The sequence below is a fragment of the Pleurodeles waltl genome, chromosome 5, assembly GCF_031143425.1.
Source record: "Pleurodeles waltl isolate 20211129_DDA chromosome 5, aPleWal1.hap1.20221129, whole genome shotgun sequence".
NCBI classification, from domain to species: domain Eukaryota; kingdom Metazoa; phylum Chordata; class Amphibia; order Caudata; family Salamandridae; genus Pleurodeles; species Pleurodeles waltl.
This window is the reverse complement of record NC_090444.1, coordinates 1,376,752,547-1,376,817,882: the sequence shown is the minus strand read 5'-3', so window position 1 is coordinate 1,376,817,882 and position 65,336 is coordinate 1,376,752,547. Positions and strand designations below refer to the sequence as shown.

The 65,336-nt window shown below is 48.4% G+C and overlaps 1 long non-coding RNA gene across 1 annotated transcript; it reads left to right on the top strand.

The window, feature by feature from the left end:
* The first annotated feature begins 9,811 nt into the window (after positions 1–9,811).
* Positions 9,812–32,307, top strand: LOC138296491 (uncharacterized). The gene is made up of 3 exons (XR_011203843.1): positions 9,812–10,314; positions 29,946–30,060; positions 30,560–32,307. It is a non-coding gene; the product is annotated as an uncharacterized lncRNA (long non-coding RNA).
* Positions 32,308–65,336: the final 33,029 nt, after the last annotated feature.

Below are 65,336 nucleotides of genomic sequence, written 5' to 3'. Positions count from 1 at the left end.
TTTCGAGGGTCCTGTCCAAGGACTAGGGGTCTTCTCAGTGTCGCTGTGTTGGCATCCTGCCGCTCTGGGTGTGTGACTTTTCTCTTGCCTGTTGCAAGTCACTGCCGACTCTGTCTTGAGGCAGTTTGGGGGCGAAAACTCCTTGGTCAGTCTCTGGCCAGTTGCAGGGCAGTGATGCACTTCCTTTCCCGCCTCATCTTCACTTAAGGGCAGTGCTTGCGCCTCAAGGCAGCGACGTCTCAGCACTAGGTCCTGCTTGAGCCTGGGTGTGCTTTGCAGGGTTGGTCGCTTCTCTCTACCTGCTGTATGTTGGGCCAATGGTAGCCATCTTGTGTCGCAGTAAGGCCGGCTGGCACGGCCTCATCTCCCGACCGTTCTGTCATGCTCACTGGGGCTCTGTCCTTCTTTTCGGGCTCCTGTCGGTGTTGTCGGCTTCGGTGGCATAGCTCTCTGTGCACCTCTGACATTGTCTCTTTTCCTTCTGGGCGTCTTTTGCTGATGCCTGCCATGTCCCTCTCCTATCTTGCAGTGATGTCCATCACTGCTGGGGCATGTGGCGTTATTTCCCCTTTGGCGGCAGGAGATGGCCGCTATGGGCTGCGCAGGCCATGCGTGCTCTCCTAGTGCCTCACGTAGCACTTGTGTCCTTTCCCTACCTTTGCAGTTTGGCTGGGGCAGCTGCAGTCTTCTCCTCTGCTGTGCAGTGGTTGCACACGTCAGTTCCCCTTCAGCGCCATTTCATTGCATGGGTGCGCTGCTGGTCTTGCGCAGTCACTGTCTGGGGTGATGCTATCCAGTTCCCTTCGCCAATACTTGTTTCTCTTTTGAAACCGAAACCATGGTGCAGTACCTTTCTTGGGCCACTGGATGTCACTGTGGCACTATTTCTCAATCCAGGAAAAGTCTTTCCTACAACTATGCCTTGATGCTCCAAAGAGATGCCGGTGAGGAGCCATACTGCCTGGGAGGAGTTCATCAGGCTGGTGGGGGCCCTGAAGCTACAGGTAAGTGCTGTTTTTTTCCTTTTCCTATTAGTTTTTTTTTTTTTCTTCAGTCCCATGGTATGGGCACACTTGATGTAGGCCGTGGAATTCCTGCTTTGCATTCCTCGTGGACTTGGGTGAGGGCTCTGGGCACTTCACTTGGTTGGTGCGTGTCAGCACAGTTGCCCTTCTCTTTTCGCGGCCGCAGCCATCCTGGCAGTGTTGCGCTCTGCCATGCTGCAACCCTAGAGCAGTAGCCTTCTAAGCGCTATGTGCATTTTCACTCTGCCGCCCGATCTCCCTTATCCCAGTGGGTGAGCAGGGACAGCGATCAGCAGTCTTTTACCCCCTTTTTGACTTCTCCTGACGTGGTAGTGCCACACTGGCATCTGCTGGGCTCACCATCTACCCGATGGGTCAGCAGGGCACTTCACCACACCCCTCGTGGTTTAGTGACGTCTCGGCAGGCTGAAAACTGTAGGGCCTGTAAACCGGATGGCGTCCTCTCTGTTCACCGGGCGGCCTTCATGCTGGCAGCACATGCGGGGGTGCCTTGGTGTAGGAGGCAGGCCTTGCTTATAGTGGGTACCTGATGGCACTTACACCTTGTGCCAGGTCCAGTAATCCCTTATTAGTAGTGTTCTAGCAATTTAGGCTGATAGAGGTAGCTATAGTAGAGCAGCTTAGGCTGAACTGGGAGACATGCAAAGCTCTTACTATACCACTTATATCATATAGCACCATATCATAAGAAACACAATACTCAGAGTTACTAAAAATAAAAGTACTTTATTTTAGTGACAATATGCCAAAAGTATCCCAGAGGATATACTCCCTTAGGAGGTAAGTAAAATACACAAAATATACACACAAACCAAAATCAGGTAAGTAAACAGAAAAGTAGTTGCAAACACTTTAGAATACAATAGGATGCAATAGGACGCAATAGGCCTAGGGGCAACACAAACCATATTCTCCAAAAGTGGAATGCGAACCACAAATGGACCCCAGGCATAGTGTAGTGTGTAGAGGGTCGCTGGGAGTGTAAGAAAACACTAAGGGTGTCCAAGATACTCCACCCCAAGACCCTGAAAAGTAGGAGTAAAGTTACCCTACTACCCCAGAAAGACAGTAAAGTCGAGATAGGTGATTCTGCAAAGGCAACAACTGACTGCAAAGCACTGAAGACGGATTCCTGGACCTGATGACCTGTAAAGGAAGGGGACCAAGTCCAAGAGTCACGCAAGTGTCCAGGGGCGGCAGGAGCCCACTAAACCCGGGATGAAGGTGCAAAACGGCTGCCTCTGGGTGGAAGAAGCTGAAGATTCTGCAACAACAGAAGATGCCAGGAACTTCTCCTTTGCACAGAGGATGTCCCACAGCGTGCTGGAGGATGCAGAGTTGTTTCCACACAGAAAGACCGCAAACAAGCCTTCCTAGCGGCAAGAGTCGCGGTTGAAGAAAATGGGTGCTGCCTGGGCCCAGGAAGGACTAAGAGGTTGCCCCTTGGAGGAGGAGACAGAGGGGGTGCTCAGCAGCACAGAGAGCCCATGCAGAAGCAGGCAGTACCCTCAGAAACACTTGAACAGGCATTCAAGAATTCTGAGCACAGCACTACAAAGGAGGGTCCCACGAAGTCGGTGGTCAACTCAGCAAGTTGAGTAATGCCGGATGGAGTGCTGGGGACCTGGGCTGTGCACGAAGGATTCCTTGCAAAAGTGCACAGAAGCCCTAGCAGCTGCAGATCAAGCAATACACAGGATTACTGTCTGGCGTGGGGAGGTAAGGACTTAACTCCACCAAATTTGGATAGAAGGACCACTGGACTGTCGGGGTCACTTAGATCCAGCTCCTGTGTTCCAGGGACCACGCTCGTCAAGATGAGAGAGGTCCCAGAGGACCGGCGATGCAGAACTTTGGTGCCTGCATTACCGGGGAAGATTCCGTCGACCCACGCGAGATTTCTTCTTGGCTTCCAGTGCAGGGTGAATGCAGACAGCCCTCAGAGCATGCACCACCAGGAAACAGTCGAGAAAGCCGGCAGGGTTAGGCGATACAATGTTGCTGGTAGTCTTCTTGCTACTTTGTTGCGGTTTTGCATGTGTCCTGGAGTAGTCAGCTGTCGATTCTTGGCAGAATTTGGAGAGAGATGCAGAGGAACTCTGGTGAGCTCTTGAATTCGTTATCTGAAGAGAAACCCACAGGAGGGACCCTAAATGGCCCTCAGAGGAGGCTTGGCCACCTAACCAGGTAAGCACCTATCAGGAGGGGTCTCTGACATCACCTGCTGGCACTGGCCACTCAGAGGCCTCCACTGTGCCCTCACACCTCTGCATTCAAGATGGCAGCGGTCTGAGACACCCTGGAGGAGCTCTGGGCACCACCCCTGGGCTGGTGATGGACAGGGGAGTGGTCACTCCCCTTTCCTTTGTCCAGTTTCGCGCCAGAGCAGGGGCTAGGGGATCCCTGAACCGTTGTAGACTGGTTTATGCAAGGAGGGCACCATCTGTGCCCTTCAAAGCATTTCCAGAGGCTGGGGGAGGCTACTCATCTCAGTCCCTTAACACCTATTTCCAAAGGGAGAGGGTGTAACACCCTCTCTCAGAGGAAATCCTTGATCTGCCTTTTGGAACTGGGCTACCCAGACCCCAGGAGGGCAGAAACCTGTCTGGGGGTTGGCAGCAGCAGTAGCTGCAGTGAAATCCCCAGAGAGCTAGTTTGGCAGTACCCGGGGTCCATGCTGGAGTCCCGTGGATGCATGGGACTGGCACCCGAAAACCAGATTTGGCATGGAGGTAAACTTCCATGATCTTAGACATGTTACATGACCATATTCAGAGTTACCATTGTGAAGCTACATATAGGTATTGACCTATATGTAGTGCACACGTGTAATGGTGTCCCCGCACTCACAAAGTCAGGGGAAATTGCCCTGAACAATGTGGGGGCACCTTGGCGAGTTCCAGGGTACCCTCACACTTAGTCACTTTGCACGTAACCTTCACTAGATGAGGGTTAGACACATAGGTGACTTATAAGTTACTTAAGTGCAGTGTAAAATGGCTGTGAAATAACGTGGACGTTATTTCACTCAGGCTGCAGTGGCAGTCCTATGTAATATTGGTCTGAGCTCCCTTTTGGTGGCAAAAGAATTGCTGCAGCCCACAGGGATCTCCTGGAACCCCAATACCCTGGGTACCTAGGTACCATATACTAGGGAATTATAAGGGTGTTCCAGTGTGCCAATCAGAATTGGTGAAAATGGTCACTAACCTGCAGTGACAATTTTAAAAGCAGAGAGAGCATAAGCACTGAGGTTCTGGTTAGCAGAGCCTCAGTGACACAGTTAGGCACTACACAGGGAAAACACATAGGCCACAAATTATGAACACTGGGGTCCTGGCTAGCAGGGTCCCAGTTAGACATATAAAATACACTGACAAATAGGGTTTCCACTATGAGCACTGGGGTCCTGGCTAGCAGGATCCCAGTGAGACAGTAAAAACACCCTGACATACTCACAAACAGGCCAAAAGTGTGGGGGGGGGAGGGGGTAACAAGGCTAAAAAGAGGCTTCCTTCCTACACTTGGGCAGAGGCTACTCTTCCCCGCTTGGAACAACGTCGAAAATGCTGCCAGTGCCCACCTGGGGTCATCGATCCTCGTCGCCATTGTAGTTATGGGGGCCCTAGGCCCTCATGCTACTGATAGGAGATGACACAGGTATATGGTTCTGGTAACTGGCCTCGGGCACGTGCGCCCGGCCCCTTTTGGGATGGGTTTGGGGTGTGTGTGTGTGTGTGTGTGTGTGTAAAGCCAGCCCTAGGCCAAGTGGCTGGTGAAACACTAGAACGAGTCTAGCTGGACTCTACAAGCTGGACCCCTTCATGTGAAGGAGAGCAAACAAGAGAAGATTGGGCTAGGGTTATAAGCCAATTACTTTGTCATGATTTGAATACCAGCATCATGTCGACACAAGGCTCGGGGGTAAAGGGCCCTGTGCAGGGACGTATCTCTCCTGAAAGTTAGTAGCCCTGCACGGAACCTTTTGTCTTTCGCCGTTACATAGTGACGGACGGTGCTGGTCTTAGGACAGCACACGGTGCAACAGAGGTTCAAGCCTCCAGAATAGACATTTGATTTGTGATAGGTTCATATCGATGCACAGAGCAATTTACTCAAGCAGAGTTACATAGGAAATACGGGGCATTTTATTCAAGGTTAAGACAACTGCATTTTTGGACTGTTATTTTCTCATTGACCAGTGTACAAATTAGCCTCCAAGTTGCAATTTGCACACTCCTAGTTGCTGGCTGTGCTCACTGCTAAAGTTGCAGCTCATGTCTGAGGCATTGACAAGGGTTTTCATGATTCGATCTGGCGTGCCATCTGCATCGTCTCTAGGTGCAGGGCAGGATAATACCACTCAGTCAAGACAGTTGTTTTGTCAACGGAGGCAGCAGCTTTAGGGAGGAGGGGGTATCCTCGATAGCCCTTGGGATGAGGAGGAGGGGAATGGGCCTCCCAGGGAGCCCTTGTTAGGGCTCCTCATCTGGACATTCCTCCACATGGGGGAGGGGCGGAGGGTTGTTGGGAGTGCTTAGCGCTGCTACCCCTAGTCCTTTAGTGGGTGTGCAATTGGCGTTTATCACAAATCATGCATGCGACATAATAAATGCTAGGACAACATTTGTGGGTATAATATGTCGCAAGTTTATTATTTACACAGGTTGGGTTAGCTTACGGGCGATCCCGGTGTCGGAGATGAGTTTCTTAAACATTGGCCGACACCCATCCTGAGAAACCTAGAGCTGTTCCGTCTGGTGTTCTCTGCACCAACACACTTAGCATCTTACAGCTCGTTCCTTTATTGTGGTTTACCACTTTATCAATTTGTCATGCTCCTGACAAGTCAGAGCGAGACCCCGGCCAGTCTCCACAGTTGCTCAGGATTCCAACTGTCCCTTGCGGGATTAAGGAGCGCCGTCGCGTCATCCCAGGCCCCGCCGTAAAGGCTCCAAGTAGCCTGAGGAATAGCTTTTGGCTCCAGGAATCACCATCTGGAGGCCTTTTAATCATTTATAAAGCTTTAGGATCGCCCTGTAACTCCGCCAAGCCTCGGGGATGGCATCTTGCGATAACCGAGGCCCCCCCACCTGTGCTCCTCCCTTACTTAGTATCTGTGCTCGCCTCAGACCGTGTACCCATCTGCTGAATACAATCTGTGCTGATTCGCACTTGCGCGGGTTGATTATCTGCCTGGATGTTCCACTTGTGGCCCTAGACCCGGCTCCCTGATTCACCTCCCCTGCGATCATCTTGGCCCAATTATTTCCCCAGTCTTCCCTCGGGGTGACAGTTCTGGCCAGACCCCATGTTAAGAAGGCCTGCCGCTGTGGACCTCTCCCCCCAGTTGTTTAGCTAGTTTTCCCCCAGGTGGATTACCGGAAAGCCTGGCTTAACCCTCTCTTGGCCCACCAGCTGGCCAACTCTAGCCTACACATGGCACATCACGTTCCAGGGGTTCCCATACAGGCAAGTCTGCTGTCGCTGAAACCAGGGCTCCAGCCACCCACTCTGGCCCGGTGTTCTGCTCTGGCCACCAGGAGTGTGGCCATCATCATACTGTTGCAGTCCCTAGATGGACCAGAAGGAAAGCATTACCTCACAACTTCTTGTGATCTGTTACAACACATGTTATGGCTTGGCCTGGAATTGTCTTTGAGTGTGTGTTCCTAATTTATTGCCTGTGTGCGTACAACAAATGCTTAGCACTACCCTCTGATAAGCCTACTGCTCGACCACACTACCACAAAATAGACCATTAGAATTATCTCTTTTTGCCACTATCTTATCTCTAAGGGGAACCCTTGGACTCTGTGCATGCTCTTTCTTTCCTTTGAAACAATACATATAGAGCCAACTTCCTACAGCCGGGCTACAGTTCGGCCTGGCTCAAAATCATTTAAAATTCCTACACATATGGCGCTACTTTCGTTTATCTGTTTATTCATTATTATTTTTATTTTTATTTTTTTTAAACCCACTTACGTGCGGCATCCAAGCCCCTGACGCTGCTGCCCACAGATTGGTCACAACCCTTCTCTTCGAGGCAGCTGGGGCCCAGCATTATTACCTGCATAAACTCTTGCAACACGGCCCTGCCTCATCAGATTGCTAACAACACGTCTCATCGCGGTAGCTGGGCCGCCGTTTCCTTACCTGCATAAGACTCCTGCGACAGGCCTTTTTGCTTCATAACTCACTTTGTCCCCTCATACATCAAATGACCAGTCCATAAATTATTCCAACATCATAATAAGTTTGAGTGCCATGCATTGCTCTCTTTATGACTGTGAGACAGAATTTGGAGGCAGGTTATAAATCACAGTTGGTAAGTCCCACATTGCTAGTTCCATCCTGTAAATTTCGCCGGAGTCCTGCTATTTGCGGCTAAGCTTCTGCTTCGCATATATAATGCTATAATTACTTATATATGTTAATTTCATATTATTATTATAATTGTATATATAGATATATTGCTTGTTGTTGTTTTTTTTTTTTTTTTTAAACTTTCCATCTACTGTTCCCGATACGTCGTCCGGAAATGCACCTGCGCCTGGAATCATTCGCCTGACTCAACCCTCCAACAAGTCCCTATCTTATGTATGGTGCCAACAACGTTCTTGCATGTCCGATCTGGTGGTGCTGTCCTACTCTCCACCGCTACCCACCTACGCTAAGTCCTCTGAGACTTGTGTGGTGGGGGGCAGCCGGGTTACCAATAAGTACTTTGGATCCTTTTACTTTTGTCAGGTCTATTTCATCGTGTGGATATCTAACTGAACACCATCAGCCATTCTTTACCTAAAAAGTATACCTAGAGCCTTGAAAAAGTCCGAGAGGACGAAACACGTGTTGGCTGTTTTGTTGCTCATCTATGCCTGTTCATTCTGAGGAGTCAGTTTGTTATTGTAACCTGCTATATACTTTCTCATATGTGGATTCAAACAATTTTGAACTATGATTCAACGACCAATTACTGAGGATTAAACTTTTCCACACTAAGTCACCCGACTTTTGGACTCTCTTTGTTTGGAGTGCCCCGGTTTGCTCTTTTCTTAGATTATATATATATATATATATATATTTTTTTTTTTTTTAAACCACTCCCATAATATGTAGGAGCGTTGCGGGCCTGCCATTAGAAACGGCCGCCATGTTCCCCAATAAACCCACAGACCTCAGGCCGCCTGCCCCAAGCTGGCCACGTGGTCTTGCGCACTTGCTTCAAAGCATGGGAGGGTGGGACGCAGCATGTTCGACCATAGGCCAAGAGCCCCCAGGCCGCCTGGCCTCAAGTTGGCCATGCAGTCTCGCGGAAGGGATCCCCTCAGGCGGATCGCGGTATGTTCCATAAAAGACCAGAGGTCCCCCAGGCCGCCCAACCCCAAGATGACCGTGCGTTCTCGCGCACCTTATTTTTTATTTTTTTTTGCCTTGGTGGGAGCCCCTCCTGTGGCGGGCTGCTCTGACAGGTCAGTGTCTGGACCGGTTTCCTGCTATTTCCGGGCCTGTTTTTATAGTCTTCTGGGTGGGTTTATTGTTGTTTCTCTAATAAAAACAATCCGCTCTAAAGAATGATTTCAGCTACATAAAATCCATGCAGTCTTACATACCCTGCTAAAGACCTACCGCATGTTGTTTCCATGTCAAACTGCTCCATTTACCCACGTTTGCCCGTTTTTGAGCTTTCTTATTTACTATTAGGGGGGAACTTTTATTTCGGTGTCCAGGCCTATTTTGTGTCCCAGTAAGACCCTGGCGTCTCTTCCCACGAGCGGACTTTAAGCAAATGAAAGCTTTATGTGATTTTGGAAGGCATAGGGACTCGCACGCATCAGACTTGTAGTATGATGTGTACAAATTACAGAGGTCGGTAATATTAAATTCCCAGTTCTGTGTCCTACATCTTAGTTTCGAAAAACGGAATAGGTTAACTTGATATCATTGACACTGGCATTCAGCTTTCTTTGTACAATTCCGATGTTGTCTTTGTGGAAACTGAAAGTGTAAGGGACCATTTATAGAAACTGTCCAACCAACTCCCCGACGCATCACTTAAATTGCTTCCTACTGTATCATCGCCGCTGAGTCAGTCACAGAAGTAGTAAACACAACTTTAAAGTTCAAGTTTAAAACAATCAACTGCCTTAAAAGCTGTAAGAGTTTTCGGATTATGTAACTAATTGCTCTTCGCATGTTTGTTTCCGAAAACATTTTGCATTCTCTACGGTTGGAGAGTGACAGCCAATTCCAGCTGAAAGGCGTTTTGAGAATGCTATCGTGATTTATTTTTATCTGAGAAGGGCTCTCTTCCACAAACACCACAAATCACTACAATTCGCTATCCAAAATGACTGTCTTTAAAAGAAAGTGGAACGCATCCAAAACATTGTCAACGGTCCCCTTTGACTCGGGTCTTAAGAATCCCGGAAACGGAGGTGGGGGGGGGGGGGGGTCAATGGTAGTGAGGCGACCCTGCTCGCCACAACCCGTACTCCCAGTGCCCAAATTGTGCCCGTTCTTTCCGGTGCAGGTACCCCACTCCTCTACCCCTTTGCATTTGCTGCGAGCAAAAGACACATATGGAAAGACTGAAGAAGAGACCCACTAGAATATCCGAACAGAAGAAAAACAGAATGCTGGCAGGGTGAACCGAAGGGCAGGGAGTGGCTCTACCTAGATTAATCAGCCCGAGATGGCTCAAAAGCAGTTCGGAGCCTGGGTTCTCTCACTCTAATTGACGTGACAAGTTGGCGCCGAGAGAGAGCTGATCAGGACAGCCCTACTGGCTCTACCCGGTTTCGATAGGGCGTTGGGGAGGAGGTGTCTGCGCGCCCCAATGCGCGCGGTCTCTTCACTCCTTTCCACTTTATTTATGGTATTCATTATCATTTATTTCTTTTATCTTTTCCTTATTTTTCTTTTTGTATAGATTTTTCATTTTTTTGTGAGCGCGCCTGCAGCCGCTACCGCGGCGGGGTAAATGCCGGCTTCTATTTCCCCCCACCCCTGTTGTCAGCGTCGGGTGGGGGATGTACACATGGCTCGTGGGTCCCCCCCACCCGGGTCCCCCCCACCCTTAGAGGCCTCGGCTCAGTGCCGGCAACTCCCCCGCGGCGCTGGCGCGCTCCAAGCTGGAAAAGCCCGTAGCATCAGAACGCGGACCCTTCGCACCCCGTAGACCGCGGCGCAGCAGAAACTCCAGAAAGGGAAATCCCGATGTGCGCCCTGACCGCCGCCTGGAGCACGCACCGTGCAGGACAAGGTATGAAACGAACCCTAGCAATACTGCTTTTGGGGGGGGGGGGGGGGCTTTAGGGCGGCGACAAACAATGTCTCGTGATTGCACGATGCCGCGACCGGGCATGCCTCGGCACCCACATCCAGAAACAGTGGACAATCGCACCTTCACCATACACCAGTGGGCCCACTTTCTTCAACCCACCTCAGACTTTCCTGACTGGAGTCCCCACTGCCTGGTCTCATCTGCTGTCCCCTGCTCGCCTCACGCCAAAAAGAGGCCCAGCCCTGCGAGGTCACCCCTTAAAAAGGACCTCCTGGCCTCACTCCTCCCCCTCACACCTTTAGGGGCCATAAACAGGGGTGGACCACCCTCCCTAAGTACAGAGGCCCCTCCTGGCCATTTGTCCCTCTAACAGGGGAGCAACGCTAAGAAGCTGTCCCCCTTATTGTCGCCCTACGTGCGACGTGGCCAGCCACAGTGCCTGTGTGGGTACCAGGCCTGGTTGAGGGCATTGTCATAGACCAATTTCCGTTGCCAAAAATGACTGAAATGGTATCCAGTCTTAAAGGTGCTACTTGGTTTTCTAGTATTGACTTATCAGCGGCGTACCATCAGATTCCTCTGTCACTACAATCGAGGAAATTAACAGCCTTTATCACTCATATAGGGTGTTTTCAATTTAAAAGAATGCCTTTCGGTTTGGCATCTGCCGCTGCTGTTTTCCAGCGTTTGATGCACAAACTATTTGGAAAGGAAAAAGGAGTAATGTTCTTTCAGGACGACATCCTTGTGTTTGGAAACAGAAGAGAATGTCACGATGATAGAGTGCAACGTGTGTTACGTATTTTGCAAAACAATGGATTGACTGTTGAAATGAGTAAGTGCAAGTTTGCAGAGAGAAGTGTGACATATTTGGGGCACGTTATTAGTGGCAAGGGAGTTAAACCTAAGCCATCTTTAGTAAGCACTATTAAGGAAATGTCACCGCCATCATGTAAGGATGACGTTAGGTCATTCTTGGGCATGGCAGAATTTTGTGCAAAGTTTATTCCAAATTTTGCAGAGAAAGTATTTAACATAAGACAAAGAATATTTGTGCGAGGTCCCTAATTTGAGTGGTTTTGATCCACTACTCCAGTGCTACTTGACCACAGATGCGAGCGATAAAGGTCTGGGTGCAGTGTTGTCACAAAAGGAAGATTGTGGTAAGGAGAACATTATCCTGTTTGCATCTAGATCTTTAACATCAGCTGAGGAAAAATATCCCATTATTGAAAGAGAGGCGCTTGCTTGTGCGTGGGGTTTGGAGCATTTTCGTTCATTTGTGTGGGGGTAGGAGTGTCATCATCCAATGTGATCATAAATGTTGTGTTGGGATGTACTGTATCGTGGGTTGGAATGCACGAGAGGGTGGAATGTACGGGAGTCATGGGAACACCACGAGAGGGAGGTGGAACGCGGTGGTAACGGGAAGGGAGACGGTTGAGAAGGGCAGAGAAGGAATGACTTATTCTTGCTTACGGCTTGCTAATAAAAGGAAAATACCACTTACGAAGTTGTTGTCTGTGTCCTGGATCGAAGGAGCACAACAAAGAAAGTGGCGACGAAGGTGGGATCGAATTCCAGCGTAATCCAGCGTTTCCAATCTGCTGACGAACGCCGAGGATCTTCGTGGAAACGGGCTAATCATTGCAGTGAGTCGGGCTTGTGAGGGTGGAGTAGCAGTGCTACAGTACAAAGTTTGACATAATAAGCGGCACGCGCGACGTCCGTTGGGTGCTCGAGACAAGTTTCATATACGCACGCCCTTGCTGGCGCGTGCGTTGCTACGAGCTCAACGTTAATGCGGCATGACGCACTGTGTGTTGACGGACGTTGTCTAGGCAACTACATAAACTGTTCAGGACGTTGCCAAGCAATTTATTATTATTTTTTTTTCTCTTTACATGACATCGCAATGAATTGAGCTACTTTGTTTCCAAGAGGTTCCCTTACTAGTGTGCTGAGTCGAACAAGTTATTAAAGAACAGAACAGTAAAGAACAGGTCATTCCTAATGGCACAACAGAATTTTAGCATAAGCCCACCACATGCATTTTGGGTTTCAGGTACTGAACCCTCAATCAAATGGACAGAATGGAAGGATTACTTTACTAATTACATTGAGGCTATAGACGAAGAAAAAAAAATGTCTCCAGAACAGAAAAAAATAATCCTGTTACATTCGCTTGGTCCAGTAGGATTAAAAACGTATAGTAGAATGCAGAAAAATGTACTTATGGGAGATGGAAACATTTTTGATGCAGCATTAATGGATCTTGACAAGTATTTCGCACCAAAAGTATGCATTGGCATCACACGTTTCAAATTTTTTCAACGCAAACAGCATAAAGAAGAAGAGGTAGATGATTATGTAGCGGAATTAAAGAAGTTAGCCATTGATTGTAAATTTGGCATTTTACATGATGATCTCATTAGAGATCAATTAGTCATGCATGCTCGTAATCAGTCCATACAAGAACGCCTATGGATAAATGGCGATGCACCACTGGAAGATGTTCTAGCGATTATTCGTAAAGCTGAGATTTCAGGAAGGTGTGCGACAGAATTGAAATCTTCAGATAAAGAGGACTGTAGTGTTTTCAAAATAAATAATCGCAAATCAACATCTAACTACAAAGAGAGAGAATCAGAAAAAACTCCAACGTTCAACTACAAGGAGAAGGTAGAACACAGAGATAAAAGGTGTTATCGTTGTGGCAGTAAAGAACACTTGGCATTTTCAAAATCGTGTCCTGCTGCGAAACAAAGGTGCAACAACTGTGGTGTAATTGGACATTTTGGAAAAGTATGTCAAAAGAAAAGAAATAGCGTCAAATGCGTGTATGAGAACAATGTCAACAGTGATACAGAAGATGAATGTGGAAATATTATCATGATCAAGAATGTACAGAACAAATTCATATTGAACATTAATGGAAGTTATTTGTCAAAAAAACCAATGTGCGAAATGAAGATTGGAGGGATAGATATCAATATTCATGCTGATTCGGGTTCGCCATTTACCATAATTAACGAGAACATGTGGGAAAATAAATTTTTACCAAAAGTAGGGAAACATTTATTCCCTCCTGACATTGAACCAGAGAGTTATACGGGCGAAAAAATCAATGTACTTGGGTACAGATGGTTAGTTTTTCAATTCAAAGGAAGGAGTGCCAGAGGCAAATTATATGTAGCAAAAAAAGGACCTTCAGTCCTAGGTTGGCAAGACCAAGGTAGATTACATATGATTTTAGATCCCAACAGTGAGGATAAAGTACTTCTGGCAGATTTAGGAAATTCAATGGAAGAGGAACTGGAAAAGAAGTTTCCTAAAGTCTTTAACAAACAACTCGGGAAACTATGCGGGTTTGAGCATGAGATTGTGTTGAAACATGATGCACATCCTAAAGTACATAAACTACGACCTGTACCTATAATGGTAAGAGAAGAAGTGTCGAACGAATTGGAGAAATTGGTACAATTGAACGTAATTGAGCCCATCGAGAGCTCGGAATGGGTTTCACCGGTGGTCGTAGCACGGCGCAGTAATGGGAAGATCCGTCTTTGTGTGGATTTGCGTCACCTCAACAATAACATTGTCATAGACCAATTTCCGTTGCCAAAAATTACTGAAATGGTATCCAGTCTTAAAGGCGCTACTTGGTTTTCTAGTATTGACTTATCAGCGGCGTACCATCAGATTCCTCTGTCACTACAATCGAGGAAATTAACAGCCTTTATCACTCATATAGGGTGTTTTCAATTTAAAAGAATGCCTTTCGGTTTGGCATCTGCCGCTGCTGTTTTCCAGCGTTTGATGCACAAACTATTTGGAAAGGAAAAAGGAGTAATGTTCTTTCAGGACGACATCCTTGTGTTTGGAAACAGTAGAGAATGTCACGATGATAGAGTGCAACGTGTGTTACGTATTTTGGAAAACAATGGATTGACTGTTGAAATGAGTAAGTGCAAGTTTGCAGAGAGAAGTGTGACATATTTGGGGCACGTTATTAGTGGCGAGGGAGTTAAACCTAAGCCATCTTTAGTAAGCACTATTAAGGAAATGTCACCGCCATCATGTAAGGATGACGTTAGGTCATTCTTGGGCATGGCAGAATTTTGTGCAAAGTTTATTCCAAATTTTGCAGAGAAAGTATTTAACATAAGACAACTGCTTAAAAAAAATGCAAGATTTGATTGGAACTCAGAGTGTGACGTGGAATTCAAAAACATCAAAGAATATTTGTGCGAGGTCCCTAATTTGAGTGGTTTTGATCCACTACTCCAGTGCTACTTGACCACAGATGCGAGCGATAAAGGTCTGGGTGCAGTGTTGTCACAAAAGGAAGATTGTGGTAAGGAGAACATTATCCTGTTTGCATCTAGATCTTTAACATCAGCTGAGGAAAAATATCCCATTATTGAAAGAGAGGCGCTTGCTTGTGCGTGGGGTTTGGAACATTTTCGTTCATTTGTGTGGGGTAGGAGTGTCATCATCCAATGTGATCATAAACCACTAATGAAACTTTTGTCTTCAGAGGGTAGCGTTGTAGCATCGCCGAGAATTGCGAGGATTTCTATGAGAATGAGTGAGTACATTTACAAGATGGTGTACGTACCAGGGAAGAAGAATGTGTTGGCTGACTGTTTCTCTAGGATGCCATGTCCTTTAGAAGAATGTGTGGAGGACCCTTGGGATCAGTGTAAAATTGCATTTATTTTTGATTCCGGCTTACCTGCTTTAAGTAAGGACAGGTGGGAAGTGGAACAAAAAAAGGATGAGGAATTGCAAAGTGTGCTAACATTTTTGCGGGTAGGGTGGCCCAAAAAAGATTTATTGTCCGAAGGGAGTAAACATTTTTGGGAACTCAGAGCGGAACTATCTATAGAGAATTATTTAATTTTGAGGGGCAATAGGTTTGTTCCTCCTAAGAACATACGTGCAAACATCATAGAATTATGCCATGAGGGTCATTTTGGGATAGTACGTACTAAAACAATTGTTAAAGAATATTTTTGGTGGCCAGGTATTGATACCGCAGTGGAGAGATTTGTGCGTAATTGCCATGTGTGTGCATCTGCTGACAAAACTTTACACACTTTGAGACCACCTATGGATCAGAAATTAGTTCCAGTGGTACCTTGGGAATGTGTGGCCATAGACTTAATGGGGCCTATTGGAGAACAGCAGGAGTATTTGGTGGTCATCATGGACCTTTTTTCAAAATGGCCTGTGGTTAAAGTAGTTAAAAAGGCGGATACTGCATCTGTGTTGGAATGTTTGGACCAAACATTTTGTTCGGAAGGCATTCCGGCTTTACTCTTAAGTGACAATGGGGTACAATTTGTATCAAACATGGCTAAGGTTTATTTCGATAGAGTTGGAGTTTCACACAAAACCACTTCATTGTACAACCCTAGTGGAAATGGTTGTGTTGAGAGGTTTAACAGAGTGTTAAAGGGAGTCATTCAAGCAGCTATGAGAAAACACTACGATTGGCATACGGCTGTTTGGAAAGCGGTTTGGGCATATAGGGTAACAGAAAACGAAGTTACTGGCATTAGTCCATTTGTTGCCATGAGGGGTAGAAAGCCTAGGTGCAAATTTAATCCAGCATGGTTATACAAATGTGGTATGGATTTTTGGTCTGTGAATGATGTACGTAAGAGGATGGAAAAAACGCAGGATAGAAGCAAATCATATTTTGATAAGGCTCATGGTGCGAAAAAAACCCAGGTCAAGGTTGGAGAGTGGGTAAGAATTAAAAAACCTTTCAAAGTAGTCAAAGGTGAGAGCCAATATTTTGGACCGGAACAAGTAAAGGAGGTTTTACACAATGCTGTGAAGTTACAAAATGGAAAAGTGTGGAATTTGAAACAAATTGCATTATGTTCAGTAGTACATGAAGGTGAGGATGTGGAGAATCTAGAAAATAAGATGAATGACCCTTTTGGAGTGGATGATGGTGAGACTTATAACCCAGGCACTCCAAATTTGAGAGACAGTAATTGTGGTACGTTTGGAAGTTCGTATAACGATTCAACCAGCGAAACGAACGGTGGCGATGATATGGAAGGAATTGGTGAAGCAAGGGATCAAATTCAGAGTAAACAAGAGTCACAATTGGTTTCACAAGAGTTGGAACACAACCAGATTTTGGACACTGATAAGAGAAGAAGAAATTTACCCCTGTGGCTAAAAGACTTTGTTTTAGATTAAGGATTTCACTATTCAATAGTTCTTCATTTGTATTTCCTTTTTGGGGTTCTTTTGTTCTATGTATTATTATTTTTTTTCTCTCTTTTATTGTATTAAGGAAGGGGGGTGTGTTGGAATGTAAGTGTCAAATCTTAGTGAACCAAGTCTTATTAAGGAAGGGGGATGTGTTGTGTTGGGATGTACTGTATCGTGGGTTGGAATGCACGAGAGGGTGGAATGTACGGGAGTCATGGGAACACCACGAGAGGGAGGTGGAACGCGGTGGTAACGGGAAGGGAGACGGTTGAGAAGGGCAGAGAAGGAATGACTTATTCTTGCTTACGGCTTGCTAATAAAAGGAAAATACCACTTACGAAGTTGTCTGTGTCCTGGATCGAAGGAGCACAACAGCGACGCTAAGAAGCTGTCCCCCTTATTGTCGCCCTACGTGCGACGTGGCCAGCCACAGTGCCTGTGTGGGTACCAGGCCTGGTTGAGGGCAGAGTGATTAGGCCTGCCGGGGGAAGGGGTGCCGTGTCTCCACGCAGAGGGGATAGAGGGCTGTGTGGCGTTAAGTTTATTCGCTATATGCATCCGTCAAGGGCAATATTTCAATAAACATGTTTTCAGGCTGGGTGTATATATTAATGCGTCTCTTTATAAGCACATTCGAATGTCACTTCTAGAAAGAGGGTAGAAGACAGCTTGTAGCAAGATTTAATAATCCATCGGTATGGTCGCTTCAATGTATAGTTATTGTGGACCACTCAGGGCTGCTGCTTGCTTTATGGGAGTTATCACCTCTGCAGTTTATCTACTCGGTTATTGACCGGGTCACCTTGATGCTGCTTGTGGTCGCTGTGAGGGTCGGCACTTAATTTTCTGCCTCAGTCATTTACTGCGAGCAGAATATTCATATGGGAAAGACAAAGAGCACCAAAAAGGGAGAAAGGAAGCTGCAAGAGTGAGTGAGCTAAAGGGGGCAGGGAGTGGACGTAAATGGATGAAAAGTCCTGAAATGGCTTCAGGATTACCTGCCTCAGTATTCTGTGCTCCCACATGTAATTGCAGCAGTCGCGTTTCAGAGGAGAGCTTTGGGCACCAGCACTTTTATTTACCAATTAAGCACATGCGGACAGTGTTGTAATTGGCGCACTTTGCTGTTGGGCGACTGCCTCGCTGGGGGCTGTAGTTGGGGATGCAGACGGGTGGTGATGCAGAGTGGAGAGCAAATTCGCATGGCTCCCGTCTCGGGGACAGAGAGTGTGCCGTTGCTATGGAAAGGGGCATGTCATTTGTTATGTTGCGCCATGTCGACGATTCCTCTTCGGAGCGGGGTGCAAGGTGGTGCTGTGCAGCCGTTCGTGGTGCTGACTCTGATTGGGAGCACTGGGTTACAAGCGTATGAGCTTCCTGGGGTCATCCAGCTGTTTTACAGACAGCAGAAAATATTAAGTAGCTGTAGTAGTCACTGTGCTTATGTACATTACACCCTTCCCGACGGCGTTTAACGGTTTTTGGCCAGTGCTTAATTTGTGCTTGTCGTTTCCGGTGAAACGCAGAAAGCGTATTTTTTTCTTCTTTTTTTTTTTTTTTTTTTTACAAATTAAACACTGTTTCAGGTAATAAAACATCAGGATAACTGTGGTTGTTAATGTCCCTAAGAGGCTGTACGGAGCTGTGCCCATTGTAATTTTGGCTCATTATACAACAGAGTGGAGGGTTAAGGCGCTTGCCACCTTCATTGGGTTTCCAGAGGTTTTCAAGCGTCAGTCAGCATTTTGCTGCCACATTCTTTCAGCTGCTTTCGGCGAGGGAGCTGCCAGCAGAGCACTGGGCAAATCATTCCTTTCTGAGGCGTAGCAATGCCTCATACAATCATCATTTATCAGGTGTAGGCTGCATTGAGGTAGGAACGCGCGTGCCTCAGGGGAGCCGAGTGGCTTTTTTTTCCTGAGATCTGAACTCATTAGAGGCCAGCTGTGCAGTCAGGCTCCGCCGCAACTGAGTGCTCGAGCCAGAGTGGCTGCCATTTAGCATTATGGGCACCCCCCGTAAATGTCCAGGGTTTGGTGCCCACATAGAGCCGTATGGGTATTTGTGCTATGACGGGTACATGATAATTGCAAATGAAAAGGCAGTTGGGGTTTCGGCCCGTGATTTACGGGGGGAAGCTGTGTTACGCAGCGGTGGCTTGTAGTAAAAGGCAGCAAAGAAAGCTTAATCTTTGGGTAGATCATCAGCATAGCGATGCGTGATGGCCTCATAATTGAAGTGTAGTTATGAGTGTCAGGTGACAATTTAGTGACACCTACTTGCAAGCAAAACAAGCAGTGGAGACAAAGGAAACATAGCAGGTTCAGGTTTCTGAAGTTACTTAAATAGGCCAATAAAGGGATGTTTATTTGGCTGTCCTTAGGTGATGCTTAGTGTTTAACTCTGTGTTTGTTTACAGTGGTCATATACCAGGGCGCGTGTTTACATACTAGCTCGATTAACATGAGTTGTCACCATCATTTCACTGGAGGGCAGAGCGAAACCCATCCCGAGGGTATTCAACTGTCAGAAGTTCACACAGTGGATGCCTGAGTACAACGGTAGGGGTGCAGGGCTACAAATCCATAGACACAAAGTGGTACATATTCTTCAGGCAATATCCAGGCGGTTAGAGGTACGGTAGCACTGACATTTTAGGCAGTTGAGTTGTGGGCAATGCAGGTACTGGGGAGCTCAATGAAGCAATGGGGGCTTACAATAAGAGTCAGCAAATAATGGGTAGCCTTTCCTGGACTGGTGGTACATTCCTGTCTGCAACAGGAACATAATTTCAGGGTAATTATGAGTGGAATTTGAACAACTATGAGTGACACTTTCTTGCAAGAAGGATCGTATAAGCAAGAGGAGGGAAACGAATAAGTAGTAGAAATTACACCCAAATGTATAATTAGTAGAAATTGCACCCAATAGAGAAACCAGAGACTTTAAAAGACCTTGCAACTACGGCAGAGCCCAACGGAGGAAAGGGCAACTCACCAACCTAGTGCTCTAGTAATCTGATACTACGGTTAAAAGAAGGTAAACCATATTGAGCACATCTTCCAGCCAAAAATTTTATCGATTGTACACTTAAAGGGTGTGAGCACAGCTTCGGTCACTGTGGGAGCGGGGTGGGTTGCAAGGCACTATGTCAGTGGTTGGGGCCGGCGGGGCCCGATGTGGGGGGGGGGGATCCAGTTCCTTCTCCCCTTCCCTGGCACGGCCGCACTGGGGCAAGATAGGTTGATGTGGGGGCCATATACCAAAGGAGGTCTTCATTAAAGGCAAGACGTGGTTTCACATCAGGTCATAAGAATGAGGCTGCAGAATTCAAGACAGATGTTCAGCAGTAGTTTCCAAGGTTCAGATTGCTATCGGTAACATAGTCACCGATTCAGGGTAGGAAGGGGTGAGTTTGATTACTACCTTCAGGTGAGCAAATCAAACAACCAAGAAGGGGGAACCAATAAATATTAGAAATTACACTTAATTGAGTAACAAGGGACTCTTAAGATGATCTTAAAACTACTCCAAAGCACCACAAAACGAAGGGCACAGCACTAACCTGGAGCCCTGGTAATCTGATGGGTTGACCAGACTTGCAGCCATGAACATAACTTGGCCCTTATACAGCGCACAAAGCATGAACGGCTGCTGCTGCTGCATGTCGTGTTTGTAAAACAACCGTCCTTGTTTTGGATGGGATTGGAAATGTACTGCTGATGCTCTTATTCTGCTTTGGGCCACGTAGGTAATGCAAGGAGGGGAATTGAAGTGGCCGCAGGGAAGGAGCTGCTGACCTTGTATCTGAGGAGCCAAGTTTGACTCCCACTGTTGGTTGAAGAACATACTCGCTGAAGGCCACTGTGCTCATAAACAACACGCTAAAAAAGTGTATGTGATCTTGCGTACGTCAATTGTGTGCTTATGTAAAGTGCTCGAATGCCCCTGGGCCAAGTCTCAGATTTAAAGTGTAAAAAGGGCACAAGGCTGTGGTCAGGGGAGTTCCTGTGTGCTGGCCGGTCACAGGACACCTGCATGCATTAAGAAATCAAGTAGCTGACAGTGACTGGGCAGCCTCTGTCAATTTCACCCATTCTTTTAGATTTGTGGGCCATATGAAAATGCAGAGAATATTTGCAAATTGAATGACAACACACATCACGCAATATATGTGAAAGTCTCTAAGGAATTCAAAAGTGTATCTCAGTAACATGAACAAACAGGCAAGGTAGTTTCATGTAGACCTTTGGATTAAAACAAAAAAAAAGGCCCATGGAAAAGCATGTAAAAATGCACTGGTTGCAAGGGAGAGGGTGCATAATGTATTTTAAGGGGCGAAGGAGATGTGAAAAAGCACACTCAGGAGAGAGTGAAAAGAAAGAAATGCAGAAGGGGAATGTAGGAAAATGGCTCCTTGTTGCTATTACTCCCCCCCCCCCCCAACCTTTTGCTTGTATTGGTGCTGACTTGACTGAGAAGTGAGCTGGGATCCTGCTAACCAGGCCCTAGCACCAGTGTTCTTTCACTAAAAATGTACCATTGTTTCCACAATTGGCACACCCCTGGCACACAGATAAATCCATTGTAAAACGTACCAGTGGTACCCAGGGCCCTGTGACTAGGGAAAGTCCCTAAGGGGTGCAGCATGTGTTGTGCCACCCTAAGGGACCCCTCACCTAACACATGCACACTGCCATTCTAGATTGTGTGTGTTGGTGGGGAGAAAAAGGCAAAGTCGACATGGCATCCCCCTAGGGATGACATGTGTAAGGAAATGCCTCCTTGGCATGGTTACCCCCTAACTTTTTGCCTTTGCTGATGCTAAGTTATGATTGAAAGTGTGCTGGGACCCTGCTAACCAGGCCCCAGCACCAGCATTTTTCCCTAAACTGTACCTTTGTCTCCCCAATTGGCACAACCCTGGCAATCAGGTAACTCCCTTGTTACTGGTATCCCTGGTACCAAGGGCCCTGATGCCAGGAAAGGTCTCTAAGGGCTGCAGCATGTCTTATGCCATCATAGGGACCCCTCACTCAGCACATGCACACTGCCTCACAGCTTGTGTGTGCTGGTGGGGAGAAAAATGACTAAGTCGACATGGCACTCCCCTCAGAGTGCCATGCCAACCTCACACTGCCTGTAGCATAGGTAAGTCACCCCTCTAGCAGGCCTTACAGCCCTCGGGCAGGGTGCACTATACCACAGGTGAGGGCATATGTGCATGAGCACTAAGCCCCTACAGTGTCTAAGCAAAGCCTTAGACATTGTAAGTGCAGGGTAGCCATAAGAGTATATGGTCTGGGAGTTTGTCAAACATGAACTCCACAGTTCCATAATGGCTACACTGAAAACTGGGAAGTTTGGTATCAAACTTCTCAGCACAATAAATGCACACTGATGCCAGTGTGCAATTTACTGTAAAATACACCCAGAGGGCATCTTACAGATGCCCCCTGAATACATACCCGACTTCTAGTACAGGCTGACCAGTTCCTGCCAGCCTGCCACACACCAGACATGTTGCTGGCCACATGGGGAGAGTGCCTTTGTCAGTCTGTGGCCAGGAACAAAGCCTGTACTGGGTGGAGGTGCTTCTCACCTCCCCCTGCAGGAACTGTAACATCTGGCAGTGAGCCTCAAAGGCTCACCCCTTTTGTTACAGCGCCCCAGGGCATCCCAACTAGTGGAGATGCCCGCCCCTCTAGCCATTGCCCCCACTTTTGGCGGCAAGGCTGGAGGAGATAATGAGAAAAACAAGGAGGAGTCACCCACCAGTCAGGACAGCCCCTAAGGTGTCCTGAGCTGAGGTGACCCTTGCCTTGAGAAATCCTCCATCTTGAGTTTGGAGATTCCCCCAATAGGATTAGGGATGTGCCCCCCTCCCCACAGGGAGGAGGCACAAAGAGGGTGTAGCCACACTCAAGGACAGCAGCCATTGGCGACTGTCCTCCCAGACCTAAACACCCCCCTAAATTCAGTATTTAGGGGCTCCCCAGATCCCAGGAAATCAGATTCCTGCAACCTAAAGAAAGAAGAAGGACTGCTGACCTACAAGCCTGCAGAGAAGGAGGAAGACGACAACTGATTTGGCTCCAGCCCTACCGGCCTGTCTCCAGCTTCGAAAACCTGCTCCAGCAACGCATCTGACAGGGACCAGCGACCTCTGAAGCCTCAGAGGAGTGCCCTGGACTACAGGACCAAGAAACTCCTGTGAACAGCGGACCTGTTCAAAATCAGCTACTTTTTTGCAACAAACAAGCAACTTCCAAGGACTTAACGTTTCCCGCCGGAAGCGTGAGACTTTACACTCTGCACCGACGCCCCCGGTTCGACCTGCAGAAAACCAACACCTCAGGGAGGACTCCCCGGTGACTGCGAGCCCATGAGTAACCAGAGACAACCCCCCTGAGCCCCCACAGCGACACCTGCAGAGAGAATCCAGAGGCTCCCCCTGACCGCGACTGCCTGGAACAAGGGACCCTACGCCTGGAACCAACACTGCACCCAGGACCTGAAGGAACCGAACCTCGACTCAGGCGTGACCCCCAGGCGACCCTCCGCCTTGCCCAGGTGGTGGCTGCCCCGAGAAGCCCCCCTGTGCCTGCCTGCACCGCTAGAGTGACCCCCGGGTCCCTCAATCGAAACCTATACAAAACCCGACGCCTGTTGTGCACACTGCACCTGGCCGCCCCTGTACCGCTGAGGGTGTACTTTGTGTGCCTTCTTGTGTCCCCACCCCCCCCCCCCCCCCCCAAGTGCTATGTGTTTTTGGGCACCTCTTTGACCTCTGCACACGACCGGCCCTGAGCTGCTGGTGTGGTAATTTTGGGGTTGCCTTGAACCCCCAACGGTGGGCTGCCTATGCCCCAGGACTGAGACTTGTAAGTGTTTTACTTACCTCCTAATCTAACCTTTATTTAACTCCCCCAGGAACTGTTGATTTTTGCACTGTCTACTTTGGAAATAGCTTATTGCCATTTTTACAAAGACTGTACATGATATTGTTTTCATTCAAAGTTCCTAAAGTATCTAAGTGAAGTACCTTACATTTAAAGTACAGGGAGTGCAGAATTATTAGGCAAGTTGTATTTTTGAGGATTAATTTTATTATTGAACAACAACCATGTTCTCAATGAACCCAAAAAACTCATTAATATCAAAGCTGAATATTTTTGGAAGTAGTTTTTAGTTTGTTTTTAGTTTTAGCTATGTTAGGGGGATATCTGTGTGTGCAGGTGACTATTACTGTGCATAATTATTAGGCAACTTAACAAAAAAATATATATACCCATTTCAATTATTTATTATTACCAGTGAAACCAATATAACATCTCAACATTCACAAATATACATTTCTGACATTCAAAAACAAAACAAAAACAAATCAGTGACCAATATAGCCACCTTTATTTGCAAGGACACTCAAAAGCCTGCCATCCATGGATTCTGTCAGTGTTTTGATCTGTTCACCATCAACATTGCGTGCAGCAGCAACCACAGCCTCCCAGACACTGTTCAGAGAGGTGTACTGTTTTCCCTCCTTGTAAATCTCACATTTGATGATGGACCACAGGTTCTCAATGGGGTTCAGATCAGGTGAACAAGGAGGCCATGTCATTAGATTTCCTTCTTTTATACCCTTTCTTGCCAGCCACGCTGTGGAGTACTTGGACGCGTGTGATGGAGCATTGTCCTGCATGAAAACCATGTTTTTCTTGAAGGATGCAGACTTCTTCCTGTACCACTGCTTGAAGAAGGTGTCTTCCAGGAACTGGCAGTAGGACTGGGAGTTGAGCTTGACTCCATCCTCAACCCGAAAAGGCCCCACAAGCTCATCTTTGATGATACCAGCCCAAACCAGTACTCCACCTCCACCTTGCTGGCGTCTGAGTCGGACTGGAGCTCTCTGCCCTTTACCAATCCGGCCACGGGCCCATCCATCTGGCCCATCAAGACTCACTCTCATTTCATCAGTCCATAAAACCTTAGAAAAATCAGTCTTGAGATATTTCTTGGCCCAGTCTTGACGTTTCAGCTTGTGTGTCTTGTTCAGTGGTGGTCGTCTTTCAGCCTTTCTTACCTTGGCCATGTCTCTGAGTATTGCACACCTTGTGCTTTTGGGCACTCCAGTGATGTTGCAGCTCTGAAATATGGCCAAACTGGTGGCATCGTGGCAGCTGCACGCTTGACTTTTCTCAGTTCATGGGCAGTTATTTTGCGCCTTGGTTTTTCCACACGCTTCTTGCGACCCTGTTGACTATTTTGAATGAAACGCTTGATTGTTCGATGATCACGCTTCAGAAGCTTTGCAATTTTAAGAGTGCTGCATCCCTCTGCAAGATATCTCACTATTTTTGACTTTTCTGAGCCTGTCAAGTCCTTCTTTTGACCCATTTTGCCAAAGGAAAGGAAGTTGCCTAATAATTATGCACACCTGATATAGGGTGTTGATGTCATTAGACCACACCCCTTCTCATTACAGAGATGCACATCACCTAATATGCTTAATTGGTAGTAGGCTTTCGAGCCTATACAGCTTGGAGTAAGACAACATGCATAAAGAGGATGATGTGGTCAAAATACTCATTTGCCTAATAATTCTGCACTCCCTGTATTAATTGTAAATTGTAAATCTCGAACCTGTGGTTCTTAAAATAAACTAAGAAAAAATATTTTTCAATATAAAAACCTATTGGCCTGGAGTAAGTCTTTGAGTGTGTGTTCCTCATTTAATGCCTGTGAGTGTACAACAAATGCTTAACACTACCCTCTGATAAGCCTACTGCTCGACCACACTACCTCAAAATAGAGCATTAGAATTATCTAATTTTGCCACTATCTTACCTCTAGCGGGAACCCTTGGACTCTGTGCATGCTATTTCTTACTTTGAAATAGTATATACAGAGCCGACTTCCTACACCATGCACACAAAATACTACTTGCGGCATAGGTAAGTCACCCCTCTAGCAGGCCTTAAAGCCCTAAGGCAGGGTGCACTATACCACAGGTGAGGGGATAGCTGCATGAGCAATATCCCCCTACCAAACCTCTCAGAATAATAAACCCTCACTGATGCCAATGCTGGATATATTACAAAATGCACACACAGGGCATCTGAGAGATGCCCCCTGGATTTTACCCAATCCTTCAGTGCAGGACTGACTGGTCTGTGCCAGCCTGCCACCGAGAGATGAGTTTCTGACTCCCTGGGGTGAGAGCCTCTGTGCTCTCTGGGGCCAGAAACAAAGCCTGCACTGGCTGGAGGTGCTTCACACCTCCCCGCTGCAAGAACTGTAACAACTAGCACTGAGCCTCAAAGGCTCAGGCTTCATGTTACAATCCCCCAGGGCACTCCAGCTAGTGGAGATGCCCACCACCCCCGGACAAAGCCCCCACTTTTGGCAGCAAGTCCGGGGAGATAATTAGAAAAACAAGGAGGAGTCACCCCCTCAGTCAGGTTCACCCCTATGGTGACCAGAGCTGAAGTGACCCCCTCCTTGGAAAATCCTCCATCTTGCTTTGGAGGATTTAGCCCAATAGGGATAGGGATGTGCTCCCCTTCCCATAGGGAGGGAGCAGAAAGAGGGTGTAGCCACCCTCAAGGACAATAGCCATTGGCTACTGCCCTGTAACCCTAACACACCCCTAAATTCAGTATTTAGGGGTGACCCTGAACCCAGGATTTCAGATTCCTGACGACCTAACAAGAAGAATGGCTGCTGACCTGAAAACCCTGCAGAGAAGGAGGAGACAACAACTGCTTTGTCCCCAGCCCTACCAGTCTGTCTCCAGATTCAAAGAGCCTGCAACAGCGATGCATCCAGCTGGCCCAGAGACCTCTGCCGACTCAGAGGACTGCCCTGCAAATCCAAAGGACCAAGAAACTACAGTGGACAGTGGCTCTGTCCAAAGCAACAAAGAAGAAGCCATCTTTAAAGGGTCTTCCACCTCACTCCTGAAGCGTGAGTCCCCAACACTCTGCACCCAAAGCCTTTGCCGTATCCAGAGAAACCAACACCACAGAGAGGAACCTCAGGCGACTCCAACGACGTGTCCACCCTGCGACGACCTCCCTGCACCCCCACGACAACGCCTGCAGAGAGAATCCAGAGGATCCCCCTGACCGTGACAGCCCAGTAACAAAGAACCCAACGCCTGGAAGAAGCACTGCACCTGCAGCCCCCAGGCCCAAGAGGAACCAACTACCAGTGAAGGAGTGACCACCAGGCGACCCTCATCCTTGCCCAAGCAGTGGCTGGCCCGAGAAGTCCTCCTGTGCCCTGCCTGCATCGCCAGAGTGACCCCCCTAGTCCCTCCATTGATACCAATACAAAAACCTACGCCTTGTTAGCACACTGCACCCCGCCCCTGTGCTGATGAGGGTGTATTTTTTGTGCCTGTTTGGGACCCCCCCAGTGCTCTACAAAACCCCCCTGGTCTGCTCCCCAAGAATGCAGGTACTTAGCTGCTAGCAGACTGGAACCAGAGCACCCCTAGTCTCCCTAGGCGCCCATGTTCTTTGGGCCCCTCTGTGACCTCTGCACCTGACCGGCCCTGTGTTGCTGGTGCTTGATGTTTGGGGTTGACTTGAACCCCCAACGGTGGGCTCCCTATGCCCCAGAGACTGAACTTGTTAGTGATTTACTTACCTGACAAACTAACCTGAACTTACCTCCCCCAGGAACTGTTGAATTGTGCAGTGTCTACTTTTAAAATAGCTTACTGTCATTTTATGCCAAACTGTGTACATTACTGTTTTGATTCAAAGCTCTATCTATACCTATGCAAAGTACCTTACATTTAATGTGATTACCTGCAATTTGACTCTTGTGGTTTTAAAATAAATTAAGAAAATAATATTTCTCTGTATAAAAACCTCTTGGCCTGGAGTTAAGTCATTGAGTGTGTGTTCTCATTTATTGCCTGTGTGGGTACAACAAATACCTAACACTACCCTCTGATACGCCTAACTGCTCGACCACACTACCACAAATAGAGCATTAGTATTATCTATTATTGCTGCTGTCAAGCCTCTTGGGGAACCCCTGGACTCTGTGCACACAATCTCTCACTTTGAGATAGTATATACAGAGCCAGCTTCTTACAGGGAACATGTGCACACCATTACCTACCAACCATTAGCAAATGCACAGTTTTTTGGTGGGTCTTTATGTACTACCCCTAAAGTGTGGGCACATCAGCCAGTTTCACAAGTGGTGCTGCAAGCGCATTATTGTTGAAACCCCTAACATTAGCATTATGTACCCTTTATGCTTTTAGGGTGACCAAAGGGGTGAGACTGCAATGAGTCACAGATCGCCTCTACAACGGCATTGCCTTTTACTGTTAGGTTGGCACCTTTTAAATGCTGGACATACAGCAATCTCTATAGCAGGATCCTAGTCCTCAGGGTGAACTGTAGAACAGCCAGATTTGGACCAAGTGGGTAAATGTAGCAAAAGGGGTATCATGGGCCTGCATTGACAGGGGAGTTTGCATTTGGTCCAAGAAACCCCACTCGGTTGGCTGTGGTGGGAGGTATACCTTGGCCCTCTTCTGACTAAGGTGGCTGTGCAAGGCACCTCGGGAGATGTTGGGGGTGGAGGGAGTTGGGCGATATTGAGCACTCTCTCCTCCTTCTTCCCCCTTCCTCAGTGCGCCACATCGATGCAAGGTGGGTTAAGGGGCGTGAGGCACGGCATATGCTATAAAAGGGCTCTGTGAAAGGCAGAAAGAGTTGGAGGTGTGTGCACGCGAAGGAGTTTTCACATCCAAGCATGGGAATGTGAAAGGCAGAAAGAGTTGGAGGTTTGTGTACACAAGAGATTTCACATCCGAACATGGGAATGTGTCAGTGCGGCAAAGCAAGTGCTAAAACAGATCATTTCATATTAGGGATTCAAAACCTTTTAAATAGGAAGGAATGGAGTTGCCTCTGAGGCAACCATCAGGTTGTCATCATTGTTCCAAAAAGGAGGGTACAGTATAGCTGATTAAATGTAATCAAAACGAAAAGGTAATAAATGGCAGACAATCGCACTTCAGCATGGTGTCCGTTGTGGTAAGTATAAAAAGCAATGCAGTACAATTAGGTGCGCGCGGTCAAGTGACCTACTACCTGAAGGCACAGTCTAGTGTATAAGGTTATACACAACAAATCATAAACAAATATGACCACAGCACTCAACAACGCCCAGATTAAAAATACAGGTGAAAGCTTGCATGTAGCAGCTTTGTTAATAAATTATTCGGTATTTTTCTTGGTGTTCCAGAAGGTCGTTTATTAGGATTAATTTTAGTAAATCAAGAAATACATTCAAACAGGCACAGCCAATACGTATTTCGTTACAACAGTGATTTCATCAAGGCTGTAAGGAATATACGTTGCCAAGTTTTATAATATGTACATGGATATTGGAACAAAAAAGCATCAAAGCAAAGAACAAAAAAAGTATGTGCAAAGACATGGCAAAACTGAACCAGTGTGAAAAAGGTAAGGTATAAATATATATCAAGTGGTAGTGAAGTTTCGTCCTATGGTGAAAAAGAGTGGAGCCCAAAAGAGTAGATGAAGTAATGCACATGTGTGCTAACTCAAATGAGTTCTAATGTGAACGAGACAGAGCGTATTGTTTAACCGCAATCTCGATATCAAGTGGCTAACCAATGTTAATTAGAGCAATTGATAAAGTGAAATTGAAAGCTGGAAATGCTTCCCTATAGTGGTAGTATAAGAATGGAATATCCAAAAGAGGCAAGTTACGGTGGCACCTGGGGGATTCAGAAGAGAAAATAGGAGAGGGGAAAAAAAAAAAAAAAGAACTGCATTGCTTTTTATACTTACCACTGTGGACACCACGCAGAAGTGCGATTTTTCTGCCATTTACTACCTTTTCGTTTTGATTACATTGTTGTTTAGTGCTGTGGTCATAGCTGATTAAATGTTTAACAAAAGCTGTTTTAGAAGAATAATTTTTACGGATGGAATTTAAAGCCTATCGCACAAAATAAAGGGGAACATTTGCAGATAATCATGCAGTATGGGCAGGGGGAAAGTCAAGGGCACTTTGCCTGGACACAATTAATCACTACTCACTGACAAGAGCAGACATGTGAAGGAGAGATGAGTGGTTAGTCAAAGCAGCTTGAGTGCATGCAATGTGCCAAAGGTAACTCAGCTCAATAACGTGATTTTAGGGAACAGTAGGAGAGACCGAGCATGCTTTGGGTGGAAAAGGAGGGGATAGCTCTATGGACATATCAGGTTGGAAGGCATGTAACCGGGGGGAGAATGAGGGAGAGCAGGGGGCAAAGTTATGTGGTCGGGTGAAGGTGAACAAAATTGTTAACTAGTTGTTTTCTATTATAGGTTATAAGGAATGAGAAAGTCCAGGGATGTGGTGAAAGGGGCAGGGTTAACCAGAGTAAAGGTGTTGACACAACTTGGGCAGAGTCGGTCATCACTGATGTAACAAGAACCGAAGGTAAGTCTGAGCAACTGGGTGAAGCAATGCAGGAATTTGGGGCACAGTAAAGTGAAGATAGTGGGGAGCTGAGCTGTTTTCTCTCCTCTTGTAAGCTATCCCTGGTGCTAGTAGGGATGAACTGTTCCCAACTATATTTCCAAGTGCTTATACCTCCTACCTCTCCCTCCCACTTCAATATTTTCAGAATTCACCTTTTCGCTATACAATAAATGCTCCACAGACCCCTTTCTTCATTCTCATAATTGGGGCCCAATGGCAAAGGGGATAGGGTTAAGTAAAGCGTTTTGGATTAGCGGGGCCAAGTAGGGGAAATTAACTACGACAGATCTCCCCATTGAGTCGGGTGCACCTGCATTTACAAGTGCATGCACCCTTAAGTCTGTTTCATTACCTCAATGATTTTCAGGGTTTACTAGTCTCAATATAATGAAAATGCCCGCACTCGCCACTGATAACACTGCCACCTTTCATTATGCTAATGCCTATTTGATTTTAGGTCAGCTGCAAAAGGGATGTGGTTCAGGCCAGTCCTGAGGAGGGAGTGCCCCACAGCGTTGATTTAGGTCTGGCCACGGAGGACGAGGCAGATCCTGCTAGGGGTGACTCTGGATGTGATCTATCAGGCTGGAGAACTTCTGAGCAGTTTTATGAACTGCAGCACCAACATAAACCAACAGCGGGGGCTAGCCATGGCCTGGAGGGGAGACCCGCCCACCCCCATGGGAGTGGACATTGAAAGGACATGAAGGAGTCACAAGAAGGAATCCTACGACTGGTAATATCTACACACTATCTTGGGCGGAGCAGTGTACTACCAAGAGGCCCAACAAAAGATAATGTAGATGTCCGGGGATAGCAAAAAAAAAAAGGAGGGTACACTATTGCCTGACTGGTGAATTGGATGACTTCTCTGAGGCTATGCCTGTTCAATGAGGGGAATGGGCTGGTGGAAGCACACGGTCACGGATGATAAAGGGCATAAAGAGCCGGCAACAGGGTCAAATGGTTTGCAAAGCCTGGGTTGCGGGGGAAAGATTCATGCATGCCAAACCAGGGCAAGGAACCCAGGCATTTTGATCATTCACTTGGGTGGGAATGACCTGCCAGCTATTGGTAGGGGCAACTTGTTTCAGATTATGAAGGAATACTTCACTGAGTTGGCCAGCATGGATGCCACAGAGGTGGTGTGGTCAGAAATCATCCCCAGGAGGTCCTGGATGGGGGCTCAATCCCAAGATGGCATAGAGTTGTCAAGATGAAGGCTAAATAGCCTCCTTCCCAAATTCTGTTGGGGGTGGCCCTAGTTGGGATTAAGCATAGTTTAATTAATTTGTGGCAGCCAGACTATCATTGTCCAAAAGGGGTGCATCTGTCAGACAATGGGGGTGGATGTATTTTAAGAAACATAAGGGCAGCATTGAATGCAAGAGGTTGTTGATAGAGTGAAAGAATTGAGGCGCACCTGTGGTGTGGTGGGGCCTTGCTGGCAGCGAAGACTCCCAGCAAGGCATGGCGGTACTTAAAAAGCGATCCTAAAGAATGATTGCAAGTTGCTGGATGGGAACAGGCCACAAACAAGTGACAGTCAGGACCCAGGGTGGTATTGGCAGGGTACCACAATGGCCTTGTGTGTTGAACCGGAAGGAAACCATCAAGGGCAGAGCCTGTGTCCCAGAAGAGGTGACTAGGTCAACTAGTAAAGAAGGGTGGTGACGTTTACCCAGGATACAATTTATTCTTGGGCTGGAAGCAGACTCTTGTCCTGAATATAATGAATAGTGATACCGAAAGTGAATGGTCATCCGGTGGGCTGGAAGTAGACGCTTGCCCGAAAAGAAGGCGTGGTTGTGCCGGAAGTGAAAGGTCTCCCTGCTGGGCTGGAAGCAGACGCTTGCCCGGAGTGCAAATGAACGGTTACACCTAAGGTGATAGGGCACCTGGGACAGACTGGCCAGCACAGAATGTAGGGCACAGGGCTCTGGGGGGGCCATTACAAGGAAGGCACAGGCTCGTTCCGGTTGGGGCTGGAAGCAGACGTTTTCCCTGAATGCGAATGAAATGATACACCCATCGTGATAGGGCACCTGGGGAGATTGGCCGGCATCGAATGTAGGGCACAGTGTTCGGGAGGCCCATGAAAAGAAGGGCAATAGCTCTTTGAGAAGTTGGAATGGTGGTTGAAGGTTCGCTTGTAAGTTGAAAAAATTGCCTAATAAACTGCGGCTTCAATTCTTCCATAAAAGCAAAATTGGTGTTGTCTGAGTTTTTGGGATCCGGGTGGGCGACCAGGTGGGGGTGCCGCTGCTATGCAATGTTTGTAGGTTGGGTGCAGTTCAAATACGAAACGGCAGACCGCGGTCATACTCTTTCTTGGGAATCCCCATGTGTGTTTGACACGCTGTTCTCTGCAGGAGATCTCTGCATGTATGTAGCATGTGGATCTCCCAAGCTCAAGTTGACAGTTGGCACATTTTCCTGATTGGCAGTTGTCCTGGGCCACTTAATGTGCACAACGTGCAAAACAGAAGTACATTTTAACAAGCATATGCTGAACCAATTCCTTATGCCTAAACAATGGTATAGAATTTAAGAACACCACAATGTCTAATACAGAATGTGAAACACATAAACATCACCATACCTGCACACAAGCGCAGAAGAGCTAAAGGTTGAGCAATGATTGTGCTCAAGTTTTTTTTATACTCACAGGTCTGTCTGTGTTCTTATGTACTGGAGTGTTTTGGGGTAATGAGAGCAGGCCTCTGACAGTACCACCTCTAAGAATGAGCCCCAACACTGGTGAAACAGGAAGAGGTTTAGCAGGATGACATTCATGAAAAGCCCATACAGGCCAGGCAGCATTACGTACATTAGCCAAGGGTTCGGATGATACATTTTCTGTGCCATATTTCTTCCAATCCACTAAATGTTAGAATCGCCTTCAAGAATGTTTAGAATCTAAGATAGTTCTACCTCTTATTCATCATGTCCGTCGGACAGCTGAGGGAGGAGTAATCAAATGGGTTTCTAGAGATACTGGCTTTACTAAGGACACATGCAGCACTGAGTGAGTACTCATGGACAATGGTAAATACAGACAAACTGCTACAGGACTGAAGATTTTGTGTAGACCAATGAACTTGGATAAAACGGTTTTACATTTATGCAAATCCAAATATTTGGTGGATAACCATACTTTGTTGTCAGGGATGGAAAATGGTTCTGTCATATGCTTTTTATCCAGAGAAGCTTTAACGGTTTATTTGGCTCGGACTAGATTATATCGTGCAGTGAAAATAAGTGCCTCAAGGGATGCGTCATGATCTTGGACTGATGGGATGGCTCAAAGTATTGATTTGTTCCATGTAGTAACATGTGGATGATACCAATGTAGACAATAAAATGGTGCAATACCCAGGGAAACATGGTCTGAATTATTGTGTAAAAACTCTGCAGCCCAAAGATATGTGTCCAAATCTCCCCCTCCCCCTCCCAATCGAGTATAAAACAGCACAGGTATTATTCCATTGACTGGTATTTTTTTTTGCTAGACCATCAATTGGGGGGGAGGGGGGTAATGACTAAAGGACAGGCGGAGATCCATGTCTGAAGCTTGACACAATGCTCCCTAAAAGCATGAAAGAAATTGGAGCCCCCATGAGTGATTAAAACAGAAGGTAGAACATGTAATTGGACACAATTGTTCATAAAAGTAGTGGCCAATTCCATAGTGGTTAGAAGCTTCTTTAGAGTTACCAGATGTCTCATTTTTGACAAATGGCCAATGACTGTTAAAATAGTCGTATTTCCTGGTTTCGTTTTTGGCAGCTCAACTATGAAATCCATGGATATGGTGTGCCACGGATTTGGGGATACAGGAATAGGGGGTAACAAACCTACAGAGGCTGGTGACTGCTTTTCCCCTGGGCCAAGTTTGACGTGCTTCTACATATTGCAGTGTATCTTTAGACATAGATGTCCACCAGAAGTGTCTTTTAAGCGATGCAAGTGTCTTAGGGAACCCTGGATGGCCAGCTAAGATGGAGTCATGACATAACTGCAACGCTTGTTGAGTAAATCATGGTCAGGTAAATAAAGATTGTCCTCATGAATAAGTAAACCATCCTGATATGACACCTTTGATTTCTTGAACTCATTGCTCTTTGGGTTTTTCTTCATTACATGCAGTGCTTTAAATGGAAAAATAGAAGTGCAGGTACTCTGTACCAGAGTACCTGCTTGTTTCTGAGAAGTGCCGGTACTCTCCAATTAAAAGTATTACGTTTTTCGTGAGATATGCCGGTACTCTCCCTCTCAAAATAAAAAAGTGCCGGTACACAGTACCGGAGAGTACCGGCCCATTTAAAGCACTGATTACATGAACTTAGTTCTGTTAAATCAGTCGTGCCTCCCCTCCCCCTTTGAAAACAATCTGGTGACAAAATGGGAAGAGGAATGTTTTTTGAAATGTTCATATCGGTTTTTCTGATTCGGGAAAGGGCATCTGCTTTCGCATTATCCTTCCCGGACGATAGGTGATTATAAAATTATAATCATAGAAAAACAGGGTCCATCACAACTGTATGGGAGAGAGTGCTCGAACTGAATGGAGTAACTGTGAATTTCTGCGATCTGTATAGATTGTAATGGGATATTTCGCGCTCAGTAGGTAATGTCACCATTCTTCAAATACCACTTTGATGGCAAGCATCTCTATCAGCAATAGAGTAATTACACTCTGCCTGTAAAAGCTTGCAAGAGTAGAAGGCAATGGGGTGTAATTGTCCAGTATCCTTATTGCTTTGGGACAAAATGCCTGCTAAGTCAAATTGGGAAGCATCCACTTCTACCACATAAGGACTGTAGGGATTTGGATGTGCCAAAATTGGTGCTGTTATGAATTTGTGTTTTAGTGCCTTAAGGGCCTCTTCAGTCTGGCTATCCCATAGCATTTGTGCTCCTTTTCGCAATAGTTGTGTAAAGGAGGGAATTGTTTGGAGGAACTGATGTATGAAGCAGTGATAGAAATTTGTAAAGCCGAAAAAACTTTGAATTTGCTTTACGTTGATTGGGGCTAACCAATTTACAGTGGACTCGACTTTCTTTCTGTCCATACTGATTCCAGTAGGAGCGATTTTATACCCTAATATGTCAACGTCAGTGGTATGGAATACACTTTTGTTTTTCTTCTTCAATTTTACTTATAAGTTGTTGTCTTTTAGTTTTTGAAGAATGATGCATACCTGCTGAGTGTGTTCTTCTTTTTAGCTGGAGAATATAAGAATGTCATCAATATATACTACACAACAAATCTCAGTAAACTTCCTCAGGACCACCATCAATAAAGAATTGGAAGGTGGCTAGAGAATTCCATAAACCAAACGTCATGACCCGATATTCGTAAAGTCCAATTTTATTCCGAAATGCCGTCTTCTACTCATTTCCAGCTCTTACCATTACTAGATGATATGCCCCTCTAAGATCAAGCTTAGGGCCTGATTTAGATCTCGGCGGAAGGGTTACTTCATTATGAGGGTGACTGATATCCTGTCTGTCTAAATCCCATTGTTTTCAACTGGATTTAGATTTCAGCAGACGGGATATCCATCTCCATTGTGACAGAGTACTCCCTTCGCCGAGATCTAAATCAGGCCTTTAGTGTAAACTACCACAAATTTTAATTGATTTATGTTAGAAATGGGGCCCCTCTGTGGCAGTTTCCACTCTGTCCAAGCAGGGACCCTCACTACCACATTATGATTACTCTGCACCTCTTCACCCTCCTCCTCCTCCTATGTGTGTTTCCCAGCCTCCTTCGCTGCCAACCGTGCCCTCACTGCCTTTTGCAGTCCCTCCTTCCTTGTGGAGCTCTTGATTGGGCAGGCAAGATCCCTACAAAATTGCCTAAGTTGGGCCACTGTGTACTCCTCCAGTTTCTCCAATTCAAAAACAGGTTTTGTAGACACAGCGGGTGCATCCCCAGATTGAGACATGTTAGTAAGGTTCACTCAAAAAGGCAAAGTTCCAAAAAGAAGAGAGTTCCCAAGAGAAGTTAAACAAAAAATAAAGTCACCCAAAATATGAAAGCAGGAGAAATTCCAAAAAGAGAAAAAGCAAAATCACAAAGACAAGTAGTATGTGGTCATGTAATTGTCTACACTCAAAACAGTATTGTACATTTAATCACTGTATGTCAAGTACAAATACAAGTCAAATTCTCAACGCTGAGCACCAGTGTTAGAAATGGGGTCTCTGGTTGGCAGTCAGTTTGCACTCTGGGACCCTCACTCTAGTCAGAGCATTGAAGATACACACTCAAGATAACCCCTGCTCACCCCCTTGGTAGTTTGGCACAAGCAGTCAGGCTTATCTCAAAGGCAATGTGTAAAGAATATGTACCAACACACAATAATACAGTGAAGGCACTACAAAATGGACACTACACCAGTTTAGAAAAATAGGTAATATTTAACTAAATCCAACAAGACCAAAACAACAAGAATCCAACATACACAGTCCAGATATGAATTTTGCAAAAGATTAAGAGTGTTACTCCATAGAAAACAATTGAAACGCTGATTTTACACAAAGTTCCTGGTTAGCGTAAAAAATAAAGCCGCACGGGCAAGCGTGCGTCAGAAAAGTCAGCGATGCATCATTCCTTACTCGCAAGTCAGGCCGTGTTTTGTTTCTTCTCCAGTCGGGGAGGCGATGCGTCGTTTCTCTCCCTCACAAGAGAACAATGCATCAATTTCCAGACAGGAAACCTCAGATCTGCGCCGGTCCATGATAGCTTTGATGCCCAGCGACAATGTGTGATAAATCCGTCCGCACGGTGTTGGAAAACCGCTCTACACATGGTTTGCATCATTAGCAGCTGCAAGCGGGTGTTGTGTTGTTTCACCAGCCGCGATGCAGGTGGAGCGTCAATTTGTGCCACCAAGCTGATGGCACGTCGTTTTTGAGCCACTCTGCAGGTGGTGCATCACATTTCCCAGCACGGCGTTCTGTGAGTAGATTTTAGTCCTTGTTCTGCCAACTTGATCTCTCAAGGGCCCAGGGACTGGATGGGGTAACACTTGGCAGGGCAGGAGTCTAAGCAGAGAGTCCAGGTGCTGGCAGAGGAAGTTTTTGATGGCCCTGAGGCTTTAAAACAAGAGGCAAGCTCAATTCAAGCCCTTGGAGATTCTTCTCAAGCAGAAATGCACAACAAAGTCCTGTCTTTGTCCTCTTTCAGGCAGAAGCAGCAGCTGCAGGCCAACCCAGCAGAGGACAGTCACCGGCAAAGGGGCAGTATTCCCCCTCCAGCTCTTCTCTTCAGCTCTTCTCCTTGGCAGAGGTTCCTCTTGATTCCAGAATTAGATAAAAATCTGGGTTTTGGGTCCATTACTTAAACCCCTTTCTGCCTTTGAAGTAAGCAAATTTGTTGTTTACTGGCTCCTGCCTTGCCCAGGCCTGGCCCCAGACACAAACCAGGGGGTTGGAGATTGCATTGTGTGAGGGCAGGCACAGCCCATTCAGGTATAAGTGACCACTCCTGCCTCCACTCTAGCTCAGATGGCCCATCTGGATATGGAGGCTACACCCCAGCTCCCTTTGTCCCACTTTCAAGAGATTATTCACAAACAACCCAATTGTCAGTCTGACCCAGACAGGGGAATCCACAAACAGAGTCACAGAATGGTTTAAGCATGAACATTTCCACTTTATTAAAAGTGGCATTTTCAAATTGACAATAAAAAAAAACAACTTTACCAAAATATGTATTTTTAAATTGTGAGATCAGAGACACCAAACACCTAATTTCTATCTGCTCCCAAAGGGAATCTGCACTTAAAAGTTATTTTAAGGCAGCTCCCATGTTAAACTATGAGAAAGCTAGGCCTTGCAACAGTGAAAACCACATTTGGCAGTATTTCACTGTTTGGACATGTAAAACACATCAGTACATGTCCCACCTTTAACATACGCTGCACCATGCCCATGGGGCTACCTAGGGCCTTCCTTATGGGTGCCTTTCATATATACAAAGGGAAGGACTGGGCCTGGTAAGTGGGTACACTTGCCAGGTCGAATTGACAGTTTGAAACTGCACACACAGACACTGCAGTGGCAGGTCTGAGCCATGTTTACAGGGCTACTTAGGTGGGTGGCACAAGCAGTGCTGCAGGCCCACTAGTAGCATTTGATTCACAGGCCCTGGTCACCTCTAGAGTACTTTTACTAGGTACTTACAAGTAAATCAAATATGCCAATCATAGAAAAGCCAATTACACATATAAATTACACAGGATCACTTGTAATTTAGCACTGGTCCGCAGTGGTAAAGTGCCCAGAGTACCAAAAATATCAAAAGCAGAGTCCATCACAAAGACAAAACATGGGAAGCACAGGCAAAAAAAACAGGGGAGACCATGCAAAAGATGCCAGGATTAACACGAGTTCCCCCCAGCTGATAGTGGGGAGAACTACCCAAACTCATGGGAGTTATCATCACTAAGGCGGAAAAATCTGGACAGACCATCAGCATTGGGGTGTTCTGTTCCAGGGCGGTGTTCCACCGTAAAGGCCAATCCCTGAAGGGAGATGGACCACCTCAACCATTTTGGGTTATCATCATCTGCATGAACCATCTGAGGGGCCTGTGGTCTGTCTGAACCCAGAAGTGAGTCCCAAACAAGTAGGTTCTTAACTTCTTAAGTTCCCAGACCACAGCAAAAGCCTGATGCTCTATTGTACTTGTAGGAGGCTGGCCTGGCTTATAGTGGGTGCCTTGTGGTACCTACACCTTGTGCCAGGTCCAGTTATCGTAGATTAGTAGTGTTCGAGCAGCTTAGGCTGATAGAGGTAGCTATATCAAAGCAGCTTAGGCTGAACTAGGAGACATGCAAAGCTCTTACTACACCACTTATATCATACAGCACTATATCACAAGAAAACATAATACTCCAAGAGTTACTAAAAATAGAGGTACTTTATTTTAGTGACAATATGACAAAAGTATCTCAGAGGATATACTCCCTTAGGAGGTAAGTAAAATACACAAAATATACACACAAACCAAAAATCAGTTAAGTAAACAGTCAGAAAAGTAATGCAAACACTGTAGAACACAATAGAATGCAATAGGAGAAAATAGTCCTAGGGGCAACACAAACCATATACTCCAAAAGTGGAATGCGAACCACGAATGGACCCCATGCCTAGTGTAGATTGTAGAGGGTCACTGGGAGTGTAAGAAAACACGAACGGTGTCCAAGATACCCCACCCCAAGACCCTGAAAAGTAGGAGTAAAGTTACCCTACTACTCCAGAAAGACAGTAAAGTAGAGATAGGGGATTCTGCAAAGACAGCAACTGACTGCAAAATACTGAAGACGGATTCCTGGACCTGAGGACCTGCAAAGGAAGGGGACGAAGTCCAAGAGTCATGCAAGTGTCCAGGGGGGCAGGAGCCCACTAAACCCCGGATGAAGGTGCAAAAGGGCTGCCTCCGGGTGGAAGAAGCTGAAGATTCTGCAACAACGGAAGGTGCCAGGAACTTCTCCTTTGGTCAGAAGAAGATCCCACGGCATGCTGGAGGATGCAGAGTTGTTTCCATGCAGAAAGACCACAAACAAGCCTTGCTAGCTGCAAGAGTCGCGGTTGAGGATTTTGGGTGCTACTAGGGCCCGGAAAGGACCAGGAGGTCGCCCCTTGGAAGAGAAGACCGAGGGGGCGCTCAGCAATAGAGAGAGCCCACGCAGAAGCAGGCAGCACCCGCAGAAGCACCTGAACAGGCATTCAGAGGATCTGAGCACAGCGGTCGTTCCAGCACAACAAAAGAGGGTCCCACAAAGCCAGAGTCCAACTCAGCAGAACAGAGTGCTGGGGACCTGGGCTGTGCTGTGCACAAAGGAAGTCTTGCAAAAGTTCACAGAAGCCCTAGCAGCTGCAGTTCACGCAGTACACAGGATTACTGTCTGGCGTGGGGAGGCAAGGACTTACTTCCACCAAATTTGGACAGAAGTGCCACTGGACTGTCGGGGACACTTGGATCCAGCTCCTATGCTCCAGGGACCACGCTTGTCAAGATGATAGGGCACCCAGCAGGACCGGTGATACAGATGTTTGGTGCCTGCATTAGCAGGGGGAAGATTCCGTCAACCCACGGGAGATTTCTTCTTGGCTTCCAGTGCCGGATGAAGGCAGACAGCCCTCAGAGCATGCATCACCAGGAAACAGTCGAGAAAGCCGGCAGGATGGGGCGCTACAATGTTGCTGGTAGCATTCTTGCTACTTTGTTGCGGTTTTGCAGGCGTCCTGGAGCAGTCAGCAGTCGATCCTTGGCAGAAGTCGAAGAGAGAAGTGCAGAGGAACTCTGGTGAGCTCTTGCATTTGTTATCTGAGGAGAAACCCACAGGAGAGACCCTAAATAGCCTTCAGAGGAGGATTTGGGTACCTAACCAGGTAAGCGCTTATCAGGAGGGGTCTCTGATGTCACCTGCTGGCACTGGCCACTCAGAGGTCTCCATTGTGCCCTCACACCTCTGCATTGAAGATGGCAGAGGTCTGGGACACACTGGAGGAGCTCTGGGCACCATCCCTGGGAGGTACTGCTCAGGGGAGTGGTCACTCCCCTTTCCTTTGTCCAGTTTTGCGCCAGAGCAGGGGCTGGGGGCTCCCTGAACCAGTGTAGACTGGCTTATGCAAGGAGGGCACCATTTGTGCCCTTCAAAGCATTTCCAGAGGCTGGGGGAGGCTACTCCTCCCAAGCCCTTCACACCTATTTCCAAAGGGGGAGGGTGTGACACCCTCTCACAGAGGAAATCCTTTGTTCTGCCTTCCTGGGACTGGGCTGCCCAGACCCCAGGAGGGCAGAATCCTGTCTGAGGGTTGGCAGCAGCGGTAGCTGCAGAGAAAACCCCAGCGAGCTAGTTTGGCAGTACCCGGGGTCCAGGCTGGAGCCCCGGGGATGCATGGAATTGTGCCCCCAATACCAGAATGATCCTAGACATGTTGCATGGCCATGTTCGGAGTTACCATTGTGAAGCTACACATAGGTATTGACCTATGTATAGTGCACGTGTGTAATGGTGTCCCTGCACTCACAAAGTCCAGGGAGTTTGCCCTGAACGATGTGGGGGCACCTTGGCTAGTGCCAGGGTGCCCTCACACTAAGTTACTTTGCACCTAACCTTCACTAAGTGAGGGTTAGACATATAGGTGACTTATACATTACTTAAGTGCAGTGTAAAATGGCTGTGAAATAACGTGGATGTTATTTCACTCAGGCTACAGTGACAGTCCGGTGTAAGAATTGTCTGATGGACCAGCCTGGTTCTGGTCACTTTGTAGGAGAAGGCTAAGGAGAAGCTCTTTTGTAGGATTCTTACCAATTGGTAAACCCCTTTCAATGCAGAGACCCCTCAAACTTTTAAAGTTTAGATTCCCATATGTTGCCTGGACAACTGTGGGAGTAAGCTCTATTGAAGACATGATAGAAAAGGTTTAGGACAGAGAGAGAAAAAAAAGGGTTTTGGAACTTTTAAAAGAACAGAGAAAAACGTATTCAAACTTTTGAAAGTTTTCAGAAACTTTTTAGAAGGTTTTGGAGAAGGAAAGCTGAACTGTTTAGGTTACTGTGTATATTCTGAAGTATTTGGTATATGTTTTTCTTATGAAAAGCACCAATGACAAAGTGGTAAAGCAGTTATAAGTACTTATCCCACCGCTGCACCACCAATGTAGGAGGCTGGCCTGGCTTATAGTGGGTACCTGATGGTACTTATACCTTGTGCCAGGCCCAGTTATCCCTTATTAGTAGTGTTCTAGCAGCTTAGGCTAATAGAGGTAGCTATAGCAGAGCAGTTTAGGCTGAACTAGGAGACATGCAAAGCTCCTAATATACCACTTATATCATATAGCACTATATCACAAGAAAACACAATACTCAGTGTTACTGAAAATAAAGGTACTTTATTTTAGTGACAATATGCAAAGAGTATCTGAGGATGTTCTCCCTTAGGAGGTAAGTAAAATACACAGAAACCAAAATCAGGTAAGTAAACAGTCAGAAAAGTAGTGCAAGCACTGTAGAACACAATAGAATGCAATAGGAGAAACTAGGTCTAGGGGCAACACAAACCCTATACTCCAAAAGTGGAATGCGAACCACGAATGGACCCCAGGCCTTGTGTAGTGTGTAGAGGGTTGCTGGGAGTGTAAGAAAACACTAGGGGTGTCCAAGATACCCCGCCCAAGACCCTAAAAAGTAGGAGTAAAGTTACCCTACTACTCCAGAAAGACAGTAAAGTCAAGCTAGGGATTCTGCAAAGACAACAACTGACTGCAAAGCACTGAAGATGGATTCCTGGACCTGAGGACCCGCAAAGGAAGGAGACCAAGTCCAAGAGTCACGAAAGTGTCCAGGGGGGGCAGGAGCCCACTAAACCCCGGATGAAGGTGCAAAAGGGCTGCCTCCGGATGGAAGAAGCTGAAGATTCTGCAACAGCGGAAGGTGCCAGGAACTTCTCCTTTGTGCAGAAGATGTTCCACGGAATGCTGGAGGATGCAGAGTTGTTTCCTTGGCAAAATACTGCAAACAAGCCTAGTGTTAGACCTGACAGCCTTAGGGTGGTCACCCCTAACTTTTTGCCTGCCTCCCTCCACTTTTTGGATACTGTTTTTGCTGGCTTTTAGACTCTGCACACTTTACCACTGCTAACCAGTGCTAAAGTGCATATGCTCTCTCCCTTAAAACATGGTAACCTTGAATCATACCTGATTGGACTATTTAATTTACTTATAAGCCCCTAGTAATGTGCACTCTATGTGCCTAGGGCCTGTAGATTAAATGCTACTAGTGGGCCTGCAGCACTGGTTGTGCCAACCACTTAAGTAGCCCCTTTTCCTTGTCTCAGGCCTGCCACTGCAAGGCCTGTGTGTGCAGTTTCACTGTCACCTCGACTTGGCATTTAAAAGTACTTGCCAAGCCTAAACCTCCCCTTTCTCCACATATAAGTCACCGCTAATGTGTGCCCTAGGTAACCCCTAGAGCAGGGTGCAGTGTGGGTGAAAGGCAGGACATGTACCTGTGTAGTTTACATGTCCTGGTAGTGTAAAACTCCTAAATTCGTTTTTGCACTACTGTGAGGCCTGCTCCCTTCATAGGCTAACATTGGGGCTGCCCTCATACAGTATTGAAGTGGTAGCTGCTGATCTGAAAGGAGTAGGAAGGTCATATTTAGTATGGCCAGAATGGTAATATAAAATCCTGCTGACTGGTGAAGTTGGATTTAATATTACTATTCTAGAAATGCCACTTTTAGAAAGTGAGCATTTCTTTGCACTTAAATCTTTCAACCTGCTGCCTCCTGCCTCTGTCCCCTGACCACGCTGCTGTTTGCGTGTTCGAGGCCCTCCTCCACCCGCAGGCATCCTCCTGCGCCTCATCCCTGGGGTCTAGTGGGCTCTGACTAGCTTCACTTGACCCGTGTGCCGCTTTCCGCCGTCCCGTAAGTGTTTTTCGTTTTTTTCGCTTTTTTCAGCGCCTCGCCGCCGGCGCTTCTGCCCCCTTTGTGCCCCCCTGATTGCTGTCTCCCCGATCGTATATTGTGCCATTTTGTTTTTTCTGATTGTGTGCTTTTCTTATTGTATCTGCTGTTTTTTTGCTCGTTTTCAGTGTTTTTGCCCCTTGTGCGCTCCCCGTTCCCTGCCGCTGCCTCCCTGCGGCCCCGCCCCCCTCGCGCCCCCATTTGCCTCTCCCTCCCGCCTCCCAGCTGCTCCTCCCTCCCCCCTCCCTTCTTAATGGCTGGCGCTGCGCGTCGCGAGTGAGCGACCTCTGACCTGTTTCAGGTCCTGAGCTCGCCCCCCACGACCGCAGCACCAACCTGCTGCCTCCTGCCTCTGTCCCCTGACCACGCTGCTGTTTGCGTGTTCAAGGCCCTCCTCCACCCGCAGGCATCCTCCTGCGCCTCATCCCTGGGGTCTAGTGGGCTCTGACTAGCTTCACTTGACCAGTGTGCCGCTTTCCGCCGTCCCGTAAGTGTTTTTCGTTTTTTTCGCTTTTTTCAGCGCCTCGCCGCCGGCGCTTCTGCCCCCTTTGTGCCCCCCTGATTGCTGTCTCCCCGATCGTATATTGTGCCATTTTGTTTTTTCTGATTGTGTGCTTTTCTTATTGTATCTGCTGTTTTTTGCTCGTTTTCAGTGTTTTTGCCCCTTGTGCGCTCCCCGTTCCCTGCCGCTGCCTCCCTGCGGCCCCGCCCCCCTCGCGCCCCCATTTGCCGCTCCCTCCCGCCTCCCGCCTCCCAGCTGCTCCTCCCTCCCCCCTCCCTTCTTAATGGCTGGCGCTGCGCGTCGCGAGTGAGCGACCTCTGACCTGTTTCAGGTCCTGAGCTCGCCCCCCACGACCGCAGCACCAACCTGCTGCCTCCTGCCTCTGTCCCCTGACCACGCTGCTGTTTGCGTGTTCGAGGCCCTCCTCCACCCGCAGGCATCCTCCTGCGCCTCATCCCTGGGGTCTAGTGGGCTCTGACTAGCTTCACTTGACCCGTGTGCCGCTTTCCGCCGTCCCGTAAGTGTTTTTCGTTTTTTTCGCTTTTTTCAGCGCCTCGCCGCCGGCGCTTCTGCCCCCTTTGTGCCCCCCTGATTGCTGTCTCCCCGATCGTATATTGTGCCATTTTGTTTTTTCTGATTGTGTGCTTTTCTTATTGTATCTGCTGTTTTTTTGCTCGTTTTCAGTGTTTTTGCCCCTTGTGCGCTCCCCGTTCCCTGCCGCTGCCTCCCTGCGGCCCCGCCCCCCTCGCGCCCCCCATTTGCCTCTCCCTCCCGCCTCCCAGCTGCTCCTCCCTCCCCCCTCCCTTCTTAATGGCTGGCGCTGCGCGTCGCGAGTGAGCGACCTCTGACCTGTTTCAGGTCCTGAGCTCGCCCCCCACGACCGCAGCACCAACCTGCTGCCTCCTGCCTCTGTCCCCTGACCACGCTGCTGTTTGCGTGTTCAAGGCCCTCCTCCACCCGCAGGCATCCTCCTGCGCCTCATCCCTGGGGTCTAGTGGGCTCTGACTAGCTTCACTTGACCAGTGTGCCGCTTTCCGCCGTCCCGTAAGTGTTTTTCGTTTTTTTCGCTTTTTTCAGCGCCTCGCCGCCGGCGCTTCTGCCCCCTTTGTGCCCCCCTGATTGCTGTCTCCCCGATCGTATATTGTGCCATTTTGTTTTTTCTGATTGTGTGCTTTTCTTATTGTATCTGCTGTTTTTTGCTCGTTTTCAGTGTTTTTGCCCCTTGTGCGCTCCCCGTTCCCTGCCGCTGCCTCCCTGCGGCCCCGCCCCCCTCGCGCCCCCATTTGCCGCTCCCTCCCGCCTCCCGCCTCCCAGCTGCTCCTCCCTCCCCCCTCCCTTCTTAATGGCTGGCGCTGCGCGTCGCGAGTGAGCGACCTCTGACCTGTTTCAGGTCCTGAGCTCGCCCCCCACGACCGCAGCACCAACCTGCTGCCTCCTGCCTCTGTCCCCTGACCACGCTGCTGTTTGCATGTTCGAGGCCCTCCTCCACCCGCAGGCATCCTCCTGCGCCTCATCCCTGGGGTCTAGTGGGCTCTGACTAGCTTCACTTGACCCGTGTGCCGCTTTCCGCCGTCCCGTAAGTGTTTTTCGTTTTTTTCGCTTTTTTCAGCGCCTCGCCGCCGGCGCTTCTGCCCCCTTTGTGCCCCCCTGATTGCTGTCTCCCCGATCGTATATTGTGCCATTTTGTTTTTTCTGATTGTGTGCTTTTCTTATTGTATCTGCTGTTTTTTGCTCGTTTTCAGTGTTTTTGCCCCTTGTGCGCTCCCCGTTCCCTGCCGCTGCCTCCCTGCGGCCCCGCCCCCCTTACGCCCCCATTTGCCGCTCCCTCCCGCCTCCCAGCTGCTCCTCCCTCCCCCCTCCCTTCTTAATGGCTGGCGCTGCGCGTCTGCGCCGCTGGCGCGCCGGAGGCGCGCCAGAGGCAAGCCCGTCCGCGCCCAGCGCCACACCCCCTGGCCCTTGCGCCCCCCGCATCCGCTACTCGATCAACGAACTCCGCGCCTTCAACCCCGGCCCCTCCACTGAATGCTACCGGGCATCCCCGAAGCACACTAAAGGACCTTTTTCCTGCCGTACCTGCAACTTCTCCTGCATCAGAACGACCAAACCAACTACGAAAACATCCAACCCCAACCACCTGAACTGCATCCTCATCAACACCCGCTCCGCACGGAAACACGCCATCGAGCTCTGGGATTTGCTCGACACCACTGCTCCTGACGTGGCTTTCCTGACCGAAACCTGGTGGAACGACTCCTCGTCTCCGGACATCGCCATCGCCATACCGGACGGATACAAAATCACCAGACGAGATCGAACCAACGGAATCGGCGGCGGAATAGCCATCGCTCACAAAGCTACCCTCAAAATCCACACCCACTCGGACGACACCCTCAGGACAGCCGAACACCTCCACTTCCAGATCCACACGGACCCCAACACGACCCTCAGAGGAACCCTCATTTACCGCCCTCCAGGACCAAGACCCCCCTTCAACGACACCATCGCCGACCTTGCAAGCACCCACGCCCTCGCTTCCCCGGATTACATCCTCCTGGGAGATCTGAACTACCATCTGGAAAATGCCAACGACGTCAACACCGCGTCACTGACCTCCAACCTCCTCAACCTCGGTCTCCGCCAGCTTGTCAACACACCTACCCACATCGCCGGACACACCCTTGACCCCCTCTTCACCTCTAGCAACCACATTTCCTTCAGCCACACCTCCGAACTCCACTGGACTGACCATCACTGTGTCCATTTCACCTATAAGAAAACCACAGAGCAACACCGCATCCAGCTACCTCCCCACCGCCGCTGGGGCAAAATCACCCAAGAACAACTGACCAACACCCTCGTCAACAACCTTCCACCCGACGCAATCGACCCGAGCACAGCCGCCATCAACCTCCATCAATGGATCCTCGACTGCGCCAACACCCTTGCCCCTCTCAAGAAACCCACCACCACCCAAGGAACGAGAAAACCAGCCTGGTTCACAGACGATCTCACCACCTCCAAAAGCAACTGCCAGAAACTCAAAAAGAAATGGATCCAAGATCGCACACCCGACAACCTCGCCGCCCTCAAAAACGCCAACCGCGAACACCACCAACGGATCCGCACCGCCAAGCGCGCCCACTTCACCGAACGCATCAACAACAACGCCCACGATTGCAAAGAACTATTCGGCATCGTGAAGGAACTCTCCAATCCGAAAGCCAACTCCAACGACATCCCGCCCTCCCAGAAACTCTGCGACGACCTCTCCACCTTCTTCCACCAGAAAATCACCACCATCCACGACAGCTTCATCACCGGTCCACCGCCAGACCCCACCCCCGACGTCTCCTCCCGCGACTGCCGCCTCACCGCCTGGACCCACGTGGACGAGGCAGTAACCATAGCAACCATGAACACCATCCACTCAGGCTCCCCCACGGACCCCTGCCCCCACCATGTTTTCAACTCAGCAAACGCCACCATCGCCCCCGAACTCCGCAAGATCATCAACCTTTCCTTCACTTCTGCCACCTTCCCGGACAGCTGGAAACACGCAGAAATCCAACCCCTCCTCAAAAAACCCAAGGCTGACCCCAACGACCTCAAAAACTTCCGTCCGATCTCTCTCCTCCCTTTTCCAGCGAAAGTCATTGAGAAGATCGTCAACACTCAGCTCACCCACTTCCTCGAAGACAATTCCATCCTGGACCCCTCACAATCCGGATTCAGACGAAACCACAGCACTGAGACCGCCCTCCTCGCCGCCACAGATGACATCAGACATCAAATGGACAACGGCGAAACCTCAGCCCTCATCCTCCTCGACCTATCAGCCGCTTTTGACACCGTCTGCCACCGCACCCTACTGACCCGCCTCCAGGAAGCCGGCATCCAAGATAAAGCCCTCCACTGGATCTCATCCTTCCTCTCCGACAGAACGCAGAGAGTCCGTCTCTCCCCTTTCCGCTCCAAAGCCACCAACCTCATCTGCGGCGTCCCCCAAGGATCCTCCCTCAGCCCCACGTTGTTCAACGTCTACATGGCCCCCCTCGCTCAACTGGCCCGCCAACATCATCTCAGCATCATCTCCTACGCCGACGATACCCAGCTCGTCCTCTCCCTGACCAAAGACCCGCTCACCGCCAAAACAAACCTCCACGAGGGACTAAAATCTATCGCCGATTGGATGAACAACAGTCGCCTGAAACTCAACTCCGACAAGACGGAAGTCCTCATCCTCGGACGCACCCCCTCGGCCTGGAACGACTCATGGTGGCCCTCCGTCCTCGGACCCCCACCCACCCCTGCCAGCCACGCAAGAAACCTCGGCTTCATCCTGGACTCCGCCCTCACCATGTCCAAACAGGTCAGCGCCGTCTCCTCCTCCTGTTTCAACACCCTCCGAATGCTCCGCAGAATTTTCAAGTGGATTCCAACAGAAACCAGAAAGACGGTGACCCAGGCCCTCTTCAGCAGCAGACTTGACTACGGCAACGCACTCTACACAGGCATCCCAACCAAAGACATCAAACGCCTCCAACGTATCCAAAATGCCTCCGCCCGACTGATCCTCTACATACCCCGCCGTAGTCACATCTCCCCTCACCTAAAGGAACTCCACTGGCTCCCGGTAGACAAGAGGATCACCTTCAAACTCCTGACCCACGCTCACAAGGCACTTCACAACACCGGACCCTCCTACCTCAACACCAGACTTCACTTCTACACCCCAACACGTCAACTCCGATCCGCCAACCTCGCCCTCGCCATCGTACCCCGCATCCAGCGCAAGACATCCGGCGGCAGATCCTTCTCCTTCCTCGCCGCCAAGACCTGGAACTCTCTCCCCACATCCCTTCGCCAGACCCAGGACCTCCTCGCATTCAGAAGGCTCCTCAAGACCTGGCTCTTCGACCGATAAACCAGCAGCCAGGATTGAACTGAAAGGGGACCTGGTGCACTTCTTAGCCACTCTTTGAAGTCTCCCCCACTTCAAAGGCACATTTGGGTATAAAACAGGGCCTCTGCCCTACCTCATCGGACACTTGCTGGAGAAGAAACCTGAACCAGAAACTACATCCTGCCAAGAAGAACTGCCTGGCTGCTCAAAGGACTCACCTGTCTGCTTTCTACGAAGGACTGCTGCCTTGCTGTTGTCCTGTTGCCTTGCTGAACTCTTGTCTGGCTGTGAAAGTGCTCTCCAAGGGCTTGGATAGAGCTTGCCTCCTGTTCCCTGAAGTCTCAGGACCAAAAAGACCTATCTTTTTCACTTGGACGCTCCGTGCCCCGAAAATTTCGACGCACAGCTTGTTCCGCGGCGAGAAAAACGCCGCACACCGATGCTGATCGACGCGACGCCTTCGGGACGAACGAAAATTTGACGCACGGCCTCGCAAGGACAACGCCGCCCGACTTCCAAGGAGAAATCGACGCGACGCCTGCCGTGAGATCGAAACTTTGACGCACGGCCTCGCAAGGACAATGCCGCCCGACCTCTAGAGGAGAAATCGACGCGACGCCTGCCGTGAGATCGAAACTTTGACACGCAGCCCCGCAGAACGACGCGCAGCCGGAAAACAAGCAGGAAAATCCACGCACAGACCCAGGACATCTGGTAATCCCCGCGATCCACAGAAAGAGACTGTCCGCGCGCCGGAAAACGACGCACGACTTCCCTGCGTGAAAAATAACGATGCAAGTCCGTGTGTGCTGGGGAGAAATCGACGCACACACCCTTTTTCCATGCATCTCTTCTTTTGTGTCCCTCTGAGGAGATTTTCCACTCCAAACCAGGTACTTGTGCTTGAAAGAGACTTTGTTTACATTTTAAAGACTTAAGACACTTTATATCACTTTTCAGTGATATCTCTACAATTTCACATTGCAACTTTATTCTTCTTGACCTACAATTATCCTGATAAATATTATATATTTTTCTAAACACTGTGTGGTGTATTTTTGTGGTGCTATATGGTGGTATTGTATGATTTATTGCACAAATACTTTACACATGGCCTTCTAAGTTAAGCCTGACTGCTCGTGCCAAGCTACCAGAGGGTGGGCACAGGATAATTTTGGATTGTGTGTGACTTACCCTGACTAAAGTGAGGGCTTTTGCTTGGACAGGGGGTAACCTGACTGCCAACCAAAAACCCCATTTCTAACACCTAGCTATTTGCAAGAGTCGCGGTTGGAAAAAAAAAGGGTGCTGTCCGGACCCAGGAAGGACCAGGATGATGCCACTTGGGAGAGGAGACAGAGGGGGCCCTCAGCAATGTAGAGAGCCCACACACAAGCAGAATTCCTTGAACACGGATTCAAGAAGTCTGAACACAGCGGTTGTCTGCAAAAGGAGGTCCCACAACACCGGAGATCAACTCAGGGAGTTGTGCATCGCAGGACAGAGTGCTGGGGACCTAGGCTCGACTGTGCATGCAGGATTTTTTAGAAATGTGCACAGAAGCCCTTGTAGCTGCAGATCACGCATTGCACAGGATTACTGTCTGGAGCGGGGAGGCCAGGACTTACCTCCTCCAAATTTGGACAGTTGGACCACTGGACAGTCTGGGTCACTTGAGTCCACTACCTGTGTTCCAAGGGCCATGGTCGTCAGGATGAGAGGGGTCCCAGAGTACTGGTGAAGCTGAAGTTTGGTGCCTGCTGAAGCAGGGGGAATATTCTGTCGACCCACGGGAGATTTCTTTGTGGCTTCCAGTGCAGGGTGAAGGCAGGCAGCCCCCAGAGCATGCACCTCCAGGAAATAGTAGAGAAAGCCGGCAGGATTAGGCGCTACAATGTCGCTGGTATTCTTCTTGCTACTTTGTTGCGGTTTTGCATGTATCCTGGAGCAGTCAGCGGTCGATCCTTGGCAGAAGTCGAAGAGAGAGGTGCAGAGGAACTCTGATGAATTCTTGCAAGTCGTTATCTGAGGAAAAGTCTACTAGAGAGACCCTAAATAGCCCTCAGAGGAGGATTGGCCACCTAGTCAGGTAAGCACCTATCAGGAGGGGTCTCTGACGTCACCTGTGGGCACTGGCCACTCAGAGGCCTCCAGAGTGCCCTCATACCCCTGGAAACAAGATGGCAGAGGTCTGGGACACACTGGAGGAACAATGGGCACCACCCATGGGGTGGTGATGGACAGGGGAGTGGTTACTCCCCTTTCCTTTGTCCAGTTTCACGCCAGAGCAGGGACTGGGGGTTCCCTAAACCAGTGTAGACTGGCTTATGCAAGGAGGGCACCATCTGTGCCCTTCAAAGCATTTCCAGAGGCTGCGAGAGGCTACCCCTCCCCAGCCTTTAACACCTATTTCCAAAGGGAGAGGGTGTAACACCCTCTCTCAGAGGAAATTCTTTGTTCTGCCTTCCTGGGACTGGGCTGCCCAGACTCCAGGAGGGCAGAACCCTGTCTGTGGGGTGGCAGCAGCGGTAGCTGCAGAGAAAACCCCAGAGAGCTGGTTTGGCAGTACCCGGGGTCCATAGTGGAGCCCCGGGGATGCATGGAATTGGCTCCCCAATACCAGATTTTGCATGGAGGGACAGTTCCATGATCTTAGACATGTTACATGGCCATGTTCGGAGTTACCATTGTGAAGCTACATATAGGTATTGACGTATATGTAGTGCACACGTGTAATGGTGTCCCCGCACACACAAAGTCTGGGGAAACGGCCCTGAACTATGTGGGGGCACCTTTGCTAGTGCAAGGGTGCCCTCACACTTATTAACTTTGCACCTAACCTTCAGCAAGTGAAGGTTAGACATATAGGTGACTTATAAGTGACTTAAGTGCAGTGAAAATGGCTGTGAAATAACATGCGTTATTTCACTCAGGCTCCAATGGCAGTCCTGTGTAAAGGTTTGTCTGAGCTCCATAAGGGTGGCAAAAGAAATGCTGCAGCCCATGGGGATCTCCTGGAACCCAAATACCCTGGGTACCTAGGTACCATACACTAGGGAATTATGAGGGTGTTCCAGTGTGCTAATTGGAATTGGTAAAAGTGGTCACTAGCCTGTAGTGACAAATTTAATGGTAGAGAGAGCATAAGCACTGAGGTTCTGACTAGCAGAGCTTCAGTGACACAGTTACACACTACACAGGTGTACACATTCAGGCCACAAACTATGAGCACTGGGGTCCTGGCTAGCAGGATCCTAGTGAGACAGGCAAAAACAAACTGACATACATGTAAAAATGGGGGTAACATACCAGGCAAGATGGTACTTTCCTACACCTGGCGACAGTCCCTCTGTTGCTCTGGGGGTCAGAGAGGTTCACACCCTCCACAGACCCATCTTTCTCCTTAGCATACAGATGTCCAGAAGATGCTCGCTCTCTTCTTCCATCTCATGATCTGTTGCTAGGAGCATTGTCAACTCAGGCCTCTCAAATTTAAAGCGGTTCACATGGAGGACCCTCAAAGGGTTCCTGGGAGTCCACAAGTTCACCAGATAGGTGACATCACTCTTGAGCTCCACCACTTCAAAAGGCCCAGTCCACTTGTCCTGGAGTGCCCTAGGCTCCACTGGGGCCATCACCCACACATTCCGGCCAGGCTGAAACTCAACCAGAGTGGCATTCTGGTCGTACCAGTGTTTCATGTCTTCCTGGCTTGCTTCCAGGTTCTCCTGAGCTAGCTTCCTGAAACCGTCTGTCTCGTTCCCAAAAGACAGCATGTAGCTAAAAACATCCTGGGGGGATTCACTGGAGGCCTTCTCCAAGCCTTCCCTAACCAGACTCAAAAGTCCTCTCACAGGGTATACATACAACAATTCAAAGGGGCTAAAACCAAGTCCCTTTTGTGGTACTTTCCTGTAAGCAAACAGAAGGCATGGCAAGAGGACGTCCCACTTATGCCTCAAAGGTTCTGAGAGGCCCATAATCATGCCTTTCAAGGTGCGGTTGGATCTCTCAACCAGACCATTTCCTTGGCTGCGGTAAGGAGTGGTGAACTTACATGTCACCCCACACTTCTTCCACAGAGACTTCAGATAGGTAGATATAAAGTTGTTACCTCTATCAGATGCCACCACCTTGGGGAACCCCATGCAGGTAAAAACTCCCATCAATGCCCGTTCCACCACAGGGGCTGAGATTGATCTCAGAGGTATAACTTCCGGGTACTGGATGTCGTGGCCCACCAAGACCAGGATAGACCTGTTACCCATGGCTGTCTTGGGATCCAGAGGCCCCACAATGTCAATATCCACTCTTTCAAAGGGGATGCTGACAACAGGAAAAGGTTGGAGGGGAGCTTTACATTTCCCCACACTCTTGTCACTTTCCTGGCATGTTTGGCAAGACCAACAATATGCATCAGAGTGCCTGCGCACCGAAGGCACATCCAGAGCCAGACCCAGTAGGAAGGCCCTGAAACTCTGGGGTACCACCAGCACACGAGCTGCCCCAGGCTCAGCAACTTTAGGCTCGCTATAGAGGAAGCCATCCTCCCAATAAATCAGATGTGACCTAGACGCTTGGTCTGCAGTCTGCTGCCACAAACCCTCTAGACTAGGGCATGTCTTCTGTGCCTCACAGAATGCTTCCCTGGTGAGTACCCTTCCTGCTGCCACTGAGTCAGCTCAGGGACCTCCCCCAGCTCAGCTACCTGTTCCCCAGTAGGCTGCAAGGCATCCCCCTAAGGTTCAGCCTCCTCCTGGACTGTGGTTACTTCTGTGACCAGTTTCCCACGCCCCTTGCCCTTCCTCCTTCTGGCAGACACCTGGGCCACTCTTTCAGGCGTCAGGGTCTCCTGAGCACCTTGACGGGCTGCGACTGATTGAGTGGAGAAACACCTTCCCTGGTAAACCCAACATCTCTAATTGAGACCTGTGTTTCACCTCTTTCGAAGGGAAATCATCCAGGTCATTGCCAAGCAGACAATCTACAGGCATGGGTGGACTCACAGCTACCCTCAAGGAACCGGAGACCCTCACCCCCATTCAAAGGGAACCTGCAACCACTCTGCACAGGTGCTCAAAGTTGTCTACTGCAACTACTTGGTGAAGTACATGGGGATCTATCTTATACCCAATTTCTCCTTTGAAGTAGGCCTACTTAAAAGCAAAGTCTCTCTTGAATGTGAAATCTTTCCTTGCCCAGGCCAGGCCCCAGATACTCACCAGGGGGGTGGAGACTGCATTGTGTGAGGGCAGGCACAGCCCTTCCAGGTGTGAGTGACCACCCCTCCCCTCCCTCCTAGCACAAATGGCTCATCAGGAAATGCAGACTACACCCCAGCCGCCTTTGTGTCACTGTCTAGTGTGCAACCAGCCCAACTGTCAAACTGACCCAGACAGGGAATCCACAAACAGGCAGAGTCACAGAAATGGCATAAGCAAGAAAATGCTCACTTGCTAAAAGTGGCATTTTCAAACACACATTCTTAAAAAAAACTTCACTAAAATATGTATTTTTAAATTGTGAGCTCAGAGACACCAAACTCCAAATGTCCATGCGCTCCCAAAGGGAATCTACACTTTAATCAGATTTAAAGGTAGCCCCTATGTTAACCTATGAGAGGGACAGGCCTTGCAACAGTGAAAAAAGAATTTAGCAATATTTCACTGTTAGGACATATAAAACAATACTATATGTCCTACCTTAACCATACACTGCACCCTGCCTTTGGGGCTACCCAGGGCCTACCTTAGGGGTGTCTGACATGTAAGAAAAGGGAAGGTTTAGGCTTGGCAAGTGGGTACACTTACCAAGTCGAATTTACAGGTAAAACTGCTGTAGGAAAGTACCATCTTGCCTGGCATGTTACCCCCATTTGTTACCTGTATGTATGTTGTTTTTGCCTATGTCACTGGGATCCTGCTAGCCAGGACCCCAGTGCTCATAAAGTGTGCCCTGTATGTGTTCCCTGTGTGGTGCCTAACTGTATCACTGAGGCTCTGCTAACCAGAACCTCAGTGTTTATGCTCTCTCTGCTTTTAAAATTGTCACTGCAGGCTAGTGACTCATTTTACCAATCCTGATTGGCACACTGGAACACCCTTGTAATTCCCTAGTATATGGTACCTAGGTACCGAGGGTATTGGGGTTCCAGGAGATCCCTATGGGCTGCAGCATTTCTTTTGCCACTTATAGGGAGCTCAGACAATTCTTACACAGGACTGCCACTGCAGCCTGAGTGAAATAACATCCATGTAATTTCACAGCCGTTTTACACTGCACTTTAGTAACTTATAAGTCACTATGGCCCTCATTCTGACCCTGGCGGTCTTTGACCGCCAGGGCGGAGGACCGCGGGAGCACCGCCGACAGGCCGGCGGTGCTCCAATGGGGATTCCGACCGCGGCGGTAAAGCCGCGGTCGGACCGGCACCACTGGCGGGGTCTCGCCAGTGTACCGCGGCCCCATTGAATCCTCCGCGGCGGCGCAGCTTGCTGCACCGCCGCGGGGATTCCGACCCCCACTACCGCCATCCAGATCCCGGCGGTCGGACCGCCGAGATCCGGATGGCGGTAGGGGGGGGTCGCGGGGCCCCTGGGGGCCCCTGCAGTGCCCATGCCACTGGCATGGGCATTGCAGGGCCCCCCGTAAGAGGGCCCCTACATGTATTTCACTGTCTGCTGCGCAGACAGTGAAATACGCGACGGGTGCAACTGCACCCGTCGCACAGCTTCCACTCCGCCGGCTCGATTCCGAGCCGGCTTCATCGTGGAAGCCTCTTTCCCGCTGGGCTGGCTGGCGGTCTGAAGGCGACCGCCCGCCAGCCCAGCGGGAAAGTCAGAATTACCGCCGCGGTCTTTCGACCGCGGAACGGTAACCTGACGGCGGGACTTTGGCGGGCGGCCTCCGCCGCCCGCCAAGGTCAGAATGAGGGCCTATATGTCTAACCTTCACCTGGTTAAGGTTGGGTGCAAAGTTACTTAGGTGGTCATTACGACCTCGGCGGTCTTTTCCGAAGACCGCCGAGGGACCGCCGTACGGAAAACCGCCAGTGCTGGCGGTCTTCCGCACGGGCCATTATGACCGTTGGCAGCGCTTCGTCCTTTTGCGGACGGAGAGCCGCCAACAGCCACACTGGCGGCAGGCGGGGAAGTGGAGGTAGCTCCACCTCCACCGCCACGCCAACAGAACACCGCCCTGCGAATCACGTCCTGTGATTCGCTGTGGCGGTGTTCTGTTGGCGTGGCGGTGTCGGCGGAGCTGCCCCCATGGGTCCCGTTCCCTCCCAGAGGATCACCGGAACAGGTAAGGTGATCGTCCGTTAGGGAAGGGGGGTGGGGGGTGTTGTGTGTTGTGTGCATGCATGGGGGTGTGCGTGTGTGTATGTTGAGGGGGCGTGTGAGTGCGTGCATGAATGCGGGGGTGTTGTGTGTATGTGAATAAGTGCGTGCATGAATGCGGGGTGTTGTGTGTATGTGAATGAGTGCGTGCATGAATGCGGGGGTGTTGTGTGTATGTGAATGAGTGCGTGTATGCCTGCGTGCGTGTATGTGTGTAGAAATGTTGGGGATTGGGGTGGGGAGGGGGGTCCTGCCACCTTTGGGGGGTGGCAGGGGTGGTGGGGGGGGTAGGGGAGGGAGTCGGGGTGGGGGTGGGGGTGACCCCTAGGGAAGGGATTTCCTGGCACTGATAGAGCTTACCGCCATGGATTTCATGGCGGTCCCAAACCGCATGAAATCCATGGCGGTAAGCCGGGTCAGGCGGGTTGTGATACCACCGGCGGTATAGTGACGACCGCCGGGCTGGAAACCCAGGTCTCCAGCCCGGCGGTCGTCTCCGCCCTGGTGGGCGGAACGGTGAAGCGGCGGTTGGCCATGGCGGTAACCGCCATGGTCAAAATCTCATTTTTTAGACCGCCAGCCTGTTGGCGGTCTTACCGCTGCTTCACCGCCGTCCGCCAGGGTCGAAATGACCCCCTTAGTGTGTGGGCACCCTGGCACTAGCCAAGGTGCCCCCACATCGTTCAGGGTAAATTTCCTGGACTTTGTGAGTGCAGGGACACTATAACACGCGTGCACTATACATAGGTCACTACCTATGTATAGCGTCACAATGGTAAGTCCGAACATGGCTATGTAACATGCCTAAGATCATGGAATTGTCACCCCAATACCATTCTGGTATTGGGGGTACAATTCCATGATCCCCCGGGTTCATAGCTGTGATAAGACTGCCCCTACCCCTAATTCAGATACATCAGTTTGAACAATGAATTTCTTGGAGTAACATGGGCTTTTTAGGACAGGTGCAGAGCACATGGCCTGTTTGAGCTCCTCAAAAGCTTTCTGACAGCTAGCTGTCCATAATAACTTTTTAGGCATTTTCTTACTTGTGAGATCATTAAGAGGGGCTGCTATGGAGCCATAGTTTTTAATGAATCTCCTGTAATGCCCTGTGAGGCCTAAAAAGGCTCTAACCTGAGTCTGAGTTGATTGTCTGGATTTTACCCTTCAGTGGTGCAATCTGTTCTCCACCTACCAGGTGTCCCAGATACACCACTTTACCCGGCCCTATCTGGCACTTTGAGGCCTTGATAGTGAGGCCTGCCTTTTGCAGGGCCTCCAAAACTTTCCAAAGGTGGACCAGGTGCTCATCCCAGGTGGAGCTAAAGACAGCAATATCATCAAGATATGCTTCATTGAAAGTCTCCAACCCTTGCAGGGCTGTGTTCACCAACCTCTGAAAAGTGGCATGTGCATTTTGCAAACCAAAGGGCATCACTGTAAATTGGTAGTGCCCTCCTATAGTTGAAAATGCAGTCTTGGGTTTATCATCTTCTGCCAATTTGATCTGCCAATACCCTGCAGTCAAATCAAAAGTACTAAGATACTTGGCAGATGCCAGTGTATCAATGAGCTCATCTGCCCTGGGTACAGGGTGAGCATCCGTTTTTGTTACCTGAATGAGACCTCTGTAGTCTATACAAAACCTCATCTCCCTTTTTCCATCTTCCGTGTGAGGCTTTGGTAGAAGCACCACTGGGCTAGCCCATGGGCTTTCAGAAGGCTCAATCACTCCCAGATCCAACATTTTCTGCACCTCTTGTTAAATGCAGTCCCTGACGTGGTCAGGCTGCTTATAAATCTTACTTTTGACAGACAAGCTGTCTCCAGTATCAATTGTGTGTTCACACCAAGATGTGGTGCCTGGCACAGTTGAAAAGAGTTCAGAAAAATGTCCAAGTAGATTTATGCAGTTGTCTTTCTGTTCTGCAGTAAGACAGTCTGCCAAAACTACTCCCTCCACTAGAGCATCCTCTTCAGTGGAGGAGAAGAGATCAGGGAGAGGGTCACTCTCTTCTTCCTGTCCTTCATCTGTTGCCATGAGCAGGGTGAGATCAGCCCTGTCATAGTAGGGTTTTAGGCGGTTGACATGAATCACCCTAAGGGGACTCCTGGCAGTGCCCAGGTCTACCAAATAGGTAACTGTAGCTGTGGGTATAGCGATAGGGAGTAAAACGACACTCAGGTAAAAGGGTAAATATACGTGATTTTATTGTATTTCAACAGTATCTTTATAACAGTCTCTATCTGTGGGTTTTAAGATGGGTGATCTCCTCTGTTTCTTTTCCCTCAGGTTTCCCAGTGGCTGTTTTACCTGGTTTTCCTGAAAAGAAGCTTGTATGCCGAGCCAGGAGGCAATCCAGCTGTCTGCTTTGGTGTTCTGGTATTTCGGGGTTAATCTGGTGCCGTTCCGGGTATAAATCTGGGTTAATGGGGCACAACTCAATATCTAAGGGCTTCTCAGGTGTTATTAAGAATCCCGTAGCAACAGGGTTAACAGACATAGTGGGCTCCTCCCACCTCTTCAGCAAGTTGATATGACAGATTTGTACTTGTTTTGGGTTCTTTGATAATTCGATGAGGTAGGTAACCGGAGAAACTGGCTTTAACACTGTATAGGGACCCTGCCACTTGGCTAATAGTTTATTATTGGAACTGGGGCGTAATATGAGAACTTTCTCGTTGGGCTGGAGTATTCTTGTTTTCGTACCCTGATCAGGATACTGCTTTTGCTTGTTTTGGGCTCTCTCCATATGACTGCGCACGTCTTCCCATACTGCTTGTATTTGGGACTTCAGTTCGTGGACATACCCTAATAAGGGTTTTTCACCTTTTTCCTGCTCTTCTTCCCATATCTCAGCCGCCATATCTATTAAACTGCGGGGTTGTCGCCCTAAGACAAGTTCGAAAGGACTATGCCCTGTAGAGGCTTGTTCATGGGACCTTATGGCATAGAGGACCAGTGGGAGCTTCCGATCCCAGTCCCGCCCTGATTCTGAGACGGTTTTCTTCAGCAATGATTTTATTGTACGGTTACCAAACTCTCCAATGGTCCCAACAGCAGTATATATTGGTTTGGAGTGAGACGTGACGCGGACTGACGGCGTTCCAAATGTTATCATACAGGCAGAGGAATAATCATTAGTGATGTTCTTCTCTACTTATGGGATATATGTGAACATTTACTGCTGTTGGGACCATTGGAGAGTTTGGGAGTTGACATAACATTTATAATGAGGAGGAAAGCGTTCTGGTTGGGACCCATCGTAACAAATGGGCATAAGTGATATTCCTTTGAAGTTTGAGAAATCGTTTTGGGATTTAGGAACCTGTGGAGAAAATAAGTCTTGAAGAAGTCCAGTCTTGGACGAAACACGTGTCGGCTGATGCTACATATGGGCTCAACACATATCTGTTAGGCCCAATAACTTAGTCTGTATTTGTATATGGAGAATTCATTATGATGTTTGTAATCGTCAATTGTTAGTGTGTGTTTAATGTATTAGTTTGTTATGGGTTATGATTAGTATTGTATGCTATGTGTTTTTTGTTAATAAATCATAGGTTTTTTCATATGTGCTAAGGAGTTGGTAATTATATGTGAATAAGAGAACTTACTCCAGGGTTGCTAATGTATAATAGTATTGTGAGAATATATCTGTTTTCTTGTTTAAAATTCAGGAGTCACTATTGACCCTTTACATTTGTATATTAAGAACAATTTGGTGTGCTCCGCTATATTTTTCTTTTTTTGTCTGTTACCGGTTTACTTTGGAGAAGTCCGGGAGGCACATCATGGAAACGATGTGCTTTAGTGTATGAGCACCCTCCATTAATATTTATTTAGGAATACTATGGGAATGTGCATTGATTTTCTTCTTGTTAGTGTTGCCAAATCAGTTTTGTGATATTCTCTTTTGTCCCCATGGATACAGCATATGGAACCCCATACTGATATTCTGGCAGGTCTACCACCCCGGTTCTGAGAATGGACTGACTACAACCGGAGTAAACCAGGGCTGTGATGGTTCTTCCATTGACTCTTATGTCCTGTATGTATCTGGGGTTGCCTTTTCCTGTGCATAGGACTCTTCCCCTAGTAATCCCGACTTCCATGGGCTCTGTTTTGCCCTCCTTGCGAGGGCATACCTGGGCTATGTGCCCCCATTTGCCACAACTGTAGCACTGTGGTTGCTGCATAGGAGGTTTTTCACCTACTTTCGGCCAAGTAGTGTCCTCGACAATTTTGCAGGTAAAGGACCGAACGGAGCCGGGTCGAGAGACTTGTCATTTTAGAGTTTCCACTCTTAAACTCGGTTGACCTGTAGTAGGCACATGCCAGGTCAACTGCCATACTTGTATCAATGTTAGGGTGCTGTCGGATCCAACTACGGGTGGGCGGAGGAAGGGATTCCAAATATTGCTCCAGGATGACCGCTTTTATAACATCTTCCCTTTCTGTTCCTATGGGACCTAACCACTTGAGTCCTAGGTCCTTGACTTTATAATAGAATGTCCGGGGGTCTTCGGTAGGACCCCATTTTATTTTCCGGAAACGTAAGCGGTAGTACTCAGTGTCGTGTCCTACTCTCTCCAGGATACTCTTTTTGATATCCTTATATGGGGTTGTTCCATCCGGATTGGCTGCTTGATATGCTGTTTGTAGGATACCCGTTAATAGGGGAGCCACATACTGACCACAGCGTTCTTCGGGCCATTGGGCGGAGGATGCCACCCTTTCAAAGTTTGTAAAGAATGCATCGGGGTCCTCCCCCTCTTGATACTTTTGGAGGACCGAACTCGGTCTCGGATATCCGGATTCCCGGCTCCAATTACTTTTTTCTTTTCCTCCAGGCGTTGTGCTTCCCGTTCCTCCACAGGTAAGTCGATGGAAATCCGGATGTCCGGATTCCCTTTTTCAAGGGCTCTGTCCTCTTCGGGACCTGTCGGGTGCCATTCCGATCCGGGATTGGCACAAAATGGAGCCGAGGAGTCCGTCACCCGGCTACAGTAACCTCACCCTTTTTCTCAACAATTAGATGGGGTCCACTCCATTTGTCCTGGAGTGCTCTTGCGGCCACAGGCTCCAGTACCCACACCTTCTGTCCTGGTTGGTACTGGATCAGAACAGCCTTCTGGTTATGCCATTGCTTTGGCAGCTCCTGGCTGGCCTGAAGGTTTTTACTGGCCTTTTTTCATGTACTCAGCCATTCTGGATCTTAGGGCAAGTACATTATCCACTATGTCCTGTTTAGGAGCTTTTAAAGGTTGTTCCCAACCCTCCTTCACAAGAGTGAGTGGACTTCTTACAGGGTGTCCAAAGAGGAGTTCAAAGGGGCTGAAGCCCACTCCTTTCTGGGGTACCTCCCTGTAAGCAAAAAGGAGGCAAGGTAACAGGACATCCCATCTCCTCCTGAGTTTTTCAGGGAGTCCCATTATCATACCTTTGAGAGTTTTATTAAACCTCTCTACCAGTCCATTAGTCTGTGGATGGTAATGAGAGGTGAACTTGTAGGTAACACCGCACTCCTTCCACATTGCTTTCAAGTATGCAGACATGAAGTTGCTACCCCAGTCTGATACTACCTCTTTAGGAAAACCCACCCTGGAAAAGATTCCCTGGAGCGCTTTTGCCACTGCAGGAGCTGTAGTGGTCCTTAGAGGAATTGATTCAGGATATCTTGTGGCATGGTCCACAACCACCAAGATAAACCTACTGCCTGAAGCAGTAGGAGGGTCAAGGGGGCCAACTATGTCAACCCCTACCCTTTCAAAGGGCACCCCAACCACTGGAAGTGGGATTAGAGTGGCCTTTGGAGTGCCACCAGTCTTGCCACTGGCTTGGCAGGTCACACAAGACTTGCAAAAATCTTTAGTGTCCTCTGACATCCTAGGCCAGTGAAACAAGGGGACAAATCTTTCCCATGTTTTGATCTGGCCCAAATGCCCAGCCAAATGAATGTCACGTGCAAGAGTTAGGAGGAACTCTCTGTACTGCAAGGGAATGACCAATCTCCTGGCTGCTCCAGGTTTTGGGTCCCTTGCCTCTGTGTACGAGAGGTTGTCCTCCCAGTAAACTCTATGGCTGTCACTGACATCCCCATTTTGCTGTTTGATTAGTGTCTGAGACCCTCTAATGTGGGACGGGTTTGCTGTGCCACCCTCAGCTCTTCCCTGGCAGGCCCCCCCGCCACCCTTGCCAGCTCATCTAGTGAAGGTTCTGCACATGGAGGAAATTCTTCTTCCTCAGAAGGAGAATCATCTGTAGAGGGAGGCATAGTGGGTAGGGATTTACCTTTGCTACCCCTAGCTTTAGGGAGCACTTGGTCCATTGTTCCAGGATCCAAGTTACCCTGTCTTTTTTGCTTTTTGGCCTGAGCCCTGGTTAAAGCAAAAATATGCCCAGGAATGCCCAGCATTGCTGCATGAGCCTCCCACTCTGCCCAAGCTGATGTCTCTAAATCATTCCCTAGTAGACAGTCTACAGGTAAATCTGAGGCAACAACAGCTTTCTTTGGACCAGTAACCCCCCCAGTTGAGATTCACAACAGCCATGGAGTGTCTAAGAGTGTTGTTATGAGCGTCTGTCACTTGGTACTGCTGACCAAGTAGGTGTTGTTCAGGGTGGACCAGTTTCTCTATCACCATAGTTACACTGGCTCCTGTGTCCCTGTAGGCCTGAACCTCAACACCATTTATTAGGGGAAGTTGCTTGTACTTATCCATATTAAGGGGACAAGCAACCAAGGTGGCCAAATCAATTGCACCTTCAGAGACTAAAACAGCCTCTGTGGTCTCCCTAACAAGACCAACCCCAACTACATTGCCAATAGTGAGCCCAGCTACACCCTTGGATTGGCTATTGGTAGGTTTCCCACCACCACTGCTATTACTAGGGGCACTAGAATTTGCAGCAGGGGGTGTGGTAGTGGGAGGTTTGGTGTTTTTCTTGGACAACTGGAATCAGTTGCCCAATGGCCTTTGACTTTACACAAATAACACCCAGGCTTTTTAGGTTGATTATTGGAAGAGGATTTGGACCCACCACCCCCACCATAGGATTTTTGTGGGCCTGATGAGGACTCAGTATTTTTACTTTTGTCCCCACCCTTGTCAGAAGACTTACCATCCTTCTTCTTGCCATCCTTATCACTCCCTGTATGAACTTTTCTGTTCACCCTTGTTCTGACCCACTTGTCTGCCTTCTTTCCCAATTCTTGGGGAGAAGTCAGATCCGACTCCACTAGGTATTGGTGCAACAAGCCAGACACACAGTTATTCAGAATATGCTCTCTCAGAATAAGATTATACAGGCTTTCATAGTCCGATACCTTACTGCCATGTAACCACCCTTCCAAGGCCTTCACTGAACAGTCCACAAAATCTGTCTAGTCTTGAGAATATTCTTTTCTGGTGTCTCTGAACTTAATCCTGTATTTTTCAGTGGTTAAGCCAAATCCATCCAAGAGTGCATCCTTCAATACTGTGTAATTGCTATGCTCCTTACTGTTAGAGAAAGTGAAGCTATCCCTACCCTTTCCATTGAAAGATTGACACAAAATAGCAGCCCTCTGCCTTTGGGGGACCAACTGTACCATACAGGCCCTCTCAAGTGCAGCAAACCACTTGCTGATGTCATCCCCCTCCTTGTAAGGGGGGGGGCTATCTTGTGCAGATTCCTGGAATCATGCTCCCTAACAGGATTACTATCAGGAATACTGCTGCTGCCACCATGGGGTCCTAACCCAAACCTCTTTCTTTCCTTCTCAATGTCTAGGGATTCCCTATCTAAGGCCAACTGTTGCTGTTTAAGCTTCAGTCTGGTCTCTTCAACCCTAAACATTTTGAGTTCCCTTTCTAACAAGTTATCCTGAGGGTGGGTGGGTTGGTAATGCTTTGACACAGATGACAAATTGGAAACTTCAGAGGGGGATCTCTCCCTATCTGTCTGGACCCTGGTAACTTGGCCTCTAGTAATAAAGGATGCCCTACTGTGATGGGACCCTCCATTACTACCAACATTACTAGGTGTCCTGCTAGGGGGCAGACCCTGTTCAGAACCCTCCCCACCCTTCTCAGGGAACTCTCCTGAATCAGACTGGGAAGTTTCTACATGTTCTAACCTCTCATCTGATGGGCCAGCTTGGGTCTCTTCATCTACAATAAGCATGTTGAACAGAAACTCTTTTGTAGGGTTCTTTCCTATAACTAAACCTCTATCTAAGCAGATACTTCTTACGCTCTTGTAATTCAAACTTTCATAAGTAGCATTGACAGTTTTGGGAGCTGAATCTACCACAGACATGATAGCAAAAGGTTTAGAGATAGTGAGAAGAAAGAAAAAGTTTCAGAACTTTTTAAAGCACAGAGAAAGAAAACTTTTTCTAACTTTTAGAAAACCTTTAGAAGTTTTAAGAAACTTTTCAGAACTTTGTAAAAAGTTTTAGAGAAGAAAAGCAAACTTTTTTGGTTAAGTGTACATACACTGAACTGTTTGGTATATGATTCTCTTATGGAAAGTACAAAATGACAAAGTGCTAAGTAGTTACAAGTACTTATCTCACCGCTGCACAACCAATGTAGGAGGCTGGCCTGGCTTGCAGTGGGTACCAGAGGTACTTACATCTTGTGCCAGGTCCAGTTATCCCTTATTAGTGTAGAAGAGGTGTTTCTAGCAGCGTAGGCAGAAGGTAGCTATGGCAAAGCAGCTTAGGCTGAACTAGGAGACATGCAAAGCTCCTACTATACCACTTACATCATATGCACAATATCATAAGAAAACACAATACACAGAGTAACTAAAAATAAAGGTACTTTATTTTTATGACAATATGCCAAAAGTATCTCAGTGAGTACCCTTAGTAAGAAGGTAAGTAATATACACAAGTTATATGTACACAAACCAAAATTAGGTAAGAAAGAGCAAGAAAAGTAATGCAAACAGTGTAGAATTACAATAGGTTGCAATAGGAACACATAGGTATAGGGGC